At 35.8% G+C, this 72,089-nt stretch overlaps 4 protein-coding genes and 3 pseudogenes across 4 annotated transcripts; all 7 read left to right on the forward strand.

The window, feature by feature from the left end:
* The first annotated feature begins 6,768 nt into the window (after positions 1-6,768).
* On the forward strand, positions 6,769-7,702 carry LOC100625266 (olfactory receptor 4C3D-like; annotated as a pseudogene).
* A 6,336-nt stretch (positions 7,703-14,038) lies between these two features.
* On the forward strand, positions 14,039-14,362 carry LOC146406250 (olfactory receptor 4C13-like). The gene has a single exon (XM_085013628.1). It carries the CDS (start codon positions 14,039-14,041, stop codon positions 14,360-14,362), a length of 324 nt encoding a protein of 107 aa, XP_084869754.1.
* Positions 14,363-14,380: 18 nt separating this feature from the next.
* Positions 14,381-26,513, forward strand: LOC146406251 (olfactory receptor 4C3D-like). The gene is made up of 2 exons (XM_085013635.1): positions 14,381-14,839; positions 26,274-26,513. The coding sequence occupies exons 1-2, from the start codon at positions 14,381-14,383 to the stop codon at positions 26,511-26,513; spliced, it is 699 nt and encodes a 232-aa protein (XP_084869761.1).
* A 120-nt stretch (positions 26,514-26,633) lies between these two features.
* On the forward strand, positions 26,634-37,541 carry LOC110258739 (olfactory receptor 4C6-like). Its single transcript, XM_085013640.1, is given in 3 exon segments — positions 26,634-27,017; positions 36,757-37,024; positions 37,027-37,541. Coding segments are annotated over 3 exon segments (1,167 nt in total).
* A 9,166-nt stretch (positions 37,542-46,707) lies between these two features.
* Positions 46,708-47,642, forward strand: LOC110258738 (olfactory receptor 4C15-like; annotated as a pseudogene).
* A 9,054-nt stretch (positions 47,643-56,696) lies between these two features.
* On the forward strand, positions 56,697-57,611 carry LOC110258736 (olfactory receptor 4C11-like). Its single transcript, XM_021082005.2, has one exon. It carries the CDS (start codon positions 56,697-56,699, stop codon positions 57,609-57,611), a length of 915 nt encoding a protein of 304 aa, XP_020937664.2.
* A 9,743-nt stretch (positions 57,612-67,354) lies between these two features.
* LOC110258734 (olfactory receptor 4C11-like) lies at positions 67,355-68,267 on the forward strand (annotated as a pseudogene).
* The last annotated feature ends 3,822 nt before the right edge of the window (positions 68,268-72,089 follow it).

Genomic DNA, 72,089 nt, shown 5'->3' on the forward strand with positions numbered 1-72,089 from the left:
AAAGTTAAATAATCCACCCAATATCACAGGCAGAGCTAGCATTTGGATCTGCATTGTTCTAACACAAAATTTGATTCTCTTTATTTCATTGCTGTCAGATAAATGACAGCATTTCATCAGAACCTCTCCTGTTTGTAGTAATTGAAAATATTTCCTTTCTAATTATAGAGCTATATACTATACCTACATATAAAACCAGTGGGTTATCAGAAAGATATATGGCCCTCTGGTATCTAGGATGCAGTGGAATCTGAAATAGAATATACTTGTCAGTACTCTCTTGGCACATAACTGATACATCTATCCAAAGGTTATTGGATTAATTATTCTGTTGGCATAAATTGTCAGTGATTATAAAAATTATCTCTACTGTCTCTAACCTGATGTCAACATTTTGAAATGCTCTCAAATGGTCACAACAACATTATAAAATTAAAGTTTAGTGTCCTTATTTTATAGAAAACAATGGCAGATCACAAAGGCTAAATAATTAGACCATATCACCTGTAAGTCATCTTTGAGAACAAATATTATTCCTTTACATTCTGTGATCTTCACATAATGTAGAATGCTTTGGTACTGATATTTTATTATAGTTTAGTAAATAAAAAAATTTTGATTATATGCTAAGGAAAGTGATAATTTTAGATGAACAATTATTACTAGCAACTAAAGGCAAGTGCTTTTCAAAAACACACAGTAAATTTTATGCGTAAAATAATTACACTATTAGAAAGTTGGCTTTACACTTCATTCCTTGAATCTGAAATCCTCTTTAATTCATTGGATTATTATATATTAGATATATATATATATATATATATATATATATATATATATATATACCCAGTATTATTCTCCAGCTGATCAAAATTTCTTAACTTTGTTGTAAATTAGTTTTGGCTATTTTCACAAATGAAGTCTGCTACCAAAATACAAATTTGTGTGAATGCCATAGCGGTGACTGGAGTTTCCTGTTTGACAGAAAGATCCAGCTCCCTCTTCATGGCTACCATATGTTCCATTGAAGAAATCAATGGACTAAGTGAAAATAATTAGCAAGCATATTATGGTTATAGAAACGATGGAAAGTAAGAACACTAGCTTCAGGATCAGGAGACATGAGTTTTCTTTCACACTATGTCATCATCTCCTTTTTTAACTTTAACCAACCTGCTCTATTTCTACAAGAATTTTATTTAGGAACATTGGAAGCTGTTTTGACAATCTGTGATTCTACCCAAGCCAATGTGTTTACTCCCACCAATGTTGTTATATTAGCTTCTACTTCAATTTGAAGTAAAAGTGCAAGACTAATGAGACTACGTTCCACCTCTCATTCCTGATAAACAACTTAGGGCATGTCCTTATGGGAGAAAAAGCTTTGGGAGTGGACTAATACGATGTGAGCTCTGCTCTTGAGTGCTTTGTTATTTGGAAAACATGGTCCTCTACCTACTGAAATGCATGAAGCTTCCCATAAGGACAATTTGGCAGATACATGGTTTTTGTGAAATTAGTCCCTGAGAGTGTCCATGGTCAAGTGCTGGAAGCCGATTTTCAAGAAGAGAGTTTTTGAGAAGAGAATCTGCCTGATGACAATGTCCAGGAGATTCTGAAGAAAGGTGCAAGGCAGCACGTCTGCCAGTACACAAAAAACATAAGGCTGTAATGCCTGAAAAAACATGTTTCTAAATTCTTGCCCTTCTAGTTTTTAATGATCATCCTGTGTTCTATTTACTGTGCCTTAACTCTTGATTTGGGAGTTGTTCTTGCTTGTTAAATGTTTCGGAGAATCGCTCTTCATTATCTACACCTAAATTATGTGAGTTTTTAGAAAGATTCCTTTTCTTTATAAGAGAATCATAGATAGCAATGGTATTTACTACTTGTAGTTTTAGAAGAAATTGTTAAGTTTTATAGATGTAGTTTGAAACATTTAGAGTTGTTGATTAGTTTGACAAGTTGTTTTTCTTTGGCTGATTTATTAATCTATAAAAAGAAAATAGGCATAAAGCCCTATTGCTGATTGTTAAATATAAGTTAGGAAAACAGGTTGTGGTTGTTGTTACTAACCAAGCGCCTGCCCTAAAAACACAATGCATTTGTGGTAATCACAAAGGTCATGAGGAGTCTTACACCTCTGACATTTATGGCCTACGTGTGATCTTTAGTCATGCCTGGTTATCTTTTAATATGCTTAGAGCATATCCTACCTGGACTATGTGCTTCATAATCTTTAAACTTAATTGACCTCTTATTATTTCTACAAGTTATAGTCTTTTCTCCTATTTAAGTCACTGCTGTCCACCAATAAAGTTGAGGCTGTGTGACCACTACTTGAGAGTGTGCATCTCCATTATTCCTGTGCCTGCTGCCTCTCTTCTTAAGGAACATCCCTGGCTGCTGGGGCTGGACTCCGGCAGTCAAGCCACACCTCAACCAGCTTCTGATTGACTATGATATGATCCATACACAATTTCTCCTTCTTTCCTTCTGCTGAGGCTTCCTTTTGAGAATCTATGTTGCTGTCTCTCCAGGAACTCCTCTTTGAGAAATTATGTTCATGGAAAACTTTCACAGGTTTAGACATAACTCTACTCTCTTCCATTCCAGGCTCCTCTAGGGCTTAGGGAGCTAGATTCAACAAGTGTTGTAAGGGTTCTACCCTTGCTCTCTACTAGCACTGTAGCTTTTAAATAGAAGCTGGATGACCATTTAATGAACCATTGTGAATGGATTCAAATCCTTCCTAAGGTTGGAAATGATGACTTTGTTATCACATTCTAATTCTCTGATTTGACTCTGGCTTTCATTTCAGAGTATATACACAAGTCCAAGAGGTTTTCAATGTGACACTTCAGCTAAATTCAGATTTCTTATAATTCTTTATTTCAAATCCTCACTCAGACTTTATTTTCTATCTGCCCTTACAAATATTATTTCAGCACTATAATGTTGAGATGTCCATTCAAACTAAGTTTGGTCATGTGGTTTCACTTTTCTTCAACTCTTTTCCTTCATGACATGTGGTGTACAGTGACCACATTCTCTGGAGAATATCCAGAGTTGTGAACAATTTATTTTATCATCAATGCAAGCACATTTGAATATGATTAGGGTATCTCCATAGAGGAATATTTAAGAGTAGAATTAAATTTATTTACAAAAAATTTCAAATACTGATTAATTATAATTGGCTTTAGCAGTTGGTAGCAACATATATGTGTCATGTGATTTAGTTGTAAAACAATACTTTAAAGATGAAAATCTTGGTGCAGAATGGAGTTGTAAAACAATATTTTAAAGATGGAAATCCTGGCCTGGCTTCTTTTTTCCCTTTGGCAAATGATGTCTTATTCCCTATCTTATATTAATTTGTTCCAGATTGTGAGTATCATTGCCCATTTTTCTCTTCCATTGAGATATTTTACAACTACAATTAAATGACATAAATCTATGAATTTTATAATGTCTAAGAATAATTGAAGAATAGAATTATATTCATTGTTACCATGTTAATTTAAGGCTAGAATTGGCACAATAAACACTACTTTAAAGAAGCAGTACAAATTTACCTGATGTGAAGTGCCAATATTTTAATAGTCTTCATAATTATCACTTAATTTATATTTGAAAACAATATTTAAGTTTATGGTGCATGAGTGGTAGATCAATTAAAAAACAAATTATTATAACATTTAAAAATCCAATAGTTACACTCCTAAATGCTTAATTTGCATAATACTAAATATTCAGGCTCCAAAATAAATCCATATGTTAGCAAATACCTATATTAATAAGGGATCAACTTTTTTTGTTTGCTTCTTTTTGTCATATTGTTTTTGTGTTCATGTAAACACAAGGATGCATTCAAAATTAAAGATGAGTGCTATAAAAATTCTCTGCTGTTCACTTATCATATATGAAATAATTGGGTTGTTAGCAAGATCTGTGAAGGGTGGTAAAATACCCCTGAGGTCCAATTAGCTACAGTTTAGAAACTTTATAGAATTTGCCTGCAAACAGGGTATGTGGTAGCACTTTTAAGGCTTATCCAATGATATCATTTATAAATCAACAAAGAAACATGGAAGCAGAGTTGTAGTTGGCATTTTTAATCTTACAACCTCTCCCTTGGTGAATTAACAGCTGCCTGGGACCCTGGCCATGGAGTTATGTCAGACAAGTTTATAGGTAAGATTTCGTTTCAGGAAGTTGAGTAATTATAGACTCTCAGGTTTAAATGGATCTTATACATCATGAAATCACCCTGCATCCTTGCCCCTCTCATAGTTAAATCCATTTTCCAGCAAACTAAACATCAGGAAATATAGACTCAAGTACAATACTACAAATTTCAAGGCAAAAATATTTTGGGATATTTTTTCTTGTAGATATAAATCTAAAATAGAATAATAATAAAATTAGGTATAATTAAGTTAATAGGAATAATACAATTCACATCTGCATCCAAAATTTTTCTCATATAAGAATACAAACAAGAATTTTCCTATGATATTGGAGAATTTTTAAAAACTGTGCCTTAATCAAAGAGAAACACTCTTAATTATCCATTTCTCCAATGTTGAACAGTCAATGTTGTTTCTAAATTTTCACCAGCTCTTTCTGATTGTGTTGACATATATGTAAACAGCACTTTTTCTCCTTTAAAAATTGTTCCTTTAGGGTTTATTCCTAGATAGTATATTATAGAGCCAAAGAAAAATTAAAAAGTGTTTTATATTTCTTCATAGTTACTTCTGAAACACTTTTCTTAATTATGTCTAACACTTACTTTTTGTACAATATATTCTTTTTTGATCTGTTAGGCAAGCAAGCCCACCTCAGAATAAGGAATGCAATGGCGTTTCTTCGCTTTTTATCCACATATGCATAATTTTCAATTTGGATAATTAAAAAATAAAGCTTTTTACTCATACATCTTTCAAAGAAAAGATGTATTTTCATAGAATGCATTATATTACATTTATGTTTCCTCTTTCCCTTTTCTTAGGAAATTATCTTTCACAAATTTCTTATTCTCTTGATAGTGCATTAACCTGTAAGCAGAAATGATGGAGGATGGATGCTATGGGAAGATGGGAAAAGAAGTCATGAGAACGCATGTAGCTGAACTATAAAGGAGTGGGACTATCATTAATGTGATGGATGGAGGCCTTGCTGCTGTTTGGTAATGAAATTTCAAGCATCCACGGCATTTAATAGACATATTCTTCAGGGATTTTTATGAACACATTCATATACATATTAAGTGTCCAATAATTATTTATTGAATGACTGACCATTAGTAGGTATTTATAGTAGGTAATCAATTTTATATATGTTTTTGTTACTCTGTGTGTATATGTATAGCACATTATCTCTATCTGATCTAGAGGACAAAATCTCTGCTCTCCACATTTAATTATTATTTTTAAAACTTTGAAAATAAGTATTTACTTTGCTTGATAGATCCTTCAGTAATGAACACTTATGCACATTTCTTTCCTTTTCCTTTTTTTTTAAATTTGTATGGCTGCACTCATAGCATATGGAAGTTCCTGGGCCAGGGACTGAATCTGAGACACAGCTGTGACCTACACCACAATGGCAGTAAAGTTTGATCATTTAACTTACAGCCCTGAGCTGGGGTATGAACCCACACCTCCTGAGCGATCTGAGCTGCTGCAGTTAGATGTTAACCTAGGTTGACACAGCAGGAACTACAGGAAGTTTTTTTTTTTAACAAGTCTACAGAAGCTGTATATTTACTGAATATGACTATTTCAAATTGCATGTGGAAAATAATTGTGAAGAATAAAAAATATCAATTAAAAACACACTAATTATCCAGAGTAAAATGTACTTAGTTTTTCCAACTGGCAATTAAATATTTTCATAAAGTGTAACAGAAACTATTAAAGGTTGGGCTGCTTCCTTTCAGTGTCCATTTATGTTTCTCATAATGTAGAGAGTAATGATAAAAGATCAGGAGAATAAGAGCACTTGAATTCCCCCCAGGTTTAGTCTTGGAAAGCAGTCTTATTCTTACCCATGGAGAATGGCAATCCACTAAGCACTTACTCATCACCTAATAGGTTTTAGGCACTGCAAAATCATTCCCATCACTATTTTATGTGAGGAATCACACTGGAATAATTATGTGTTCTAGTGGGTACCAGGGAGAGTGTGTCACTGATGACATATATAATTCTAGTAATACACGGCTTATGATAGATATTTATTGATGGTGCATTTATTTGCACATTTAGAGCTGAGGGTTCAAATATTAATTTTCATGGCAGAGGGAATAATTCTTAAGTCTGTGGGGCAACTCTTAGTTTATAAGATACATTTGAAGATTACAATGTGTAAGCTCACAGACACAGGAAATTTTCAGAAGCATGAGACACGGAGACTACTTAGCAAAGTCACTTGGACTTGGAAGCAGGGGGAGAAACCTGATCTTATGTGGATAACATAGCATTTTACCAGTAAGTTACACATCAAAATTTACCCTGTAGGAATTTCTCTGGTGACAGGTACCATGTGTCTGAAGAGGTAGAATACATCCTAGAGGAATTAAGATAGAATTGGAACAATCATTGGAACAAGATTGCCAAGGACATGCTCCTAGGTTACAGCAACTACTTTAGTTCTAAGAAACTGAGGCTGAAATCCTTTCCTGATTAGAGGTGTTGTTCTTTTTTGCTTTATAGATAATTCAGAACCCAGGAAGGTGTTACTTCCTAAATAGATCTCCACATGCCTCCAAACAATGTGACTGAATTCATTCTCTTGGGACTCACACAGGATCCACACTTGAAGAAAATGCTATTCATTGTCTTTTTGCTTATTTTCCTGGTTACCTTGCTGGCAAATCTCTTCATTGTCATTACCGTCTTCCTCAGCCCCACACTTTCAGCTCCCATGTACTTCTTTCTCACTCATTTGTCCTTCATAGATGCCTCTTTCACCTCTGTCATTACCCCCAAAATTACCATTGACCTGCTGTACCAGAGGACAACCATCTCCTGGGGAGGCTGCCTGAGCCAGCTCTTTTTGGAACACTTCCTGGGAGGATCAGAGATCATTGTCCTCATTGCCATGGCTTATGACCGCTATGTGGCCATTTGCAAGCCTCTGCACTATACAACCATCATGCGACCTGGGCTCTGCCATTTCCTGGTGGTAGTGGCCTGGATTGGAGGGGTAATACACGCTACTGTGCAGATTCTCTTTGTGCTTGACCTGCCCTTCTGTGGTGCCAATGTCATTGACCACTTCATGTGTGATTTCTTCTCACTGTTGGAAATTGCCTGCACTGACACCTACTGGCACGGAATAGTGATATCAGCTAACACTGGGGGCATGTGCTTGCTCATCTTTTTCATGCTTCTAATCTCCTATGTAGTCATTCTGACCTCCCTGAAATCCCATGGTTCTGAAGGAAGACACAAAGCCTTCTCTACATGTGGCTCCCACTTTACAGTAGTGGTGCTCTTTTTTTTTCCCTTGTATATTTACACACGTACGTCCTGTGGCCACCTATCCGGTGGACAAGTTGGTGATTTTGTTCTGTGGAACTTTCACTCCCATGTTAAATCCTATCATTTATACAGTGAGAAACACAGAGGTGAAAAATGCCATGAAGACTTTGTTGAAGAGGAGAGTAAGTGAGACTGTTCTTGATTCTTAGAAACTGATAATTTATACATAGGGAGAATTATTCTTGGGTAATTGTAAAACAAAACTAAGAAATTTTGTAGATCATTGACAGAAAAAAAGAGGCAAAACTAGTGTTTGAGCTTTTGTAGAATATTTAATAGTGGCTAGGCATTTATTAGGCATTTTGATAACTTTTAATAAACTTTGTCATTTCATTGTTCATGTTCATAACTTCAGAATAGATGATGTAAAAGCAACTATAAAGTCCTGGTTTGATCATTGCAGAGCATGTTTTTCTTCTGAGTTTTACTGTCACGTTACTAAATACTTTATTTGGTTTACTTGCATGAAATTGTCTTCCTAAGGACTTTGGTCTCAGAAATTCTATTTTTGCTTAATATGTGGGAAAGCAGCAAATAGGGATAAAAATTCTTAAATAGATTCATAAGGAAAATGCACAACATGACAGAATCACAGCTGATTTTTTTTTTTTTTTGGTACTACAAATTTACCAGAAGAAGAAGCGAGATATCCACACAAGGAGAATACAATAATTCACAATTTAAGTCTTTACCTGGAACAAAATACATCCAAAATTTTGAAATTATTCTAAATGTACTCTCTTTTCTTAAATGTCCTTATGCTTCACAGTCTTGATATAAAACAAATGGCTTCATTTTCCAAACTACGACTTGAGGAGTCATTTGAAAAAGGATATGCACCTTTTATCAAATTTGAAAGAACAGGAATATGATTAGATTCCAAAGCTCTTGCTCTGTAAGTCTGATACATATATTTACATTAAGCTGACACCTTATTTACTATCAGGCATATTCACTTTGTTGATTTACCCAAGTTTGAATTTGTAGTTCCACTATTAACATGCCCGTTTTAGAGAAAAACAACTTAAAGCCTAGGATTTTACTAATTTAATTGTCTCACATCACACGGCGTTGCCGTGAGCTGTGGTGTAGGTTGCGGATGTGGCTCGGATCCCGCGATGCTGTGGCTCTGGCGTAGGCCAGTGGCTGCAGCTCCGATTCGACCCCTAGCCTGGGAACCTCCATATGCTGCGGGAGCAGCCCAAAGAAATAGCAAAAAGACAAAAAAAAAAAGATATTCTAATTTTAGGAATCCCTTATTCATTTTGGAATACCTATAATCAACACCTTTATACACTGTAAACTACAGTCCATCTTCAGTCACTTGACAATGTTTCTCAAATAATTTAACAAGCCTAACTAGCTTGATGTTCTTCTCTGAGAGGACTTGGGGCTCCTTTGAAATATCCCAGAAATAACTGGAGGCAAAAGAATTTTAGTTAAATTTTGGCATTTGATAAGTTTGTTAAAACATCAGAAAGATTTGAAACCACAAAAAGATCATATGTCACTATGAAAAAATATTCATTGAACCCAAAACACAAGATTAAAAAAAAAACAGATTATTTAAGGGCACAGAAACCCACACAATGTCTTATCAATGGCAGCACTTGAAGAAAACTTTCTTCTCCTAATAGGGGATAAAAATTAAGTCTAGTCTTATATCAGCTTTATTTTTCAATTTTTTAAAAAACTTTTATGGCTGCACCAATGGCATTTGGAAGTTCCCAGGCCAGGGACTGAATCTAAGCTGCAGATGCAACCTATGCTGCAGCTGTGGAAACTTAACCCACTGAATGGGGTGAGGGATTGAACCCACATCAGCACAGTGACAACATCAGGTCCTTAAACAGCTGAGCTATAATAGGAAGTCCAATGAGATGTATATTAATAGTGATTCAACATAAGGCCAGATACCATAAATCTTTGCAAAGGAAGTGGCTGACAAGGAATTAATCTCCAAAATATACAAATATCTCATACAGCTTTATACACAAATAATCAAACATCCCAATCAAAGAAATGGTCAGAAGATCTCAATAGACATTTCTCCAAAGACAGACAAATGGCCAAAATACACATAAAACATACTCAACATCACAAATTGTTAGAGAAAGGCATATCAAAACTGCAATGAGATAACACATCACATCAGTCATAATGACCATCATCAGAAAGTCTACAAATAATAAATAGGAAATGTTGTGGATTGGGAGAAAAGAGAAACCTCCTTCACTGATGGTGGGAATGTAAGTTGGTATAACCACTACAGAGAGAAGTGTGGAACCTTAAAAAACTAAATATAAAACTGTTATACAATCTAGCAATCCCAGGCCTACCCAGAGAAAACCATAATTGGAAATGATATATGCATCCCACTGTTCACTGTAGCACTGTAGCACTATTTACAGTAGCCCAAACACAGCAGCCACCAAAATGCCCATCAGCAGAAGACTGGATAGAGAAGGTGTGGTATATATATACAATGCAATGTTACTTGGCCAAAAAAAAAAATAATGCCATTTGCTACAACACGGATGGACCTAGACATTCTCATGCTAGTGAAGTAACTTAAAGAAAGGCAAATATCATATGAGATCAATTTTATGTGCTAATAATGATACAAAAGGATTTATTCAAAAAGCAGAAACAGACTTAAAGATTTCAAAAACCAAACTTACAGTTACTAAATGGAAAATGTGGGGAGGGATGGACTGGGTGTTTGGGATTGGCATGTACATGTTGCTGTACATTGGTTGCTTGTAACCAATCAATCCCCTATTGATTGGTTACAAGGACTACAATATAGCATGGGGAAATCTAGTCAATATTCTGTGATGGCCTATATGGAGAAAGAATCTGAAAAATAGTATATGTATATGTATGGTTGATTCACTTTGTTTTACACCTGAAACTAACGCAACATTGTAAATCACCTACCATCCAATAAAAATTTAAAAAAATTTAAGAGTGTTGGCCCAGGATTTAGTGCCCTAGCTTCTCATTTCCTCTTGGCATATGGCATTCTTACTGCTGGTCTTATATTTTTTCTGTGGTAAATTTGAGTACTATTGCCTATTTTTTGCTATTCCATTTGGATATTATACAATTACAATTAAATGACTGAAATAAATGCAACTCACCATCTCTAACTATAATTGAAGAATAGAATTTTGTTCATCATTATCATGGTAATCTAATTCCAGAATTGGCATGGGAAAGAACTCCTTCGAAGAGGTACTATAAATTTAATCTTGTGTTCAATGCCATATTATAATAGGATTCAAAACTATCATTTAATGTTCATCTGAAAATAACATTTAAAAATTATGATTTGCATAAATTCTAGATCACGTAAAATTAATATAATACAATTAAAATCATATTTTTACATTCCTAAATGTTTAATTTGCACAATACTAAACATTGAGAGTCCATAATAAGCTCATATGTTATCAAAACTTAAATTCACATGTATTTAAGTGAGAATCACCTTTTTTTTTTGTCTTGTCATAGTACTTTGTCTTCATGTAGACTCAGGGAGAGGTTCAAAATAAATGATGAATGCAATAAAACTTCAGCTCTGCTATTCAGTTAACTTACATGACATGATTAGGTTGTGGGCAAGGTCTGCTAACAGTAATGAAATACCCCTGAGGTCCAATTAGCCACAACTAAGAAATCTCATGGAATTCACTTGAAAACAGAATATGTTGCCGTACTTTTAAGGTCTACCATAGGTACTTTTATAAATCAACAAAACACTTATAGCTTAGCTAGTTGACACTTTTAAATCTTAAAACTCTACTTCTTACTTAGTAAACTAACAGCTGTTTGAGGGCCTGAGCCTGGTGGACAAGTTAAAAGGTAAGATTTTTTTTTCCAGGAAATCATTTGATCATAGACTTTCTGATCTTATAAATCATTTCTCTTCATCTATGCCAATCTGAATTTTTACTTCCTTCTTCAGCATACAAAACACCTTGAAAGATAATACTACCAATTTAGAAGTAAAAACAGTTTGGGCTCCTTTTTTTTCTTATTGATAAATATTTAAAATATGTAAAATGATAACAAATTTAGTTAGAATTAAATTAGAATATTTATACAATTCAAATTTTCATCAAATATTTTCTTCATTTTATAAGTTAAGTACACTCCTATGATACTGCCTAATTTTTAAAAGCATCTTGTGAAAGCTATATGTCAGAGACACACTCTTTTAATTATCCATTTTTCTGATGTTGAACATTCAATGGCATTTCTAAATATTTCACAGCTCAGTAATTGTGTTGAACATATAAGTAAATAATGGTTCTTCTCTAAAAATATAGCTATATCTAGTCAGTTATTATGGAACATAATGTAGGAAAATGTGAGAAAAACCATGTATAAAAGTACATATATGTGTGTGTGTGTGTGTGTGTGTGTATGTGTGTGTCTCTGTGTGTGTGTAATCAGGTCATTTACTGTACAGTAAAAAATTGACAGAATACTGTAAACCAACCTGTAATGTAAAAATAAATATCATTAAATTAAAAAAAATTACCTTAGGGTTTATTCCTAGAAAGAGTATTGTGGTGCCAAAGGGGAGGAAAAAGTAATTTCTATTTTTTCATAGTTATTTTTAAAACATTTTTGTTAATTGTGTCTAACACTTAATTTATGTACACACTATAATTCTATGATCTGTTAGGGGAGCCCAACTTAGAATAAGGGAATGCAATGGAGCTGCTGTACTTTGTTTCCACATATGTATAGCATTTTCATTATGGATAATTAAAAAATAAAGTTCCTTAGCCATTTATCTTTGAAAGAAAAGACATGTTTTTTTTGTAGAATCCATTTTATTATATTCATTTATTATTGTCTCTTTCCTTAGGAAATTTATGGTCCCAAATTTCTCATTCTATTAGTAATTCAGTACCCTGTAACCAGGAATGGTGGAAGATGGGCAGTATGGGAAGATGGGAGAAGGCATGAGAATGCATTTAACAGAACAATAAGGGAGTAAGAAGAAAAAATATATCATGAGTGGGTCCTCGCTGCTGTTTGCTAATGAATTTCTGGCATTAAGGGCATTAAACAGGCAGACTCTTCTGGACTTTGTGTGAACACATTCATATACATAGTACATGTCCAATAATTAATTTGCCAAATGTGTGAACTTTGATAAATATTTATAAAAAGCAATAAATTTTATGTTTGTTTGTGTTGGTCTGTGTATATATGTATAGTACATTATCTCTCTGTCTTACCTAGCAGACTATTTCTCTTCTTCTCCACATTTAATTTTGATTTTTAGAACCTATTTTTTAAAACTATAAAATGTTTTTAAAATAAAACTTATTTAAACTTTAAATAAGTTTAAACGTATTTTTAAACCCTTATTTTTTGAGTAAAAGACTTCCTTTTGCTTGATATACCTTGTAATAAATATTAATTCAGTGGTGTCTATTTTTATGCAATCGACAAAAACTGTGCTTGTACTAAATATGACTATTTTAACTTGATGTAGAACATAAATTTGAAGAATAAAAAATATGAATTAACAAGCCCACTAATTTTCTAAAGTAAAATGAACAATTAACATAGTTTTTCCCAGTGGTAATTTAAAATTTTACCACATAAAATGTGGCAGAAACTATCAAACTGGACGGCAGCTTCCTTTCAGTGTCCATTTATATTTCTCACATTGTAGAGAGAAATGATAAACAGAGCAGGAGAACTAGAACACTTGAATTCCCCCCAAGTTTATGATCTGGGGAAGCAGTATTATTCTTGCCCATGGAGAATGGCAACTCACTAAGCATATACTCATCACCTAATAGGTTTCAGACACTGAAGACACCATGCCTGGCACTACTGCATGGGAGGAAGCATGCTCGAATAACTTATGTGTTCTGATGTGTACCAGGGATAGTGTGTCACCAATATATATATATATATTTCTGGTAACACTCTTCTTGTGATAGATATTTACTGATGGTGTATTTCTTTGCACATTTAGAGCTGAGTGTTCAAATGTAAATTATCAGTGAAGGAATAATTCTTAAATCTGCGGGCCAACTCTCCATTTCTAAGATACAACTGAAAATTACAACGTGTAAGTTCTCGGACACAGAGGAGGGCTCAGAAGCATGAAACACTGAAATGACCTACAAAGTCACTCGGAGTTAGAAGCAGGAGGAGAAACCTGATCTTGTTTAGATATCATAGTGTTTATGTATCCAATGTTGCACCACAGATATTTAACGGGTGAAAGGTTCTAGGTGTCTGAAGAGATGTAAATTGTGGAGAAAGTAAGGAAGAATTGAAACAAAGACTGGGGCAGGTCTGCCAAGGACATGCTCCTCACTGAAAGTGATGACTCTAGTTTTAAGAAAGTGAGACCATAACACTTTCCTGATGAAGACATGTCATTTTTTTATTTTTTGTAGATATTCAGGACCCAGGAGTGTGTTCCTTCCTAAGTGGATTTCCACATGAGTCCCAACAATGTGACTGAATTTGTTCTCTTGGGACTCAGACAGGTTCCACACTTGCGGAATATACCCTTCATGGCCTTTTTGTCCATTTTCCTGGTTGCCTTGCTGGCCAATCTGTTCATTGTCATTACCATCTCCTTCAGTCCCACACTTTTGACTCCTATGTACTTTTTTCTCACTCACTTGTCCTTCATAGATGCCTCCTTCACCTCTGTCGCTACCCCCAAGATTACCATTGACCTGCTGTACCAGAGGACAACCATCTCCTGGGGTAGCTGCATGATTCAACTCTCTTTAGAACACTTCCTGGCAGCATCATAGATCATTGTCCTCATTGCCATGGCTTATGACCTCTATGTGGCCATTTGCAAGCCTCTGCACTACATGACTATCATGAGATATGGGCTCTGTCAGTTCCTAGTGGTGGTGGCCTGGATTGGAGGGGTAATACACGCAGCTGGGCAGATTCACTTGGTGCTTGAATTGCCCTTCTGTGGTCCCAATGTCATTGACCACTTCATGTGTGATTTCTTCTCACTGTTGGAAGTTGCCTGCACTGACACCTCCTGGCATGGAATAGTGATATCAGCTAACACTGGGGGCATGAGCTTGCTCATTTTCTTCATGCTACTCACTTCCTACATAGTCATTCTGATCTCCCCAAAATTCCTTGGCTCTGAAGGAAGATGCAAAGCCCTCTCTACATGTGGCTCCCACTTTACAGTAGTGGTACTCATTTATGTCCCTTGTATATTCATCTGCATATGTCCTGTGGCCACCTATCCGGTGGACAAGTTGGTGAGTTTGTTCTGTGGAACTTTCACTCCCATGTTAAATCCTATAATCTATACAGTGAGGAACACAGAGGTGAAAAATGCCATGAAGTGTTTGTTGAAGAGGAGAGTAACTTGGGTTGCGCATGATGCCTAGAAATTAATAATTCATGTACATAGGGAGGTTTGTATCTGTTGTAAATTGTGAAAGGAAACTAAGAAATCTTGAAGATCAGTGACAGAAATAAAGGCCAAAACTAATATTTGTTGATTATTTAACAGTGGCTAAGTATTTATTAGTTATCTTGATAACATTTAATATTCTTCGCAAGGCTTCAATATTCATGTTCATAACTTCAGAATTGACAATGGAAAAACAATTATGTAACCATCATTTTATGAATATAGAGTATGTTTTACTCCAGATTCTTATACTACTTTACTAAATTCTTCACTGGTGTTACTTGGATGAAATTGGCTTTTCCACCTTGGTCTCAGAGCTTCTTCAATTTTTCTTAAACCTGAATTAAAGCAAAGAAAGGATAGAAATTCTTAGTAGATGCATAGAAAAGGGGCAGTTGCAAGAAAGAATTACAGCAGGGTTTTTTTGTTTTTTGTTTTTGTTTTTGTTTTTTTATGTAATATGAATTTACCAAAAGCAAGGGGAGAGTCACTTATAAAAGGGGAAAAGATTAATTTGCAATCTATTTCTTTACTTGGCACAAAGATAATTAGAAATTACTCTGAATTTGCTCTATTTTCTTAAAATCCTATGGCCAATAGTTTTGAATATAAAAGAAATGTTTTTATTTTCCATACCATGAATTGAGTCCTTTGAAACAATTTTAAGCATCTTTTATCAAATTTGAATGAATATGATTAGTTTCCAAAGCTATGGTTCTGTAATTCTGATACATATATATATATACCATAAATTAATGCTTTATCAACTTCATTGATTTACCCATTTAAAAACTGGTGTTTCCATTATTAGCATCCCCACTTCACCTAAAAGCAAATTAAATCCAAATGAGTTTCACTACGTTACTTGCCTCATACATCATGCATGCTTCATCCATAAAGTGTGCTAGGAAATATTACACTGGAAGGTGGTTTCCTTTCAAAGTTTCAGCTACAACTTCCAACCCAAGTCTTTAAAACTTGAACCTACTTTCTTTCTAATGAAATATGATTATCTGTGGTATGTTTAAGTCTACAGACAAAATTATCTGCAATCTTAATAATTAATGCACTTTGAATTTCAAGGAGATATCATCCATATATTGCAGAATTGTCTCACATGTAGCAATATATTTCATCACTCTATTTTCCTCTCTTTGAAAGTTCAAGTTATGCCACTTCACTTTTAAAAAAGAGCAACACTAGTATGGTAACTTTTTTTTTTTTGGTAAAAGTAAAAATCCCCTTCAGATTTCATTATCATAAGTGAAAATATGCACTAACATAGAACTTCAAAAAATCAAAATGGCTAAGGTGAACCTTCTGCAAGTAAGAGATACTTGCAATGTGCCTCTACATATGTGGAGAATAACAGCTGATTCTACATTATTACATCTTGTTAATCCAAGCCTCTCTGACTACAGCATTCTAACTAATTTTACTTTTCAGAAAATCCAAGTCCGTGTTCAACCTGAACTATTTCTTCCACAAATTGACCATACATTATTGCCCCAGAACTGTACTGGGGAGAACATGTTTACTAAGATGTGCTTGGCTGTCTCCAAGGAGGCAAGAATATACAACAGAGAAAAGAGAGTCTCTTCAACAAGTGGTGCTAGTATTGACCAAAAAAAAAAAAAACTTAAAATTTAAGAATTATATTTTATTTGGTGGATGTTCTGATGACTTGGGCATGGGCTAGATCATCTCAGATAATGCAGAGAAACTGCTATGAAGATGCAAAGGGAGGAGCCAGGATATATGAGCATGTAGTCAGAACATCAAGGTTACTATTAATAAAAGAAATCCTCATACCTCAAGTGAAGGAACTTAGAGCTTTTCCATGCATGGGAAGATGCAGGGTCTGGGCTCACTGCAATCATTCCTTGGATAGGCACCTCAGCTCTCTGGGTCAGTGTCCTGTGCTTTCTCAGCCTGAATCTCCTCAGGGTACCCATCCTGGATCTTTGGAGCAGGTTACTGGTAAATGGCTGGTAGTTTTTTTCCCATCCTGTGTTCCCTTTAGGGCTTAATGTAATGAGTGTTGCGATAAGCCATAAAATTTGCAGTAGACCTAGCTGGAAAAGCCACATTATGGACAGAACAGATAGAAAGAATAAGATGGTCCATCTTTGTTCACATAGGTATATTTATCAACTTATTGTAGGTCATAGCACAAACAGAAACTTTTTTCTGGAAAACAAAGATCCAAGGCCAGTCTATTAACCCCAAAATTTCATAAAGTTATAAATGGTATCTATGAGTTCCTTCAGTACCACATGATGAATTAATGTTGAACTGGATGACGTCTTCAGGTTTTCCATTAGAGTTTTGCCATTTGTTACTCGGTTTGGTGACATTATCTAAATAAAGGCCACCAGAGCAATGTAATTGGCAGGAAAGTGGGATATTTATGTGGTAATTTATGATATTTTAAGAAAGTAACAAGGATTATGACTGAAAACATTATATTAGAGCATGTTAAATTTTATGAATTTCATATACAGTTTGGACAATATATAATAAACACATTTATCTAAATGTTATTACCAAAAGCTTATCTCCAATCACTTGAAAATATTTCTCAAGTAGTTTAACATACCAAGGAAGCTTAATTAGTTTAAAGTTCCTCTCTGAGATGTCTCAGTTATCCTTTGAAGGATCCCAGGTTTAGTTGGGGCTTTAAAGAACTTAAGTTAGCTTTTGATATTTGAGAAATCTTTTCAAAAACTGAAAGTTTTTTAAAAAAACAAGATCACATGTCACTGTGAAGCAATATTTATTGAACCAAAATCACAAGATTTAAATTAAAAAGCAAATACAGATCACTCAAGGGCCCTGAAACCCACATAATGTCTATCAATAGTAGTGCTTGAAGAAAACTTTGCTCTCTTAATAAAGGAAAAAAAAATAAATCTAGTATTGTACTAGCTTCCTTTTTATTTTTTTTAATTTATGGCCACACCCAGGGCATATGGAAGTTCCCAGATAAGGGATTGAATCCAAGGCACATCTGCAACCTACACTGCAGCTGTGGACATTTAATCCACTAAATGAGGTCAGGGATTGAAGACACATCCTCACAGAGACACTATCAGGTCCTTAACCAGCTGAGCCACAATGAGACATCCAATGAGGTATATATTAATAGTGATTCAAACCAAGAGAACACAAGAGGCTTCCCCATAAAGAGAATATTGAAGATACCACTAAATGAGACCCTGAAAGTTTTTCAAGTTTACTCCCCAAAATAGTGTGGCAGAGGTCAAGGTTTCAAAATAAATACACACACACACACACACACACACACACAGGCAATTATAAGAAGATCAGGTAGAATATTCAGATCTCAAAGACCAAGGAAGGGAAACATTAAGTTTCCCCACAAGGCATTTGTTTGAGGTAAGAAGCCTCTAAAAATATTTGTACAAAGTCAGTGTTTTTGCTTAACTGTATACTACCACCCAAACAAATAAAGTCAGCCCATTTTGGCTATTTAGGCCTGAGATGTCTTTTAGTATAATTTAGGAACTCTCAAGAGTGAGTTCTGTTAAGTATGGTACATTGATGGAGCTAGAGTGAAAATTGTAGGTTGACTTTAAAGAGTTCAGATCAGCCTCCTCCCCAAACTCTCAGCTCAGACTGTTTAGTTTCTTTAGCACATTTCAGGCTCAACTAATATCTTTCAATCAGGGGCATTTTTCCCCAGTTTTATTATTATTATTACTACACCAGGTGCCCATGATAAGTTTAATAAGGGGAATTACTCCTCAATATCTTTCAACCAGCGATCCAGGATCAAGGTGTCTGTTAGGTACTGCCATATAAAAATCAAGCTCATCAACAAATGCTGGGAAAGTCCAAAAACCAGGAAAAAATTGGCCGAAATATTTTGGACTCTCCAAGAATGTGGATGGGCAAAAGAGGTCTCTGCTTGTACAAAGGATCCAGACTCTCACATAATTCATGCATATTAGGGAAGTCTGCCCTGAGGCCCTTTGTTATTGGTCACCCAAACTGACAACTGAAAAAAAAAAAAAAACACCCGTAAAAGTTGAGAGTATATTTTATCTGGTGAACAAAACTCAGGACTTAAGCCTGGGACACAGTATTTCAATTTCAGATAATTCTGAGATGATACTCTGAGGAGGCAAGAGGGGTGTGCAGGCAGAATATACAGGAGTTTTTGCAAAAAAACACCAACTAGTTGGAACCAAAAGATTATTGTTAATTAAAGAAAACTCAGTATCTCAAGTTAAGGAATTAATCCCTTTTCCATAGATGGGAAGATACAACATCTCAGCTCATTTTCATCATTTATTATGGATTCACCTCAGCTCCCTAGGGACAGTATGCTATGTTCTCTCATCCTGTGTCTCCTCAGGGTGCACTGTTGGGGCTGGCTGTAGTGTTGGGCATTGTTTAATCTTGAGTTTTCCTCAAAGGTCACTGTCCAGGTATCTGTAATGCAATGCTTGATAGCTGTCACATCCTTTGTTTACTGATATGGCAGGTGATATTTCTTATTCACCAGTCTAAGGGAAAATGAAATGGACCACTCTTAAAGTTGTTCAATCAGGGATGCATAATAAATTTACAAATACCTAAAAAAACTGGTTTTGTCTGCAATGGTCAGGGAAATCAATTAAACTTTTAATAGATGGTTCCCCATGTGGTCATGGCCTCTGACTGCTATGTGGCCACCTGTTGACCTCTGCACTATGTGACCATGATGAACCAACACACAAGCTGGCTCCTGGTGTAAGTGGTTTTTTGTTGATTGATTGGACAGATTCTTGTCATTTTCTGGATCCCATTCTGTGGTTCAGACGTCATGGATCACTTCATGTGTGAGTTTTTCCCCTGAATCACCTGCATTGACTCTTTCCTTGACGGTCTTGGTTCCTGAAATGGTGCAGTAGTCCCTGTGATCACTGTTGTAATGTTGTTGGTATCCAGTATGTTCATCCAGAGGACTCAGTTCTTCAGGGAGGAAGAAATCCTGTCTGACAGTAGCTCCATCATCACAATTTTGCCGTGTTCTTTGTGCCTGTACTTTTATGATTCTGTGACTGGTAGCTACTTTTTCCCATGGAGAAATCCATAGCAGTATTCACTATTATTGTTACTCCCATCTCAAATGCTGTTCCTTACAGTAAAAATACAGCAATCACAAAGGCAACTAAAATGATCTTAAACAGGTATGCAAATTCAGATAATGCATGACCCAAAATGTACATTTTTTTCTATCATAATCTTTACATTTTCATATTTTATAACTCTAAATTTCTTTCCATACCTCTCATTTGACACTAAAAGCACCTACAAGATGTTATGATTACCCCATTCCACACCTAAAGAACAATGAAATTCAAAGAACTTAAATAATCCACCCATGATCAGAAACAGAGCTGGTATTCAGAGCTCCATTCTTCTAAAGCCAATTTTGATTTTCTTTCAATAGTTTTAGTGCTGTCAGAGAAAATGCCATTCCCTCAGAACATCTCTTATTTTGTAGTAGTGTAAAATTTTCCTTTCACGAAGTTCCTATTGTGGGTCAACACATTATGCATGGTTCTAGGATCCAGAGGTTGTGAGTTCCATGCATGGCTTTGCTCAGTGGGTTAGGGATCCAGTGTTGCCATGAATGGTATGTAGGTCCAGACCCAGCTCAGATCCTGCCTTGCTGTTGCTGTAGCATAGGCTGTTAGCTCTAGCTCCAACTCGACCTCTAGCCTGGGAACTTCCACATGCCACACATGGGGTCCTAAAAGGAAAAAAAAAAAAACCAAAAATGTTTTTTTCATTATGTAGTTATACACTATGCCTATAGAAAAAAATCAGTGTGTTCTCAGAAAGCTGTATGGCCTACTGGTACCTAGGATGCTATGAGATATGAAATAGAAAGAAGATAATTACCAGTACTCACTTGACACATAACTGACACAACTATCCAAGGTTTATTGGAGTTCTTATTCTCTTTGGAAGAGTTGTCAGTGATTAAAAAATTTATTGGCAAACTATTTAAAGTGATGTGAAAATTATGAAATGTTCTGAAATGGTTATAAAAATGCTATAAAATTAAAATTTTGTGGTATTAATTTACAGAAATTAATGGAGTATCAGAAAGTTTAATTAGATCATAGGGCCTGTAAGTCATCTTTGAGCCTAAACACTCTTCTTCCACATCCTCTTATCTTTTTTACATAGAATGTTTGGGTGCATGTGTTTGATTATATTTGGTATACAGAGGTATTTTTGATTATATGCCATAGGCAGTGATAATTTTTAGATTAACGGTTATTGCTTGCAATTAACTGCTTGTTCTTTTCAAAAGCACACAGTAAAATATATCTGTAAAATAATTTCACTATTAGATATTTGGCTTTCCACTTAGTTCCTTGAATCTGGAATCCTCTTTGAAAACTGACTAGATGAGTTATAAGGAATATGTATATTTAAAAAAAAAAACAAAACAGGAATCATTACTCCACAGTTGACCAAAGAAAGGATTTCTCAACTAAACAAATACCTAACTTATAAGACTTTGTTGTGAATTAATTGTGGCTCTTTTCATAAATGAAGTCTTCTAAAATAAAAATAAATACAAACGTGCATATATGTCCTAGATGTATTTACAGCTTCGTCTTTTGACAGAAAAATCCAACTCCCATTTAATGGTTATCATATGCTGTATTGAAGAAATCAGTGAACCATGGATATAGTGATATTTAGCAAGTATATTGTAGTTATGAAAACATGATGGAGAATAAGAACACTAGCTTCATAATAAGAAGACATGAATTTTCTTTTACACTATGCCATCATCTTCTATATTAACCTTAAACAACTTGCCCCATTTCTACAAGTAATTTATTTAGGTAAATTGGAAGGTTTTTCTAAGTTCTGCAGTTCTGCCCAAGCCAATGTGTTAATTGCCATAAATATCATCCTATATGCTTTTTCTTCAATTATAAGTAAAATTAGAAGAGTTCTGAGACCAATTCCACCTCTCATTTCTGGTAAGCAACTTAAAGAATGTCCTTATGGGATGAAAGACTTTTGCAATGGATTAATACCATGGGAGCTCTGCTCCTGAGTGCTTTGTTATTTTGAGACTGTTTCTCTACCCATTAAAATACATGAAATTGCCCATAAGAACAATGTAGCAGGTACCTGGTTTTTGTTAACTGGTCTCTGAATCTACCAAATATCATACCATACCTCAATTAGTTTCTGATCAATTGTGCTAAGATCCATATACAATTCCTCCTGCTTTCATTCTGGTTTACCCTTCAAGTTTGAGATCCTGTGTTGCTGTCCTTTTAAGGTTTTAAACCATGCCATTCTTGCATTTATACTCTGGAAACAGCTTTTTCAGGTATTACTCCAGGAACTTCTCTCGTGAAAATTGTCTTCATGGGCAAATGTCACTGATTTAGATCTAAACTTTACGCATTTTCCATTTCTTGCTACCATAGGTCTTAAGGCTAGACTAGATGGATGTAAGCTTTCTAAAACAACCTCTATATCCATCACTGTAGCTATTTAAGTAGATACTGGATCACCACTTAATGAATGGATATCAATCTCTCATGAGGTTGGGAATGATGACTTTTTCAATACATTCTAAGTCTCTGAACAGTGGCTTTCATTCCAGAGTTAGAGGCAAGTTCAAGATATTTCCAGGATGACACTAAATTAAATCTACATTCCTTATAATTTATTAGATAATCTCAAATGCTCATTCAAGCTGTCTTTGCTGTCTACCATCACAAATACTATTTTGGCACTAAAATATTGGAGTGTTTAATCACGGTAGGTTGAGTCCTGTGGCTTCAACTTTCTTAACCTATTTTCCTTCATGACACATGCTGCTCACAGTGACTACATTCTCTGGAGCCCATCCAGAGTTGTGTAAAATTTTTTTATTAGGGCAAGCATATTGGAATATGGTGAGTGAGTGAAATTCCTGAGTTTAACTGAATTATATTTATTTATAAAATAATTTCAAGTACTGATATATATTTCTTTAATATACAATTGCTTTAGGCCTTACAACTGGTGGACTATGAGAGTATCATGACACTTTAGTTGTAAACCAGCAATTTGAAGATAAGATACCTGGCCCACGATTCAGTGACCTAACTTTTTACTTCCCCTTTGAAAATGGTGCTCTTATCCCCTGTGTTGTATTTTCTACTTATAAATTGTGAATGTTATTGCCCAATTTTATCTCTTCTATAGCTATACTTTGAGATTAAATTTAAATGATGAATAAAGGCATTTTACCATTTTTGAAAATCATTTAAAAAAGGAATTATTTCCATCATTATCTTGTTCATCCAATTCCAGAATTGGCACAGGAAACAACTTCTTTGAAGATGTACTGTAATTTTACTTGGTGTGAAGTGCCAGTATTATAGTAGGGTTTAGAATGATCACCTACAGTACATCAGAAAATGATATTTAAATATTATGATGAGTGTGACTGATAGATCACCTATAAATAAAATATTTGAATTCCTTTTGTGGCTCAGAGGGTTAAGAACCCAAAATATTGTCTGTGAGGATGCAGTTTTGACTCTTGGTCTTGCTTAGTGGGTTAAGGATCTGGTGTTGCTACAAGCTGTGGCGTAGATAGCCACTATGTGGCTCAGATGTGCCATTGCTATGGCTGTGGCATAGACCAGCAGCTGCAGCTTGATTTGACCCTTGGCTCGGGAACTTCTATATGCCATGGTTGAGGCTGTAAAAAGCAAGTAAATTATAAAGAAAACAAATTTAAATCAGATAGCTACCTGTTTTTTTTATATACAGCAGTCAATATTCAGACTCCATATTATGCTCATTTGTTAACAAGATTTCAGATGTGATCCACTTGCTGTTTTTTTTTTTTTTTTTTCCTCATCATAGTATTTGGTCCTCATGAAGACCTAAGGGAAATTTCTAAATTAAAGTGAAAAAAATAAAATTCTCCTCTGCTTTTCAGTTATGTGAAATTATTGGTGTGTTGGCATGATCTGCTAATGGTGGTGAAATAGCCCTAATGTCTAATTAGCCACAGTTTAGAATCTTCACAGCATTTGCCTACAATTAGAATATGTGGTAGCACTTTTAAGGCTCAAACAAAAGGCCTTATGCAAAGGTACTATTTATAAATATAGCTGAGCTAGTTGGCATGTTTAATCTTACAACTTATTTCTTGGTGAACCAACAGCTGCTGGGGGTCCTTTCCATGAAGCTGTGTCAGACAAATTCATAGGTGAGTTTTTTTTTTTTTTTTTTTCCTGGAACTCATACAATCATAGACTCCCAGGTTTAAATTGATCATACACATTTATATAATCACTTCTCACCCTCAAACATACATTCATATACATCGAGTCCAATAAGTATTCATAGAATGAGTGAACTTGTAGTAGGTATTTATAGTCAGTAAAAAGTTTTATATGTGTTTGCGTATATGTGTCTATATGCATATTGCATTATCTATCTTACCTAGTAGACTATTTCTTTTTGCTTTTCATATTAAATTTCTATTTTTAGAGTTTTAAAAATAGAAGGATTCCTCTGCTTAATAAGTTCTTGCATGTTGAACATGTATGCAATGTTTTTTTTTTTATCCAAATCTGTGGAAGCAATAAGTTTATGGATTATGACTGTGTTAAGTTATGCACAGAATTTTAAAGAATAAATATATTGAATAATAAATATTCTAATATTTTAAAAGTAAAAATACCCAATATCACTCTCTTACCCAGAGGCAATTAGTATTTTCACACTTATCCTATAAATTAGTCAGAAAAACCTGGAATGCCACTTGGTTTTCAAATGTTTATTTCTGTTTTTCAAAGCGAGTAATGCTAAACAGCATAGGAGGATGAAAACACTTGAAAATCATGCATATGCTCGCCCATAAAGAATGGCAATTCATAAGCATTTACTTAACATGTAGCAGGTTTCAGACACTGTAGACATTATTCCAGGCACTATGGTGAGAAAACAGCTAAATAGCATATGTATGTTTTTTTTCTATTTTCTTTTTTTTTCTTTTTTTTTTTTGTTATTCCCCCAATGCAATTTTTTGTCTATTGTACATCATGGTGACCCAGTTACACATACATGTACACATTCTATTTTCTCACATTATCATGCTCCATCATAAGTGATTGGACATAGTTCCCAGTGCCACACAGCAGAAGCTCATTGCTAATCCATTCCAAAGGCAACAGTTTGCATCTATTGTTTTGGTAGTAACCAGGGAGGGTGTCACCAACAATACATGTATTTCCCCAAACCGGCTTGTTTATGGCAGATATTTACTGACAGGGTCTTTCTCTCCACATTTTATTTTTTATTTTATTTTGTTTATTTATTTATTTATTTATTTTAGGGCTGTACCTGTGGCATGTGGAGGTTCCCAGACTAGGGGTCAAATCAGAGCTGTAGCCACTGGCCAACACCACAGCCAAAGCCATGCCAAATCTGAGCTGCACCTGTGACCTATACCACAGCTCATGACAATGCAGGATCCTTAACACACTGAGAAAGGCCAGGGATCAAACCTGCATCCTCATGGATACTAGTCAGATTCATCTCCACCAAGCCACAATGGAAACTCCCTCTTTCCATATTTGAGAGCTGAGGGTTCAGTTGTGAATTCTCATGGAAGAGAGAGTAACTCTTACCTGTATAAGTGACCTCTCAGCTCACAAGATATATCTGAGAATTACAATGTGTAAGTTCACAAACCCAGAGGAGGGTTCAGACCCATGGGACACTGAGATGACTTATAAAGTCACTTGGAGTTGGAACCAAGAGGAAAATCCAGATCTCACACAGATGACACAGTGGTTTCTCAGTAAATTACACACCCAGTTTTGCCCTATAGATTTTTCACAAGTGACAGGTGCTAGGTGTCTGAAGAGATGTAAATCACCATGGAGAATGTAAGAGAGAATGGAAACAAGGACTTAGGCAAGACTGCCAAGAACATGCTCCTCAATAACAGTGACCATTTTATTTATAAAAATTGAGACTGTAATTCCTTTCTCATTAATAGTTATCATTCTTTATTCTATTGCACTCAGTTCAGGCCTCAAGTTGTTCCTTGGCTGAATGGATCTTCCCATGTCTCCCAACAATGTGACTGAATTTGTTCTCTTGGGATTCACACAGAATCCACACTTGTGGAAAGTGTTCTTCATGGTCTTTTTGTGCATTTTTCTATTTACACTGTTGGCCAATCTGTTCATTGCTATTACCATCTCCCTAAGCCCCCCACTTTTGACTCCTTTGTCACTTACTTGGCCTTCATAGATGCCATAGATGTCACCACCCCCAAAATGATTTTGACCTGCTGGTATCAGAGGACAACCATCTCCCGGGGTGGCTGCCTGACTCAGCTGTTTTTAGAACACTTCCTGGCAGGATCAGAGATCATCATCCTCATTGCCATGGCTTATGACCACTATGTGGCCATCTGCAAACCTCTTCACTACACAACCATCATGTGACATGGGCTGTGCCAGCTCCTGGTTGTGGTGGCATGGATTGGGGGGATCCTGCACTCCACTGTGCAGGTTCTTTTCACACATGAGTTGACCTTCTGTGGCCCCAGTGTCATTGACCACTTCATGTGTGATTTCTTCGCACTGTTGGAACTTGCCTGCAGTGAAACCTACACACTTGGAATTGTGGTGGCTACTAACAGTGGGGGCAGGTGCTTGCTCATTTTTTTCATGCTGCTCATTTCCTACATTGTCATTCTGAGCTCTCTGAAATCCCTTGGCTCTGAAGGAAGATACAAAGACATTTCTACATGTGGCTCCCACTTTACAGTAGTGGTACTCTTCTTTGTCCCATGTATCTTCACCTACATGCATCCTGTGGCTACTTACCCTGCGGACAAGTTGGTAACTATGTTCTTTGCAATCCTCACTCCCATGTTAAGCCCTCTCATTTATACAGTGAGGAACACAGAGGTGAAAACAGCCATGAGGATTTTGTTGGAGAGGAGAGTAACTCAGGCCACTCATGATGCCTAGAGGTGAGGATTTCTAGATTATACTTGTAAATTGTGAAAGTTTAGCAATTTTGCTGCTCATTGATTGGAAAAATGACTAGAACTTAACATTTGTTGAATCTCAAATAATAATGGCTAGTTATTTATTAGGTACTTTGACAGCTTTTAACCTACTTTACTAAGGCTTCAATATTCACATTCATAGCTTCAGAATAGACAATGGAAATAACTTCTTTAACCCCCTAGTTCAATGATTGTAGAATATGCTTTTCTCAACTGTCTTACTCCTTCCTTACCAAATTCTTTGTATATGTTACTTGAATGAAATTGGCTTTACTCTAGACCTTCATATGAGCATTCTTGAATTGCTTAACTTGTTGTAAACCAGATAATGGGTAAAAATTCTTTGATAGGTACCCAAGGAAGGGAAGGAACAGTTGGGGAGTGAAAGTATCACCGCTGATTTTTATTTTTTTTTATTTTTTGCTGCACTATGAATTTACCAAATGTGAAAAGGGAGACATTCACAAAATAAGGAAAAGAATAATTCATAATCTAGTTACTTTCATGGCTCAAAAATTAAGCCAGACGTTTTGATATTCTTTTTTCTTAAAGCTAGATTTAGTTGATTAAAAATGCTATTCTTTATTATAGTCTGTACTTATGATTTTAGAATGTTAAAAATATCCTTTCTTTTGTGAGAAAATAGTGAGAATACATGATGGTTGGTGTTTTATGAATTTTATTTCTTAATGAAAACTTATTGTCAAAGTTGTTCATATATGTGAAATTGCAGACTCTGGAAAGCACCTCCCTGCATTATCTGCCTCCTGTTAGGAATTCTAGGAGACCTGTGATGATTGCATGCTTCTTCCGCATGATATGGCTCCTGGAATGAGGGGAAGAAGAGATAGAGAATAACTAAAGTTTATTTTATTTGTTATTTTATTTTATTATTGAAGTATAGTTGATTTACAATGTCGTGCTGTAATTTGCTCTGGTTACTTCAATAGCCTTATGGCACACTTTTTTTTTTCTTGAATATAAAGAAAATGTTTTCTTTCTCCATACTAATACCGTTAGAAACAAGAAGGGTAACAATATCTCATCAAATTTCAACCGAAAGGTATATGGTCAGGTTCCAAATCTATTACTCAGTTGTTCTTGGTCTGATACATACATTTACATAAAACCAACCCCTTACCATCTATCAAGCATTGTTCCTTCAATTGATTTACTCAAATACTAAACTGGTATTTTCATTTTTGTTATCTATTTTTTTTCTTCAGAAAAACAAACTGAAACCAAGAGAGGTTTACTAATTAACTTGCCTTGCATCATATGTGCTTACTCCATGATATGTGTGAGAAAAACTAAAATGAAACTTCCTTTCAAAATTTCAGCTACAAACTTCAAACTCAGGTCAATAAAACACAGTCTTTTTTTCAAAGGAAACATAGTTTCCTGCTTTATGTTTAGGTCTAGAGATAAGAAAATTAACTGCTATCTTAAAGATTCACTTTACCCTACTAGAAGACGGTTTTAAATTTGTTGTATCTTTGTTTCACATGAAGCATTACATTTTTGCACTACAATTTTTTTCCTCTCTTTGAATGTCTGAATTATGCCACCTTTTACAAAAGACTAACATTAGTATGGATATATATATATATATATATATATATATATATATATATATGCAAAAATCCCCTTGAATTTCTTTCTATTAGAGAAAACAAGTACTGACATTGGTCTTAAAGGCAAAGTGGATGACGTGAACTTTTGGAAACTGGGGGATACTTGTGATGCTCCTGTATACATGTGGAAAATATCAAATCATTCTACATTATTTACATCTTATTTTTTATAAATCAAATCTTCTCTGACAGCAATACTCCAACTCATTACTTCTCACAAATATCCCATTCTCAAACTCACTGTACATCTGGGGCTATTTCTTCTATAAACAGTAGAGCATACAGTAATTTTCAAGCATGGTACTGGGGTGACTCTGTTTACTAAGTTATGCATGGCTGTCTTCACTTCATAAGAAACAGAACTTGTTCACACAAAGTCAAGTCATGGAAGATGACATAATCCATACTTCATCTATTAAAATGATTAAGTTTGCAACTGTTCACGAAAATGAAACATTTCAACAGAATCTAGACTGAATGATATATGGTTCATTTTTTTTATGACTGTTAGATAGGAGATTAGAGTAATTCAGGGATAACAATAAGAAAAATATTGAGCAAATGGCATTTCTACTTAAGACCAAATGAAGGATTTAGAGGGCACTTGTTACCAATAAGTAATTAGGGGCTACCAAGGGCTCAGTGGAGGGGTAAGAGAAGTAACAAGGCAGAAATCATATATTTTCAATAGCAAACTTAAAAAGCATATGGATTGAAGCATGTTTTTTTGGTTTGTGAGAAAAATTAAAGATTATTAAGATGTTCCTTTGCACTCATCATTAAGAATATCTCCTAAGGACAAATTGCCATCTGATTATTTCTGATTCTTATGAAATAAAAAAAACATATAGAGGAATAAGCATATTTCTCCTAAAATTAATGAGATAGATAATGTTTGAATGTTGTGTAAGGATGCATTAGTTTAATATGAAATTTTAGTGAAAATATTAGTCATTAGGTGAGAGGAATAAACTAACTATGGTTGAAGGTCAACTAAGAGGCATACATTTTGGTAGCTTCTTTACATACATTAACTCTTTTAATGTAGCAACATATATTACTAAAGAGATTTTTACTTCATTTCATAGAAGAAAATAAGACTCAATGAAGTTAAGCAATAATATCAAGTCTTTTTAACTCATATACTCTACTCAATCCACTTCAACATACTCCTTGATATCATGATGTGAAAATACCAAAAAGTAGATCTGGTCATTGGCCACATTGTGAAGATTGTTACTGAGGCAACCTCCCCCACCCCCTTTTTTGGGGGAGCGGGAGGGCTTTCTTCTCCTCAGCTATTCGTTGATATTCTTTACCCAGGCAACTTGCAGTCTCTTGATTCCTCTTGTGTCATGGAAAAACCATTAGTCATCTCATTCATGCAGATGGTGTACCCTTCATGGGCATCATCAAAAGTGAAACGTTATGGGCACAAGAAGTTAATTCAAATAATTGAGCAAGGCCAAGGATCAAGCCCACCTCCTCACGGATACTAGTCAGATTCATTTCTGCTGCACCACAGTGGGAACTCTAATAAGGAGGTGTTTATTTTTTTTATTACTCAAATGAATTTATCACATCTGTAGTTGTATAATGATCATAACAATCTAATTTCACAGGATTTCCATCCCACAGCCCAAGAACATCCCCCCACCCCCCAAACTGTCTCCTCCAGAGACCGTAAATTTTTTGATGTCTGTGAGTCAGCATCTGTTCTGCAAAGAAGTTCCGTCTGTCCTTTTTTCAGATTCCACATGTCAGTGAAAGCATTGGATGTTGGTGTCTCATTGTATGGCTGACTTCACTTAGCATGATAGTTTCTAGGTCCATCCATGTTGCAAAAAATGCTGGTATTTCGTTCTTTTTAATGGCTGAGTAATATTCCATTGTGTATGTACCACATCTTCTGGATCCACTCCTCTGTTGATGGACGTTTAGGTTGTTCCCATGTTTTGGCTATTGCAAATAGTGCTGCAATGAACATTGGAGTACATGTGTCTTTGCGATTCGTGGTTTTCTCTGGGTAGATGCCCAGGAGTGGGATTGCTGGGTCAAATGGTAGCTCTATGTTTAGTTTTCTAAGGAATCTCCATACTGCTTTCCACAGTGGCTGCACCAATTTACAATCCCACCAACAGTGCACTAGTGTTCCTTTTTCTCCACACCCTCTCCGGCACTTCTTGTTTGTAGACATTTGGATGATGGCCATTCTGGCTGGTGTCAGGTGGTACCTCATCGTGGTTTTGATTTGCATCTCTCTAATAATGAGTGATGTTGAACATCCTTTAATGTGTTTCTCAGCCCTCTGTATGTCTTCTTTGGAGAACTGTCTGTTTAGATCTTCTGCCCATTTTTTGATAGGCTTGTTTTTTTTTTTGGTATAGAGCTGCAGAAGTTGTTTCTAAATTTTGGAGGTTAATCCCTTGTCAGGCGATTGACTTGCAAAGGTTTCCTCCCATTCTGTGGGTTGTCTTTTTGTGTTGTCTAGGGTTTCCTTTGTTGTGCAGAATCTTTGACGTTTGATTAGGACTCATTTGTTCATTTTTGTTCTTGTTGTCAATACTCTGAGAGGTGGATCTGAGAAGATGTTGCTGTCGTTTATGTCAGAGAGTGTTTGGCCTAGGAGGTTTTTTAAATACATGCATTTGATGGTAACAATACATCTAAGAAGTAGGTAAACACGGTTTCTTGGGAGGGGTGAATGTTTATTATTGTTTATATATAAATGCATGGAGGTAGACATGTAGGTAGATAGATAATCACATAGATAGGCAATAAATTTATGGTATTACTATTTCACACATGGAAGTCGTTAAGGGAACAAAGTATCTAAGAAAGCACTTTTGAGGGTGTTCCTGTCATGGCTCAGCAATAACGAGCCCAGACTAGTATCCATGAGTATGTAGGATCAATCCCTGGCCTGGCTCAGTGGGTCAGGGCCTCACCCGGTTGGTTAGGGATCTGGTGGTGTTGGTGTAGGTCACAGACTCAGCTCAGATCCCATGTTGCTGTGGCTGTGGTAGCTGCAGGCTGGCAACTGTGGCTCCAATTTGACCCCTAGCCTGGGAACACCATATGCCATGGGTGCAGCACTAAAAAACAAAAACAAAACAAAACAAAACAAAAAGCACTTTTGAGTTGCAATAGTGAAAAAACAGTTGGGGAATACTGCCCTTACTCGTGTCTAAATGGAGTGATTAGAAGGTTAATAGAGGAGATCCAAGCCAAGAGGTTGGCCCATCACCTGTGAGGATCATATTCAGTAAAATTCAGACTCTTCCTTCTCAGGAGAGTTTCCAGAGCATATCATCAGATAGGCTTATGAACCAATTGTACTTTATGAAGTGTATTGTAAATGAATGACAGCGGTTTGTTTTTTTGTTTTGTTTTGTTTTGTTTTTTACTATTAAAATTAGAGAATGAAGGCTATAATCTCAAATATTTCAAAATTGAAAACATATCATTGGAGAATCCTAATTGTTATGCAGTGAGAAAGAATTTAGATCTTTTTTTTTTTTCTTGGCTAAGGAGAATTTTTAAATCTTTTATAATAGCAAATATCCCACTGTTAGATGTGACACAATTTTAGTACTAGTCAAATGATATAGAGAGCATCAGATTAAGTGATGGAAAAATCAGTCCTGGTACTAGGTGGGTGGCCAAGAACAAGTCCTATTGACTTTTCATCATCTGTATTATCAGGCAGATGAATCACTGTGGGGCCATCCTTCGACTGAGGAAGAGAAATTAGTTGTGGAGCAAATAATTGAGTGGTTAATACCATGATTGTGTTTTGTGTTTGTGGAATCAGCTTGGCCTGGCTCCAGTAAAGCTCTGCTGCTGGGAGGAGTAGATCATTGCAGGGTTAGATGGGAATTCACTGATGGTGATTCATGCTTCAGTCTGTAGAGACACAGCCTCAAAGGAATGCAGTTGAAATGATGCAAGTCTATACATTTTGAAATCCTGTGTCATTTGAAAATGGTATTCTTCCCTATATTACCTCAGGTCTGTTGTCCAAAGAAGAATTGATTAATGATATTTCCTCTAAGATGTGAATTTTAAACTGTTTACAAATTAAACTTGAATACAGCTAAAGGACATAGTTCCATGAATTATTTTTATAAACAGTTTATAAAAGCCGCTGAATAGCATTGAGAACTATGTCTAGATACTCATGTTGCAACAGAAGAAATGGTGGGGGAAAAACTGTAATTGTAATGTATACATGTAAGGATAACCTGACCCCCTTGCTGTACAGTGGGAAAATAAAATAAAAAAAAATAAATAAAAGCTGACTTTTTGGAAACCTTTCTTATTTAGATGAATTTGAATTCCTCTGCCATCCACCTGGGTTGTTTTGTATATAAATGTTTGGACACTTCAAACATTTGCTTAGAACACACATTTGCTAAGTTGAAAATCTGCTACTGTCAGTGTAGACAAAAAGTTTCTATTAAGTACATCCTGGATGGAGCCAGACCTCTGGTTACCCTGCGGTCTTTGCCTTCTGCTTACAGAGAATATCAAGTTTTTAGAGGTCACAGAGATAACATGAGATTGAGTTTTGGAGGTGATTTTAGCAACTTATTTGATTATTAAATATGGTCTTATTAATATAAACTACCATTTTGAAATCATTGAAATAATTGAATGATATATGCATGCATATTATATTTTAAAATTGTCAATAATTCACCTATTTTGTCTGTATAAACAAATTTTATCCTCAAGATGGAGAGCCTTAACCTTCCAAATTTTTTAGTTTAATTTACTTTTATCTCTTTTAGCATTATCAAAACTTAAGTGTCTACCTTTAACTCTATCGAGATCATGAGATGGCAAATAAAAGAGAGTGTTTCAAAGATGTGTTTTAGAAAAAGTGGTAATAGGAGTAGCTGGTATGTATAGACTATAGATTTTGTTTAAATGAATAGTTTAAAGATTTTGTTTCCTTTCCTTCAAACAATTTTCTCTGTGTGTATGTATTATATAAATAATATACATAACAGTTTTACTGTATAATATATATATATGCATATATATATTTCTGCATTACTCTTGTACCAACTATTGTGTTTTTCTACTAAACACCTGAAAGACTGTATGTGATATTTTTATTTTGATAAGTTAAAAATTCTAAATATTTAATGAAACTAAAAAGTTGGGTTAAATAGATATCATATATATGTAAAGATACAATTACATGTGAGCAGCTCTGCCTACAAGGGTAGTGTTGGTGTTTTTGCTGAGGGTGATATGAAAGTTTATTCAGGAATTAAGCCCCTCCCTCTGGAAGCATCCCAAGAAAGCATTATTTTTGTACCTACAATGGTATAGTAATTTCCATCCTAAAAATGTGGTACCTTAGATAATTCCATTTCCACTCATCTTTTAAAGAAGGTGCTGTGAGTTAGGAAGACTTATAGACAGCAATAACCCTTTTTCTTTTATCTTATGTATTTTTTATTTTTATTTTTTAATTTAATTTTTAATGTTATTTCCCCAACAAACTTTTTTTTCCCCACTTACAGCATGGGGAACCAGTTACACATACATGTATACATAATTTTTCTCCCACTATCGTGCTGGGTTGTAAGTATCTAGACATAGTTTTCAGTGCTACACAGCAGGATCTCACTGTAAATCCATTCCATGAGCAATAGTTTGCATCCATTGACCCCAAGCTCCCAATCCCTCCCACTCCCTCCCTCTCCCCCCAGGCAATCACCTTTAGAAGCCCTTCATTAGAGACATAGTCTGTTGATGATGCCTGTGCTCAAGTAATGGATCTTTTGAGGAACCAGGGCACTGATGCTCTTAAAAATGGCAATATAGAGACTCTCCCTAAATGCATTGCTCTCACCTTCAAGTTATCCAGGAATTTACTCAGTAAATCATTTAGCTCCATAAGAAATTCACATACAAGAAACACATATCAACCATAAAGCTGGCTCCTTGGATTCATATCCAGGCTTTATCACTTGCTAACTGTATTTTCTTGCAAATCAATTATTTTGCTTTACTTCAACCATAAAATGTGTTTTATCATAGTTAATCATGAGGAGTAAATGAGAAAATGTGTATAAAGTATTGCAAAATATCTGGTATGTAGCCTACACTAAATAATTTATTTATCATTGTTAGTTTGATTTGGATATGTATATAGATCACATATCTCTTTATAGCAATTCCATTGCTTTAATTTAACTTTGGAGGTTAACCTTCCTTGTTTATGTTATCAATGAAATTCTGTGAATGAATGATTGAGTGAATGCAAATTAAAATGAGATAATTTTTCAACTGATTTTTTTAAAAATATATTCAAAGTTGATAGTATTTAGTGTTGGCAAGTCTATGGAGAAAAGTATTCTTCAATATGCTATTTATGGCGATAAAATATGTTTCAGGATTTTGAGATCAATGCTAATTTAAACATATGTATATTTTTTGTCTTGGTGACGACATAGATTTCTCCCATAGAAATAAGTAAGTCTGTAAGTGATGTTCTTTGTGATCCTGTGTGTAAGGCATAATATCAGAAATGAAATAAATTTAAAGCAAAAACAGATTGGTTATATTAATTATGTTATAACCATAAAATGGAAAGATATGTAGCAATTAAAATAAAGGCAAGTTCATAAATATTGACAAATAGTTCTCATAAAAACTGTAATTAGAAGTTCAAGTGTATTATTATATTATACACTGTGTATTTTTATATAGGGTAAAATGGCTCTACATATCCATAAATGACTGTGCATGTACCTACATACAAATCCATACCTAAGGAGCATTTACTAAACTGTTAATAGAGGGGCAAATGAAAATGAGTGGTCATCGTTGGGAGAAGTTGTTTGACTTTATTATTATTATTTTTGGCATCAGATAGTTTTGTTGTGATAAAAAAGTACAACACAATATTTTAACTTTGACCTTTTCTAAATATAAAATTCAGTGACAATACATTCACAGTTTTGTATAGCTGTTACAACTGCCTATAGCTGAAACTTTGTCATCATCCTCAACCAAACTCCATGCAAATTACACAATACTTTCTTTGACTTTAAACTTTCTATCACTCTATCCAAAGAATCTTCCATGGGCCACTTTTTACTGTTATAATTTTAAAAAACAAAGTACATTTATTTTAACTCTTCTACTTTTGGTTAAAACTGTATATTAGAAAACAAGTTGGGAACATTTTTCTTTTAAAGTCAATTCAAAAACTTACATACTGCCAAGTGTTGGGGACCCATTCAGCTGGTATCCAGTTAGCCAATTAAGCATTTAATAGATGTGTATATAAACACATGATCCAAAGGCAGGGGATCTGTTTTAAAATAGTTTGTGGTCAGTAGCTTTCTCTTTATGCTGGGCGAAGACATAAGGATGCTAATACAAGCCCTTTACAATTATAAAATCATTCAATCTTTCCAACAACTCTTTCAGGTAGATAACATTACTTTCCCAATTTATGGAGAATGAAACTGAGGCACCGAGAACTTGTCTGATATACTATATGTACTCAGAAGCAATAATTAAGTATAATGTGAAAAATCAAGAATTTATGTAGGTTTCCTTAAGAGTATAGCTCATATTATTCTCAAGTGAATGGTAGTCTGGCGAGGTACCTGTACAAATGACCTCATATCTCGGATTAAAGGGGTGTATGTGACCAACTCTCATGAGACACACAAAATATGGCAGGATACTGTACTACTTAATAAGCATTTAAGCTAGAATTTAAGTTCACATTTTAATCACACTTTAATGTATATCAAGCTGAATATTAAAATTTAAACTTATGTTTAATACAAAAACTCTTAGAAAAGCAACTGTGATTTAGAAAGAATAAACATCTTCTAGTTAATTACATCCCTGGATGGTGTATAATGAAATCCAGGTTTTCTGAGGTCAAAGTCCATATACGTTGCCTATATCCACCATATTTCCCTCCCTTAACCAACTGGGAGAGGCCAGGGATTGAACCTGCATCCTTATAGATACTAGTTGGGTTCTTAATCCTCTGAGCCACAATGGGTACTCCCCTCCTTGTCCCTTTTGGATGTCACTTTCTCTTCTGTCATTGCCCCCAAGATGATTGTGGATTCCCTCTCGGAGAGCACTGTCATCTCCCTGGAAGGCTGCATGGCCCAGGTCTTCGTGGACCACTTCTTTGGTGGCCTGGAGATCATCTTTCTCACTGTGATGGCCTATGACTGCTATGTGGCCATCTGTAAGCCCCTGCACTACATGACCATCATGAAGCCTTGAGTGTGCTGCCTGGTGCTGGCAGGGGCCTGCAGGGTGTGTTTGGGGAGGTTGGCACCCATATAGTAATACAGCTTCTCTTCATGTATCAGATACCTTTCTGTGGTCACACTATCAGAGAGCACTTTACAGGTGATCTATTTCCACTGTTGAACCTGGCCTGCATGGACACCCACCTCCTGGGCCTCTTAGTCATCCTCAACAGTGGGGTGATGTGTGGGGCCATCTTCCTTATCCTCATCTCCTCCTATGTGGTCATCCTCTGCTCCCTGAAGTCTTGCAGCTCTGAAGGGTGGGGTAAAACCTTCTCCACCTGTGGCTCCCACCTCACAGTGGTTGTCATGTTCTTTGTTCCATGCATGTTCTTGTACGTGAGACCTGTGGCCATTAACCCCATAGACAAGGCAATGGCTGTGTCTGATTCCATCATCACACCCATGTTAAATCCTTTGATCTACACCCTGAGGAACACAGAGGTGAAAAAAGCCATGAGGAAATTGTGGATGATGGAAAAGAACTTCTGTTCTATTAACTTGCATGCTTAGAACAATTTTTTCTTACAAGGACAGTGAGTTCTTATCCTCCGCATTTACTCCAAACCTTTGAGGACACTGCAGCCAAGGGCATCTTTTAATCATGCAAATCAGGGTTAGAGATTACAAAGCCAACACTGTCTATGTCTCCAGCACATTTCATCCCCCTTCCTTCTTTTCACAGGACTATAGCTGATCTCTCTCTCTGTCTCTTTTTCTCACTGTCACTTTTTACCCTGCATTTTGAATAATTCAAGCCTTTCTCAGTTCAAGGTTTTTATTTATACTATTCTGCTCACTGCTGGAATTCCCTTTTCCAGAATTTCAGCTTGGCTGGATCCAGCCCATTTTATCGACTTTCAGATGAACTCCCACCTGCTTAGACAAGTTTTCTCTGTTGACTTTTTTTTACTTTTCTTGAGTTATTCTCTAATCCATCTAGTTATACCCTTAATGTCAATGATCACAAGCTAGACTTTAAAAATTATGTCTTGGAGTTCCCATCATGGCACAGTAGAAATGAATCTGACTAGGAACCATGAGATTGCAGGTTTGATCCCTAGCCTCACTAAGCGGGTGAAGGATCCAGCATTGCTGCGAGGTGTGGTGTAGGGTGCAGACGTGGCTCAGATCCCAGGTTACTGTGGCTGTAGTGTAGGCCCATGGCTACAGCTCTGATTTGATCCCTAGCCTGGGAACCTCCATATGCTGCTGGTGCAGCCCTAAAAATAAAATATAAAATAAAATATATAAAAATTATGTCTTGACTTTTATTTTCTCTGTGTTCACCACAGGTTTGTACTCCCTGTAAGGTCAGGTATTATGTTTATTTGTTCATGCTGAGGGTAGAACACTGCCAGTCACCTTGTATGTGCTTAATAAATATTACTGAATAACTCTGAGTCTAAAAGTAACTTAGCTGTTTTTGATATTTTCAAATTCATAGATCAGGTAAAAAGAAGGAGAGAGCAAATAAATATAAGTAATAGAGGAGTTAGAATTTTCCAGTTTTCATGCTTCCAAATGTCTTTTTTTGGAAGCAAGTACAATCTCACATTAGTAGTTGACTATTTTATGTGGAAGACAATACTGCAAAACTCTCTACTACCAGTTTTCCATGCTTGGAGAAACAGAATGAGAATCACTCATTCTGGAGTTAATGTACTTCAGAATCTAAGGTCTCCGTCTATATCGAGATATAGTGTCTATATCTACACCATTTATGAGAAAAGAGCAAGCCTATAGACCTATATTTTTTTTAACTAGAGATAAATATTCTCTTTTTTTTCTTTTTTTTTGTTTTGGCCTCATCCAGGGCATATTGAAGTTCCAGGGCGGGGGAAGGAACCCACTGGAACTCAGCAGAGACCCAAGCCACTGCAGAAACAAGCAGGATCCTTCACCTACTCTGCCACTGCCAGAACTCCAGGATAAAAATTCTTTCTGTTACAACCTAGAGTTGGGTTTCTAAATCCAAAGCATATTTATTTTCTCCAAAGTCTTGCTTTGTCTGTCACTAGAGAGACTCTGACAATGATTAGAGACTGACATCAATCTGCTTCTTTCCATAGGGTGTGAATACACATGAAAATAAGAGGGACAAACACCTTGGTATGGACTCTCTCTGAAGGGAACTCATGAGCTAAATCCAGATTTTCCCTAATCTTCAATCACAATGCTTCATTCCTTTAGAGTAAACAGACCTGTCATCCCTTCTTTTCCAAAAAATGAAAAAAATCCTTTAATCTCTAGAAATTGTGCTTTTAATTTTAAAGTTATGGCATATCAAGCTCAGGTTCCAAGAGAAAAAAAAACACCTTTGGTATGAATGCATACATGCTTGCATATTTATACATAAAATTTTTATTCTTTAAGAAACAAGGACTGCTCCTCTAGTCCCCAAACACTACACCTCTTTATAGATTGATGTTGTGCCCTATCCCAGAGCTATTTTTTTTCATTTAATAAATTCACAGATATTTCACCCCAGTTCTGCAAAAGGCACTGTGTTTCATCCCAGTATACACACTTTTCTATTTCTGAATATGAAAGGAAACAAAAGCATGTTCCAACAGAAGCCCAGAAGATGCTAAAAAAAAAAAAAAACTCTAATTTTTACAAATAGTTGAGGAAGTCAAACTGTGTTTTTGAAAACCGTATTGATGGGAAATTTCCAAACCCTGAGGAGAACTGAGAAGCAATTCTGCAGGTTCATGACCCCTCAGGGAAACCTCTTTAAATTCCAGTTTGAGGTCAAGCTGGAAACTTTTGCTCCTTTACTTTTTCCTTGAGATCATGTTGAAGATAGTGCTTGAGAAACAGTGGGGGAAATTCTCTTTCTCATCTGCCAGAGTGTTCTTTCTCTCTCTCTTAAATGCGGAAGTAAGCCTGGGAACTCTACTTCATATTTTGGCCAGCTTTTGAATGGACTTTTCTCTGTAGAGAATAGAAGATTGCCATTACCAGAATTTTCAAGGAACAGACATGTGGTGAGATTAATAATTCACATTTTTGCATTTTCAGAGGATTTTAAAATGGGATGTAGTCCTTAAAACATGGATATTGTGATGCAGGCTACCAAGTATAAGGCAAGCTATGCTCTATCACTTACCCTGTGTATACCTAGGACAGTTATATACAAATTTTCACCCTAAAAATGTTCATTTATGATGGGATCCTATGTTAGCAAGGTCAAAGGATTTGGAAAAAAAAAATGAAAGAATACACCTCGAGTTAACCAGACATAACTTGACAAAATTTAAGTGCTCAGCAGCTGTCTGAGTGCAAACATTTTTTTTTTTTATTTTGGTGAGATAGGAGGACCTATTCAATTCTAATGAAATTAGACCTAAGTTCAGTTTTTCATCTTTAAGTCCAAATAACTGAAATACACTAAGTGAAAATTCCTGTCATAGCTATTCAATAGCATTTTATGTGTTCGTTCTTAATATTTTTGCACTTACCATTCACCCTCTAAATCTGTCCTTCATCCTGGTGTTTTAGATAAAAAAAGTGGAATTTTTTTGAGGCGACACAAATAATACCAATATAGAAGCAATGTAATTCAGTTCTGTTTATCATTTAGGGAGTTATTGATATGTAAATGTAGCACTTAATATTTTTTTTCACAAGGAATTGCCTGGGGAAGGACATGAAAAGTAGGAAAGAGTCTTTTGCTCAAGTCACAGATTTTTTTATTTTAAATTGCTCATTTATTTTTTTTTTCTACGTGTACTTGTCATAAATAGCATTTGATTTCTGCTTCTAATTGTTCCAGAATATTTAAATGGCTGAAGTTCTGGACTGGCTTAGTGCTAGTGGTTGTGGTTCATCTCACTCTTAAAATGAGCTAAATTGCTGAGATAACAGATGGAAAGAAGTCTCAGGCATCCATCAGGAGGAACACAAGTAGAAACATACAAAGCTTATTTTTTCCAAATTCCAGAAATAGTGAGAGTAGAAAGATTGAGACATTTCACAGAGAATATTGAGAGGAAAGAAAAGGTCTGAAATCTGAAGAGAACACATCTTTCAACCTGTAAAGGAGAAGAATATGCTTAGCTAGATAGACAAAGAATAATTTTTTTTGGTTTTTTTTTTTTGTCTTTTTGCCTTTTCTAGGGCCGCTCCCTCGGCACATGGAGGTTCCCAGGCAGGGGTCTAATCGGAACTGTAGATACCGGCCTACACCAGCGCCACAGTACCGTCAGATCCTCATCTGTGACCTACAGCACAGCTCAAGGCAACACAATATCCTTAATCCACTGAGCAAAGCTGGGGACCTTACCCGCAATCTCTTTGTTCCAAGTCTGATTCATTAACCACTGTGCTACGATGGGAGCTCCTTTTTTTTTTTTTTTTTTTTGACAAAGAATAAATCTATTATTGCTGAAGTAAATAACAATCGTGGATCAAAAATTCAAGGAAATTAACAGTGAGGGTAATGAGAATGAGGTTTTAATTTACTTAATAGTAAAATATGATCAGGAGCTCCCATCATGGCTCAGGGGTAACCTGACTAGTATCCACGAGGATGTGGGTTCGATCTCTGGCGTTGCTCAGAGGCTTAAGGATCCACGTGTTGTTGTGAGTTGTGAACTGTGGTGTAGGTGTAGGTTGCAAACACAGCTTGGATCCCATGTTGCTATGGCATAGCCCAGCAGATGCAGCTGCAATTCAACCCCTAGCCTGGGAAATTCCATATGCCACAGGTGTGGCCCTAAAATGGAAAGAAAGAAAGAAAGAAAGAAAGAAAGAAAGAAAGAAACAAACAAAGAAACAAAGAAAGAAACAAAGAAAGAAACAAAGAAAGAAACAAAGAAAGAAAGACAGGAAAGACCATGGAAAACTTCTATGAGAAATATAAACAGAATAAAATATTTCCTCTAGGAGTATATGCAATGAAAAGTGATATTAGAGTGAATACATAGGAAAGGGAGGGCTGGGCCCCTGGTTTGGCTATTTGTGGATGGTTTACAGCCGATACTTTTAATTTAAGATTCTATGTCATGTTAGCATGCTGGTTCCATCTAGGCAAATTAGTTACACTGGCTAGATAATAAAATTTTCTTAAAACTTCATCTTTTTTTCAACAAATATGCAGGTGATGCATAATATGGTGTTCTGGGTAATAAAGTTGATTTGTAATGTTAGATTTTCTTGTATATATATATATATATATATCAAAATATATATTGAAAATAAAAAGTCTCTACCATTTTCACATATTCCTTTCTTGATTTTAAAATTATATTAAAATGTCTGTATAAATGAGTGAGGTTGTTACCATATTTTTTGTGTTTTTCTCATTTAACATGTTGTAAAAATTCTTCACTTCTATGTCCTTATATTTTAATTAGTGTTTATGCCTAACACACTTTGCTATTAATTAATGTATTAATTAATGTATTATTAATGATATTAATGTATTATTATTCAACAATTAATATTTCTGAATTTTTGCTAAAATATACGACACAGCATCATCTACTATAAAATTTATACCACCTCATTATACCTACAGAATAATTTTTAAGATTGGAATTACTAGTATAAAGAATACAACCATATTTAGGATTTTGGAAATATTTGATAAAACATTTCCCAATAAGATTACATGAATGAAGCCGTTTCATTGTAATTTAGAATTTAGAATGAAAAAAAACATGATTTAGCAACATTTTACTCTTTTGATAGATTCAATTCTCCAGTTCACCTTGTGTGTACAGACACTATTTAAAAATAATGCTTATATCAATATTTCACATCTTTCTCTTGAATTATACATTACAGAGTATGTTCATAAATACTGCCTTATTTGACTCTGAGGCCAGCAGTTTGAACAAGTGTTTCTCTATCTGCTTCATGGGAGAGAACTCCAAGGATTGAGTTTTATTCAATAACACAAGGTTATGAATCTGTAATAGCTAGATTTTTATATACAATTATTATATAATGTTAATTAACTTCTATTTTGGAATAATTTTATATTAATAAAAAAGTTCTCAGAGTTCCCATCATGGCGCAGTGGAAGCGAATCTGACAAGGAACCATAAGGTTGTGGGTTCAATCCCTGGCTTTGCTCAGTGGGTTAAGGATCTTGTGTTGCCATGATGTTGTGGTGTAGGTCACAGATGCGGATGGGATCTGGCGTTACTGTGGCTGTGGTGTAGGCCAGCAGCTGTAGCTCAGATTCAACCCCTAGCCTAGGAATATCCATATGCTGCAAATGGGGCCCTAAAAAAGACAAAAAAAAAACAAAAAAAAACAAAAACAAACAAACAAAATTCCCAAGATATTACAGAGTTCCTGTCTACTGCTCAGTTATTTTTCCCTAATAATTATTATATAACTTTTCCAGGAGTATATTTGTCAGTATTGTGAAGTGAACCTTGATATATAGCTCCTAAAAAAACACCAGATTTTTTTCACATTTCACGAATTTCCCCACTATTGTTTCTTTTCTTTTCTGGGATTAAAACCAGGACAAAAAAATGCATTAGGACCATTAGCTTCTAAGTGATTTCAAATCATAAACCTTGTGATCACAAGCTCCAAAGAACTATAGTCTCCATTGCTGAAGTTTTAATGATAATTTGGAAATTTCTTTTATCTTAAAAAAGAGAGGACCGATTTGTTTATATTTAATGAGTATTTTTACTTTAAAATGGTATTTCTATTAGAAACTCCCCAGATCAGGAAGTTAGAGAGCCTAAGAATTATTTAATTGTTAGATTAACATAGAACCTTATTCTTTCTCTCCACCCTTTGCCCTATTTTTTTTTTCTATTGTACAGAATGGGGACCAAGTTACACATACATGTATATATACTTTTTCCTCCCATTGTTGTGTTGTAAGTATCTAAACATAGTTCTCAATGCTACACAGCAGGATCTCATTGTAAATCCATTCCAAGATCAATAGTTTGCATCCATTTGCTCTATTTGATCTTACTTGTACAATGAGGGTAACTGAAGAAGAGATAGACACAAGAGGGTCTGAGGGCCACAGTAGTTTATCCAGGGTTTATTAAAGACATTTAAAAGTGTTCCACATTTAAACAATAGCTTATCGTCTCTGTGACCAATAAAATATTTTATATTTGTGAATATCTAAAAGGATGAGTGAAGATATTTATCAGATTTGATCATGGTAAAGCAGAAATTAGAAGTAAAACATCGCCATTTCTGCTGTGTGTCAGAGGCTCTGAAAGCGTACTTTTACTGTTTCTCATAATTTTTTCCAGTGCATCCAAGTGCATAAATGGTTTTATGAGTATTACCTCATCTGATTCTCACAAGAGTAAATAAAAAGTCAAATATTAGAACACATACTTGTATATTTAGGTTTACTAACATTTCAATTATTTTTTTGTTAGCTGTCAGTGTCATTCAACTTTTTTTTTTTTTTCCTGGCTGTGCTCACAATATGCGGAAGTTCCTGGGCCAGGGATTGAAACCACACTGCAGTTGCAGCTGAGCCATAGAAGCGACTTTCCTCAATCATTAACCTGCATTACCAGGGAAGTCCCAGAATACACTTTTGCTTACAGGAAGCCTAATTATTCCCAGAATACACTTTGCTTACAGGAAGCCTAATTATTCCCATCATGGCTCAGCGGTAACAAACTCAACTAGCATCCATGATTCCTGGCCTTGCTCAGTGGGTTAGGGATCTGGCATTGCCATGAGCTAAGGTGTAGGTCACAGAAATGGCTCCCACCTCACATAAGCCAGCAACTACAGCTCTGATTCAACCTCTAGCTTGGGAATTTTCATGTGCAGCACTAAAAAGACAAAAAAAAAACATAGATTCTACATATATGTACACACACAAACATACATGCCCTTTGGATGATAATTTTTTCTTATATATACAGATGTGGACACAATTATTCTTCAAAGTTTGCTATGCAAATGAAATCCAAAGTTGGAGTAATGATCTGGATGGCCCATGGAATAGCTTTCTGTGTGGGTAAGGTGTCTGGTTTTGTAAGTGAGAGAAGAGTGACTAAAATTGGTAAGGGCATTTTATCATAAGGCACATTTTGACGTTTTCCAATTTGATACTCATTATAATCCTTAAGAGTAGGGAGGCTGTATATGAACATCCCTGTATTACAATAAATCATAAATTTGACACAGATACACATTGGTGAGTAGTACTTGATCTGACTTGGTCATGTTGTGTAAATAATTTTCAAATAATTAATAAAGCATTAAGACTCTGGCTGTATTCAACGTATTATTTTTCTTCCTGACCTGTGAGATAGTTGCCCATTTTTATCTGCAAGTAGTCGGGCCATTACCTTTGATCCTATATCATCAGCTCTGTGTCCTTTATCAAAAGGAATCATTCAAATAGGAACAAAGGAATCAGAAGGTTTTAACCTCTACAGTGAATGGAGACTCTAGAAAGGTCATCCCTGCTCTCATGTTCTTGCTAGAAAAGAAAAATGTTAACTTCTTTCCCCATAGAATCAGTGGGAAGGACTTGGGATTTGGGCTCACGTGTTCTGGGTTAAAATTCCAGACTCAGCACCTGTTATTTGTTTGATTTTATCTCTTTAGGCATGAATTTCCTACCAATAAAATAGGGTAATATGATCTAATATGGATTGTTTCCAATTCAGGAGGCTCTGAGAAGTTGCTTCCTTGCATTATGTCTTAGTCATCATAATAATACTCATTAGAAGGTGATATTATTTAGTATAGACTTAGGTTCTTATTGTTTAATGAAGAGAATAGCCAACTCAACACATGTATACTAGTTATGCATTAGTCTAAAGCAGGGCATATTCTGACTGATCTCTTTCTTTTATAAAGAATGAATTAATCTAAAAGTCTCAGTTCATTTCAGTCTTTTAAAGAAATAACTGGGGGAATTGCCATGATATCCAAGCACCTCTTAAATTGGGTATCATGTCTTCTCCTTGTAGATAAGGAAGTTACCTGGTCAGGGGTGGCATGCAAGTCATCTTTGCTCCCTTTCCACGCACATGGAGAGTGTGATCAATAAACTACCACCCTTCTTGCTCAGAACTTGGATGTGGCTTCAGAATTCATCTCACAGTTCAACCCAGGAAACCATTACTAAGTGATTAGAGTTTGAAACTGAGATGAAAAATCTTTCTCATCCCTACCACACATCCCTATCCTTCCCCTTCACTGAAGTTTGGGCTTAGAGTATTTAAGAATCTATCTATAGCTCAATTCTTCCTAATATCCTACGACCACCCTAAAAAAACGTTTCTAATTTCGTTTTCTCCATGAGCAGAGAAGCTCAAGCATGCAAGATAAATTTTTTTTTTAATTTTCCTACTGTACAGCAAGGGATCTAGTTATCCTTACATGTATACATTACAATTACATTTTTTCCCCACCCTTTGTTCTGTTGCAACATGAGTATCTAGACAAAGTTCTCAATGCTACTCAGCAGGATCTCCTTGTAAATCTATTCTAAGTTGTGTCTGATAAGCCCAAGCTCCCAATTTCCCTAACACTCTCTCCCCCACCCATCAGGCAGCCACAAGTCTTTTCTCCAAGATAATTTTTTATGTGAATGCACCAACTTGATGACTATGATAATATTACAAACTTGGCTGAGACAGATTTTTTTTCACATAATTGTAAATTCTACCTGCTCATCCTGGCAGCTTTCCCCTTTTAATTGGAAAATATGCAGAAGCAAAGCTTCATAACTGAGTTTTTCCTCCTGGGGCTTTCACAGAATCCAAGTGTTCAGAAGACAGTATTTCTCGTATTTTTCTTTATTTACATTGCAACTGTCATGGGCAACTTTCTGATTGTGGTGACCATGAGTAGCAGCCCAGCTCTCCCGGGCTCCCCCATGTATTTCTTTTTGGCTTTTCTGTCCTTCTTGGATGCATGTTTCTCCTCCGGTATTGCCCCAAAGATGATCGTAGACTCTCTCTATGAGAGGAGAACCATCCCCTTTGAAGGCTGCCTGACCCAGGTCTTTGCCGAACATTTCTTTGCTGGATTGGAGGTGATTGTCCTCACTGCCATGGCCTATGACCGCTATGTGGCCATCTGCAAACCCTTGCACTACTCATCTGTCATGAATTGGAGGCTCTGTGGCATTCTAATCGGTGTGGCCTGGGCAGGGGGCTTCCTGCATTCCACGATACAAAGTCACTTCACTGTCCAGCTGCCCTTCTGTGGCCCCAATGTCATTCACCATTTCATGTGTGACTTGTACCCATTACTGGAGCTTGCCTGCACTGACAGCCATTTCTTTGGGCTTTTGGTGACCACCAACATTGGATTAATCTGCATCCTAATCTTCTCCTTGTTGCTTGCCTCCTATGGGGTCATCTTACTGTCTCTGAGAATCCATAGTACTGAGGGGCAGCAGAAAGCCTTCTCCACCTGTGGCACTCACATTGCTGCTGTGGTTTCATTCTTTGTCCCATGCATATTTTTGTATGCACGACCTCCCTCTGCTTTCCCCTTTAACAAGATGGTAGCCATACTTTACACCTTCCTGACTCCTTTGCTCAATCCTTTGATTTACACTTTCAGGAACAAGGAAGTGAAAAGGGTTATGAAGAAAGTGTGGCACGAATAATGGTGGTTTCTAATGAGACATAAAACAATAAAGTTTGAGAAAAAAGTTGAATTTTCATGTTAGACAAAAACTTTATGTAGATGGGCCTTGTTGGGCAGGTGGTAAAGTAAGGTAGTATAAAAAGCATTAAAAAAAGGGTCAGGAAATTATGTTTCACCTTTAGATTAGTTATGAACTCTGACTTGACAACTCAGTATCCTCATACGGAAACTAAAAGGATTGAATTTTATGCTCATTAGGAATCTAAAAGTCAAAAAACGAATGAACAGACATTAACTATCAGACCTCTTTCCACTCATTTGATGCTTTGGAAAACCTCTGTGGAGGGAAGATACAACTATCTTAGATATTATAAGTGGAAACAGTTTTAACGTTAAAAATTATATTTAGAATGTGATTTCAGCAACAGATGGAAAAAAATCATGATTCAGGAATGGAAGGGCTTAGAATATTCACAGAAGCTCCCCTGTACCTTGTATCACATGGCTACATATTTTAAATCAGCAATTCATACCTTAGATTTCATAAACCCTCTCCCTATCTACACTTTATTTTTAGAGAGACCTCCCCACTTGCTGATATACTGTATAATTTGTTTACTTATTATTATTGGTTTTGTCCGCCTTCTCTCAGAATGCAAGAGAGGATGTGGGATGCTATTTTTTCTTTTGTTTATTGATGTGGTGTTAATGTCCAGAACAGCCTGGTGTAGGAGCTCAGTAAAGATCTGCTGAATAAATGAATATCCAAAATTAAACACTATCTTTAACAATAACACAGCAATATTTCAATTTTGGCAAAGTAGTAAAATTATTGCTGATAGTAGTCCTTTGATTCTGATGACACCTCTAAGTCATGCATTGGTATAACACAGACCAGAATATTTAAAGTACTTTCTGTATTCTAGTTAACTTCCCTCCCAAAACTCTAAATATAATACACAAATTCAAATAGAAAATGAAACCATTTTTTCTCTATACACTTTTTTCTCATTTTTTTTTTTTTTGTCTTTTTAGGACCATACCCAAGGCATATGGAGGTTCCCAGGCTAGGGGTCTAATCGGAGCTACAGCTGCCACCCTATGCCACAGCCACAGCAGCACCATATCCGAGCTGCATCTGCAAACTACACCTCAGCTCACCAGCAATGCCAGATCCCTAACCCACTGAGCAAGGCTAGGGATCAAACCCACAACCTCATGGTTCCTAATTGGATTTGTATCTGATGTACCACAATGGGAACTCCTCTTTTTCTCATTCTTTATTTTTGAATTTTCCTCCACTCCCTATAAAATTAAATATCACTTTCAGTGATCTGACTTTTATTCTGAAAGTATTTCTGATTCCAATAAAATTTCTATGACCACAAACTTGAATTTTATAGTGTGTTTAATCTGGCTAGAGTATCTGTATCATTCACTGAGTGTCTTGCCTTAGTAAGATACAACTTTAATTGAACAGAGTTTAAACTAGAGTCCAAGTTCATCCTAAGACTGAATGTGAGACAGTGATAAACTCAGAAATGATAGAATCCTCAGTGGTCCTCTACCCCTACTTCCACAGTTTCCATGATGGAATGACCATTGTCAACTGCCTTCAGTAAGACCTTGACCTTGTTATAACAAAACTAGGATTCCAGTTAGGTAATCCAATATTTCATTTTAATATTAATTTTAATAAACTCAGAGTTAGGAGACCCAGACATGGAAGGAACTTCAAGAGATCATTGACTCACCTTTTGCCTTTGTCCAATTCAATGATCTCCTTTGAAATTGCTCTTTGCAATTTTCCTTCCCAAAAGAACTTAAAGAGCTTACATAATCCTTCAAAGGCAGGGTGTTAATTTAGGGCTCTGTGACTGGGAAGTTTGATGCAGTTTAACTCTTTCATTGCTATTCTTGTTTTCTAGGTTAGGAAGTCTTATGACGTTACTATGAATGTCATACTAAAGAGATTTAGATTCATAATAGTAGTTAAGAGGTTTGGGGTCTAGACTCAGTTCTGTTTTTTGTATTTTTGGTTTTTGTTTTGTCTTTTTTCTTTTTTTTAGGGCTGCACCCATGGCATATGGTGGTTCCTAGGCTAGGCTAGGCTAGGCTAGGCTAGGGGTTGAATTAGGCTACAGCTTCTGGCCCATGCCTAATCCACATCAATGCCAGATCTGTGCCGCATCTATGACTTACACCACAGCTCATAGCAATGCTGGATCCTTAACACACTGAGCGAGGCCAGGATCAAACCCACAACCTCATGGTTCCTGGATGGATTCATTTCTGCTGTGCCACAATGGGAACTCCATAGACTCATTTCTGTTTTTAACTAGCCAAGCAAACTTAGTGAGTTATTTCACTTTCTCTGTCTCTGTCAATGGAAGATTGAAAAAAAAAAAAGGCATAAATATGTCTTCTGTACTTTCTCTGAGACAGGGATGCTTTCTTTTCATATGTTATATAGCTTAATATTTTGGGGAAGGTTTAAAAGGTAAGTCTTTATATCCCCATTTAATTGATGGGGGAACTAAGGCTCAAAGATTTTAAATGACACACAAAAAAACCTTCCTCAGAGCCTTCCATTTCACATGTAATAAAAAAAAACAGGTGTTGGGGTATGATTTTTCTCTATAAATTTTCTCAGAGATGCTTGGGCTTGCTGGTGGCCACTAGACCCTCAGCAAAAGTGGTAAGTGTGGTGCAAACTTTTCATGGCATGCTCCCAATGCAATTTCTCTCTTGCCCTCTCTCCTTTCATCTCTGCCTTGGACCTATCACTTCACCCTCACTGAAGGTACTTAGCAAGAAATGTCATACCTTGCAAGAAACTCTTAGACCAGAGTGTGGTCGTAAGATGTACTCCCAGATAGAAAAGTACTTTTGTAATTCAATCTATCACTTCTTTAATAGCTTGTAACCATTCAAAACCTTTCCTTTAAGTGGAAGGACATATATATTTGAAAAGATAGAGTTCCCACTGTGGCATGGTGGGTTAAGAATCCAGTTGCAGTGGGTCTGGTGACTGAAGAGGCATAGTTTTTTAAAGGATCCAACTTTGCCATAGCTGTGGCATAGGTCACAGCTGCAGCTTAGATTCAACCCCTGGTCAACTTCCATATGACTCAGGTGTGGCCATGAAAGAAAGAAGGAAGGAAGGGAGAAAGGGAAAGAAAGAAAGGATGGAAGGAAGGAAGGATGGAAGGAAGGAAGGAAGAAGACAGGTATTAAATAATTCCTTTCATTTTCCTTCTTTCCTGTCTTCCTGTCTACATTTACTAAAAACTGAATATTAATAATACTAAACTAAATATATATTTAATTACTACTTGACATTTAACAAAGAGAAAATAGGAAAATCAAGATGTTGAGAAACTGTATAAATTCATATAGTAGAAAAGTGGTGAGGCCAGGACTTGTTTACTATTTATATTTCATTAACTGGCTTCAAAGACTCCCAGGCCTCCAGAAGAGATGGGCTTAAGGAAATCTTACAGAGAAGGGAACAGTTTTTTCACACCAAGTCACGTGAGTTGAAATTTAACTAAATGGCCCCAAGATTTGTTTTGCCCTTGGACTGTTTGAGCACGATAGCTCATGGCCTATCTTTTGGGATTGGTTTGGGAGAACTAGTTATCTGGAAACGCCTTAGGCTGAGGGCCAACCTTAGTCCTTTGCAACCTTTTGTGGAAATTACTATAAATATCCAATGCAGTAAAAAGAAAACACTTACCTCATGATTTCCCATAAGAGGTACTGTAGGAAGAGAGGTAGCTTCAGAGGCATTTCTGTCTTAGAATGCAGAAGTGATTTTCTTCATCATGTTTCCAAGCACTGAATTAAGAAATATGCTCCAGTTATGCTCCAAATACCCTCCTCTCTGCTCCTATACAGACCTCATTGTTCTGTCTAATTCAGTACTTCTGGGGAGGAACTGTGAGTAGTAGGGCCACATGCATAGTTCCTTTTCCCCATAAAACCTGACCTTCTATAACCACTTGTGGTAGAAATCACTGATCAATCTCAATGAAGTATATCTGGTGTGTTTTATTCAGGCTTCATTCATATAATTCACCTTCTAAGTAAAGGGAAGGTGAAGATAGGAAAAAATCTACTCTATTGGAAGTCATCTATTTGGTCATAAGAGGTAAGTGTTTCAGTTTGTCTGAAATGTGTTCTTCTAATTGCCTCTTCAAGATTGATCCTGCTTCTTCTAGCAATCTTAGAGCTCCGGGTGAGTATATCCACCAGTGAAGACTTAAGCCTTCCCTGAGCTATCTCTCAAATCCATCGCTGCACACAAAGGATGCAATACATGGCTCCGAGGCCAGCTTGCCAGAAGTTTTTATCTTGGGGATGCCCTCCTTTGAAGTTTTAGGTCAGTGGTAATGTTTCTGGGACAGAGTATAAAAAAGGCTGCACCTTCTACACACCTGGGTTTTCAAGACCCTTCACCACCCTTGACCTATGGCCCCCTCTCACAGTCCCTCCCACGTTTAGGGGGCAAGTGTTGGTGTGGTGGGTCAGGGAGAAAGAAGCTGAACTCTGTGAGAAAATCTTGGGTAAAACTACCCTCTAACATTTTTTGTTTACCTTCCTGGATCCTGTCCTGGACTCCTTCCCTGGTATCTATTCACTTTCACTCTCTCCTGCTCTGACTTCATTTCATCTCTGCTTCTTTCCTCCTCTTCACTATTATTCATTTAGGCATTTGTTTTTCTGCTTTGCCATTAATCTCAACATGCAGTTTAAGTAACTTGACTTTGGAGTCGGGATTGAAATTTAAGGTATCAATTGTCATCCTTCTAGGATTGTTCAGGTTTTCTCTTTTCTGAGATACAGTCTACCTGGTAATTTGGATGTGGTGTTTCATATGACAAGGAGAGTGAATGCTGGAGGGAGAAGCTATCTAGTCGAATCCTTCTCTAGTTCTAACCTGGCTGTCTTACGTAAAACTTTTCTGTATCACAGGTCAAACCTTGTACCTAGAAAAGAACAGAACTGTACCTAGAAAAGAACAAAGCAAATAGCCACATATACCTTGTCAAAAAAACAATGTGTGGGTCAAGTGAAGTAACATAAGTGAACACTTGTTTGAATAAGATTATCATACAAGAATAATATTTTTCCTATATATATAAACTCACATAGTAATAGGGGTAGATACAGATGTCTAGATGTATATCTGGGGAGAAAATTGGAAGACTTTTGTTACCCGTATATTTGAATTGGTTAAAATTTCATCAGGTGAAAGCAAAACTTTAGGGTCAAGGAAGGGAAAATATCTTCCTCAACTACCGTGATGTCCTCCTAAATCAAAGAGGTAAAGAAATAATCAGATAGAGTATGAATAATTAGAAATAATGGCTGAATTCCATGATAAAATTCTGAGGTGGTGTTGATCTGACCTCAGGCACACATCTTGTCAAGTGTTGCTTTTCTGTCTTTGTATCTCCAAATCTTCTCTTTGCTTGTTTAAAATAAAACAAAATAGAATTACGTGATTCTGGATTTCATGGTTGTCCATTACCTGTGCATAAATTTACCTCTTAAATTTGTTTTTTTTTTTGCTTTTTAGGGCCGTACCCTTGGCATATGGTGGTTCCCAGGCTAGGGGTCAAATCAGAGCTACAGCTGCTGCCCTGTGCCACAGCCACAGCAACACAGAATCCAAGCTGCATCTGTGACCTACAACACAGCTCACAGCAATGCTGGATCCTTGACCCATTGAGTGAGGCCAGAGATCGAGCCCACATCTTCAAGGATACTAGTTGGATTCGTTGTCCCTGTGCCACAATGGGAACTCCCTCTTACAGCTTTTTTATTTAACAAGAGTGTAGTTTAGATTTTTATGAAGAGGATATCTATTTTATCTGAAGAAATGCATGCTCTTTCCCTTCAAAAAGTATTTAATCACTTTTCTCACCAAATCGCTCCTCTTGTCCCCAAAATCTCCTTCCATTCTGCCTTTATTCATTATTGGAAACCTAATGTATTAAAGTTAAGTGATCATTAGTTTCTTTTTTATAGTCACTAGAAATAATTGGAACTGCCAAGCAGAACTTGTAGTGATTATAATATTTCTAATGTCTCACACTGAACTAATATGATTTTAGTTCAACTGCAAGGAAGTAACTTTATCAGAGGTAAATGGACAATTTGACTTACTCATACTGAAATATTTATTCTACTTAAGGAAACTCAGTATAAGCTTATTGAATACTTGAGTTTTAGGAAAACCTTGTTGGAAATTTCTGTTTAACACATTTAAATCCATAAGTCCACTTCTTTCTCATGTTTAACTTCACTGTCCAAACGATTTATTCTCTAGGGATTCTTCAACTATTGGAATCAAAATTAATTTGGTATTATCACATAGACTTGTGTGTAATTTTTATATAATTAATGATCTTACCTAGATATATGTTATCCCCCCAAATTGGTTTTAAAGAAGCTGAGGGCATCTTTCCATGCCCTATCAGTTGACTCCAGACATAACTAAGTTCTTAGTACACGTATGATGACAGAGTTGATGGTGTTATTGATTGATTACTAATTGATTGGTGACTAATCAGATTAGGAAATGTATCTCACAACTCGTTAAAATAAATTCTACGTCATTTGACATTAAATTTAAAAGGCATAGAAATACTATAAGATAATAAATATGATATCTCCCAGAGGTTCCTTCCTGGTCTAGTGGTTAAGGATTAGGATGTTGTCACAGCAGCGACTTGGATTTGATCCCTGTTTGGAAACTTCTTAATATCATGAGCATGGCAAAAAAAAAAAATATATATATATATACACATATGTATGTGTGTCTATATATGTATGTATATATGTATGTGTATATATATATGTGTGTATATATATACATATATATACACACACACACACACACACACACACACACATATATATATACCAAATTTAAATAGTAATCTACAATCTAAAATGAAAACTGGAGTGAAAATTCATAGTTTTATTTTTTTTTATCTTTTGTATTTTGTCCTTTTAGGGCCGCATCCATGGCTTATGATGGTGCCCAGGCCAGGAGTCGAATCGGAGCTATATCCGCTGGCCTACACCACAGCCACAGCAATGCAGGATCCCAGCCACATTTGCAAACTACATCACAGCTCACAGCAATGCCAGAGCCCTAACCCTGAGCAAGGCCAGAAATCAAACCTGCAACCTCATGGTTCCTAGTCGTATTCGTTTCCACTGAGCCATGGCAGGAACTCTCCAAAAGTGATAGGTTTTATTGTATAAAATTGAAAAGAACAAAAAACGTGCTCAGAACTTAAAGATGTCAAACTTTTTACTGACAAGAGATATACATAATTCAAAATAGATGAAATATAAGAAATCAAAATAACAAAAATGTTCTATTACCAATCAAAAAGCATATAACCTAAGTTTAATTCTGTTAATTAAGTAAATAAAATTCTCCGTTAGATTTTTATTTGTAATTTGTGCCATATTGCTATAGTTTTAGAAACAATGGAAAATTATTCAATTTGCACATAAAATAAATATTTAGATATTTTATAAATAGTTTTCATACAGAATGTGTAAGGAAATGATATTTACCTCTAGGCTATGGGATCAGTTAATTATGAATTTTTGAAGGGTACTTTTCTCATCTATAGTCTACTTCAAACTGCAGACATTTTAGTATGTGAATATACTCATTCTATAATTATTTTTCCCAATAAATATTGAAACAAACAATCTGGAGGGTTATTTGAGAATAGTTGTCAATAATTATGAAAAGGTCAATATTTATGTTAGTAATTCCCTGGACATACATTTTAATGAAATTACTAAAATAAGCAAATGGCTGTTATTGAAAGTATGTTTATTAAGACAAATATCTGAAAAAAACTTAAATGAAAATGAATGGTAGAATTTCTGTTATGATATTTTTCTATGTTAATTTATAATTGTTAAATAGATACATTATGCAGTCAAATGCTCTACCACTGAGCTATACCCACTAAATAGATACATTATGTATATAATTAACTACATGGAAAAGGCTTTTAAAAATTAAAAAGGAAAATAAGAAACTGTAATTATAGAGGATGACTGAAATTATATGAATTATAATTCAATGTATTATATATGCAAAGAATGAAGTAGAACAGTGAGAAGTATTTGTATGTTGAAAATCTGAAATACCTTTTTAAAATTATGTTTTAGAAAGATGAAATTTGGAAGAAGGTAAACCTCTGAATGATGGTGGTAGGAGAATCAGATATAAGAGAGAACATTACACAGGTTATCCAAATATAAGAAGTGTCACAACAGGTCAGATCCAAAGGATGTGAAACTTAATACCATGCTTCCAACATAAGCTATGGATTATTTCAAATATATAGCAAATTTCCTCAATTTTTCTAACTTCAATGATTTACTAAAATATATCATACGCTTTAACTGGCAATGAAGGTAAAATTACAGCTGTAATGAGCCTAAATATGGAAAATAAATTTTTCAAAGCATAATCTAATCAAGATACTGAAGAGGTAAGGAATATTGGGTGCAAACTGAAGTCCAAATTAAGAAATGTGCCTGCAAAGTATTATTTCTAAATATATATGGGGATATCATTTGTCAATAACTGAGATGCATAAATATTACATATGCATTTATATCATATATATATACACTTAATAAAGTATCTATTAGAATCTCTAATCATCATATGAAGAAAAATCTTCAAGGCATTAAAGTTACTTGCTCAAGATCATAAAGCACAGTCACTAGTTCTCGGACCTTGGTCCGGAGCACAATCACTTGAGGGCTTCCCATCTCCCCCCAAAATTTTTGTCCCCGTAGGAATACCTTGAAAGGATGCCTATGGTTAAAGATAAATGTCACTGTTTTTTAAAAAAGTCTTCCAAATGAATGTAATACATGAAAAAAAAAATGAGTAACACTGAGTTATACTTGTTCATGGAGTTAGAAATTTAAAAGTTGTAATTCCAAGCCCAAATACACTGCCACTGCCAAGTCACAATTGCCCCATTTTTCTTTACAGATGAACCACTTAGCTGTATCTGTTCTACATTCACCATAACCATGCAGATGAACAGCAGTGTGAATGAGTTCATTCTGTCTGGATTGACACAGGATGTACTAATGGGGAAAGTAATATTTGTGATCTTCTTGTTTCTATACCTCATGACTCTCTTGGCAAACTTCCTTATTGTGATGACCATAAAATATAGCCAGACACTTGGGAGCCCCATGTACTTCTTCCTTTTTTATTTATCCTTTGCTGATGCCTGTTTTTCAACAACCACTGCTCCTAGGTTGATAGCAGATTCCATATCTGAAAAGAAAGTCATCTCCTACAATGAATGCATGACCCAGATCTTTGCAGTTCACTTCTTTGGGTGCATGGAGCCCTTGGTGCTGATCCTTATGTCCTTTGATCGCTATGTGGCCATTTGTAAGCCCCTGAGGTACACGACCATCATGAGCCAACGTGTCTGTGATATGTTGGTGAATCTGGCCTGGGTGGCGTCTTACATCCATTCTTCAGCACAGATTGTCTTGGCTTTGAGATTACCCTTCTGTGGCCCCAATGATATCGATCACTATTTCTGTGATATGCAACCTTTGTTGAAACTTTCCTGCATAGATACTTCTGTCATCAACCTACTCAGTGTGTTTAACAGTGGGGCCATATGCATGGTGAGTTTCATAATGCTGCTTATCTCCTATGCTTTGGTTTTACATTCTCTGAGGAATCAGAGTGCAGAAGGAAGAACGAAAGCCCTTTCCACCTGCACCTCCCACATTATTGTTATCATTTTATTCTTTGTACCATGTATGTTCACATATACTCGCCCTTTAACTGTATTTCCAGTGGATAAGTTAGTGGCTGTGTTTTACACTATTGCGACACCTTTGCTCAACCCTCTGATTTACACTCTGAGGAATGCAGAAGTCAAAAATGCCATGAGAAAGTTATGGTGCAACAAACTCTGACTCAACGTGGCAAAGAGCAGAAGATGCTAATTGTTAATTCTGTCGTGCATGAAATAAAATTGAATAGATGGCAAAGAGAAAATGTCCTACTTCTGGTATAGACAATATAATCCTCTTCCAGGAGATGTTTGAGGGAATAGGTAGACTATATTGATGATAGATCTGAATTATTTTAAGCCAGTGCCACACAGAGTGAGAGAATATGAAGTACCACCGTCTTTGTGGCAGCACAAGCCCATTCCTCACTCTCATTCTGCATTGAGACCTCTGTTCTTTTGAGGCTTGTGAGCCAGAGCATGTTGTTTCTGTAGGTTTCTGGTTTTGTACATTATTATTTTTTCATGCTTCTAATCCATGTTTTATAATTTGTTTCTGATTTCCATTAACCGTGTTGTTAGCAAATCAGCCCTGGTGCTACTGAGTCTGTATCATGTCTTTTCTGGCTCAAGAGTCAATAACATCAAGTCACTCCCAGAAACATACGCTCAACAAGGAGTATAAATATCACCTAGTTAAGCCCCTATTTGATGCTTATCTACCCTTTGTAACACTCTTAAAAATTGGCCTTTCATTTGCCTGCCTATGTACAGGGAAATAACATCAATTTCTATTCCAACAGGATAATTCTAGTTATAAAAAAATTCATTTGTATTGATCCATAATTGATCTTTATGTACATTAATTTATTTTTCATGTCCATCATTACTTTTGTATTACTTAGTTTTACATATATACCTACTTTTGTAATTCAAGTTCATGGGTACTTCCCTAATCTTTGGTGGCTGGATTAGTGGAAATTTTATAAAATTGTAAGAGTTACAAAAAATAGCACCTCATGGATGAGATCATAATATAAAGGCAACAAGCAACATATAAAACAGAGCTAATGTCATAACAGCCCATCCAAAGAGACAATGTCCACAGAAGTGAGATTCCCAGCTTGGGAACACAGAAGAAAATATATCAAAGAAGCTAAATGTCTCATTAGATATAATCCATAGGCCTATTGCAGAGAAGTGTTTTCACTGACTAGTGGATAGTGCCTAACATGTACACTTCTGAATGAGGAGAGACTCTTCAGGCTACAGATATTGCAACTGTACATTTATCAAGCAAATTTTATCTGGTACTTGGGCTTCCTATAGAAGCCCGCCCTGGATAGGAAGATATTGATCAGTGACTGGGATAAGTATTTTGGTGTTTTAATTTATATTTTTTTCATAAGTCATTAAATTTATATTCTGGTTCAGGTACTGTTAACTAATAAGTATCGACAATAGGAGCCATTTATGAAGAGTGGGCATTGATTATCTCTCTGAGAATAAATATATAGACCATTTTCCTTCAGATCTGAAGAGTAGACCATAATGTGTGGCAGATGATGCCATGCAATGCCATTTTGAGATGTTTTTCATGACCTTGCCTTCTTGGGAATATGTCACTGATGGACTGTAAAACTCTGATAATAAAGCTTGGAAGATCTGATTATATTCCCATTTGTAACAACTTCAGATGTTAACTGGTCTTATTGGGTTGATCTTTGATTATGTAAAAAAGTATTGAATTATAATTTTGTATACCTGAAACTAATGTGATATTGTATGATAGTTATAATCCAATTTTAAAAAGTTTGGAAGATTTGTTTATTTATTTATTTATTGTTTTTTAGGGCTGCACCAATGGCGTATGAAAGTTCCCAGGCTAGGGGTCAAATTGTAGCTATAGCCACCAGCCTACACCACAGCCCCAGCAATGTCAGATCGGAGCTGTGTCTGCGAGATACCCCATAGCTCACTGCAATGCCAGATCCTTAACCCACCGAGTGAGGCCAGGGTTGAACCTGCAAACTCATTGTTCCTAGTCAGATCCGTTTCCACTGAGCCATGACAGGAACTTCTCACAGATTTATTTAAAACTCGAATTCTTTTCTAGAAAACTTTTCAAGGACATATTTTACAGATGATGAGGCAGGGACTTCTTAATTTGTAACATAAGCACTGATAGGAATCAACTAGAAGAAAAAAATTGCAAAGACAAAATCATATGGAGGTTAAACAATATGGTACTAAACAGCAAATGGATCAATGAAAGAAAATCAAAGAAGAAATTGAAAAGTACCTAAAGACAAATGAAAACAAAAACAAAAAGATCCAAATTCCATGGGATGTAGCAAAAGCAGTTCTAACAGTTAGGTTTTTTTTTTTTTCAGAGCTGCATCTCTGACATACAGAAGTTCCCAGACTAGGGATCAAATTGGAGCTGCAGCTGCTGGCCACAACCATAGCCACAGCAATGGCAGATCAAAGCTTCATCTGTGACCTGTACCACAGCTCATGGCAACAGTAGACCCTTAACCCACTGGGCAAGGCCAGGGATTGAACCCACATCCTCATAGATACTACTTGGGTTCATAGCCTCCTGAGCCACAATGGGAACTCCTGAGAATGACATTTTTAGCAATACTAGCATACATCAAGGAACAAACAGAAGCTAAAACAAACAACCTAACCTTAACCGAAAGAATCTTCAAAAAGAACAAAACCCAAATTTAGTAGAAGGAAAGAAATAGTACAGATCAGAGAAGAAACACAATGAAATAAGGAATGAAACAAACAATAGAAAAATTCATGGAAACTAAAGTCTGGAATTTTAGAGAAGATAAAAAAAATGTATATACATGACAGGCCTTTAGACAAACTCATCAAGGAAAAAAAGAAATGGTCCAATAAAATCAGAAATAAAAAAGAAGTTACAACCAACAAAATAGAAACACAAAGGTGCATAAGAGATTACTATGAAGCATTATATGCCAAAAAAAGGACAAATTCCTAGAAATGTGTAATTTCCCCAAACTGAAACTGGAATAAATAAAAAAAATATGAACAGACTAATTACCAGTAATGAAACTGAATTAGTAATTAAAAGAATCCCCCAACAAAAAAAAGTCCAGGACCAGATGATTTCACAGGTGATTATATGAAACATTTAGTCAATAATTGACACCTGTCCTTCTCAAACTATTCCACCATAATTGCAGAGAAAGGAACACTTCCAAACACATGGTATAAGGCCATCATCATTGTGATACCCACAACAAACAAAGATATCACAGAAAAGGAAAATTACATGCTATTATCTCTGGTGGACATAGATGCAGAAATACTCAACAAAATAACTGCAGACCAAATTCAACAATACATTAAAAGGATCATAAACCACAATCAAGTGAGATTTATCCCAGGGATGCAAGTATGGTTCAATGTCTGTATATCAATCAATGAGAAATACCACATGAACAAATTGAACAAGAAAAATCATATGATCATCTCAATAGATAGAGAAAAAAGATTTTTACAAAATTCAACATCCATTTATGATAAATTATTCTCAAAAGAGGTATAGAGGGAATATACCTCAATATAATAAAAGCCATATGTAATAATCCCACAGCCAACGCCATACAGTGAAAAGCTGAAACCATTTTCTCTAAGAAAAAATAAGACAGGGGTGCCCACTATTGCCACTCTTGCTCAACAAAGTATTGGAGGTCATGGCACAGCAATAAGATAAGAAAAAGAAGTAAAAGGAATCTAAATTGGAAAGGAAGAAATAAAACTGCCATTGCAGTTGACATGATAATGTAAACAAAAAATCCTAAAAATACCGACAAGAAACCTCTAAAGCTTGTCAATGAATTTGGTAGTTTCAGGACACAAAATTAATATACAGAAATCTGTTGCATTTTTAAATGTTAACAATGGCGTATTAGAAAGAGTAATTAAGAAAACAATTCCATTTAGAATTTCATCAAAAATAATAGCATATCTATGAATAACTATGGTGGGTTCCAAAAAATAAAATGAATGAAAGAATATAACAAAACATAATAAAAATGAAGCAGACTCAGAGTTATAGTGGTTACCAAAGGGGAGTGGAGAAGGGAAAAAAATCTGGATAGGGAATTAAAAGGTGCAAACTAATGTGTATAAATAAATGCATACATAAATACATAAACTACTTGTTTTGGCAGCTTTTCCACAAGTTTAGCATTGCTATCTAATACAGTTTAGCACTGACACGTAAACGGAGGGAAAAAGAGATAAGGAGAAGCAGTATCATATAGAGATGAGCTCATGGAGGAGAGAATGCATTTAGCTTTGAGTTTTAGGAATATTTTCTGGGGAAAGTGTTTATTAAAGGTCAGTTATGATCAGGAAGATTTATTTTTTTTGAATTATGATTAGCTGAAATTTCTCTGAAAATGCATGTGTTTAGGGTACCAAAGTTAAGGGAGAAGTTTTATTTCATATGTTTTATTAAAACACTAAAATAATATTAAGTTCTGGTGACTTTGAATTCCATCTCTATGCTCATGGACCTCATTTATATCTATACATTTATATCTCTACTGCAGACCTCTCTCTTGAATATGGGAGTTGTATACTCAACAGCTTGCTTGATATATTCCTTTATAAATCTGATAGGAATGTTCATATTTAATGACTGATTATTCTTACCCAAAACATAAGCTAGCTGTAACTTTCCCTAGGAATTTCTATCCTTCTAGATTCCAGGCAGAAATTATGGAGTCAAAAACATTGATTATATCACAACTCTACACCTAATTTGTTAAACAAATAAAATTATGTGCCTAAAATATATGCAGAATATAATAATGTTTTCACTAATTCTACGACCTTCTTGGTTGGAGCTGTCATTATCACTTAGCTCCAGCCACACTGGCTTCATTATAATTCCTTGACCGCAGGATTTCATATTGTGATCTTTGCTTCAGCTAAGAAATTCTCTTCCAGGAGAAACATTCTTCCAGGAGATCCCTGGCTAATATCCTCCTCTCCTTAAGGTATTATTCTAATCTCTCTTCCATAAAGCCTGCCTTAGGCCATATTTAATACAGCATTCCCACTCGCATTCCTGATCCCCTTATCTTACTCCATTTTTCCCTCTTTTTTACACAGCAATTTTCATCTTCCAACATTTTATAATATTTATTGTTTCTTGTCTATTCTTACTAGAATGTAAGCTCCAAAAATGTGGGGGTTTTTGTTTACTTGTTCAGGAACATATACCAACTCATGTGGAGAGTGTTTTATAAAAACTGTTTAATAAAACACTGTGTTCCTAATTAATCATAAGTTGAATTTAACCCTCGGAGTTTTATATGCACATTAAAGTTTGAGAAACATTGCCACAGAGCACTGCCATCTAAGGTTGAAACACTATCAACTTGGTTTCAGATTTTAAGAAGGGAAAATCAACTTAGGAGATACACATTCACTGTTTTAGATCCCAGCCTGGAGGTAAATGTGTACCCTTCTCCTCAAATCCAACTGTGGGGAAATTAGTCACAGAATTACACTTAGATGCAAAGGTACCCTGGAGTGTAGGCTGTGCTTATGTGGTTATGAATGCAGATAGCCCCCCCTGTTACTGCAGAGCAAGGGGAAAATAGATTCTAGTAGATAAATAGCATTCTCTGTCCCTAATGCCAAGCCCCTGGAACATCCACAGAAACATTTTTCATTCAAATTAAATTTAATTTATGTCTTTAAAAAATTATTGTTAAATCTCCAGTGCCTAGAATAACTCTGGTCAATAAATACTTATTGCATTAATAAATAAAAATTACAGAAATATAAAAACCATCAGAAGTTGGGAAATGGCATGGAAAAGATTGTCCTTCATACCCTCAGATAAAACCGTATAGCAGTACCACATAATAAAGAGCAGAAGGGAAAAAAATATAATGTAAATATGGAGAAAACACATAAAAAGCCAAAATCCGATTCTTTGACTAGAATAAAATTAATAATCTCCTACCATGTGTTGGTATTTACGGGAGTGTATACACTTGTCAAAAGTCATCTACTGTATGCTTAAAAATGGTGCATTCTATTACATGTAAATTATATTTTAAGAAGCTGATATAAAAATAAAAATAAGTAAAAATATTTTATTTACATTTTTTTCTTCCTCTAAGTGACCAACTGACTTCAAAATATTATAAAAATTGTAGAAATTTTAATGAGTAAAGTTTCATTGTCCCTATTTATATTTTACAAGTGTAATTAGGATTTATAAGAATTATTAAGACTAACAGTAATGTCTTCTAGAATAAGCAGTAGGATAAGTTAAGAAACTTGCTTAAAGTCACAGAGACATAAATCATGAGGCTAGAATTCAATTAGATCCCATTTATTTGAATCTTTACCTGAGTTCAGAGCTTTGTCTGCCTTAGAAAAAAATCTGACTTAAAAGACAGAAACTTCGGTAGCATTTAGTGTTCCACACCTCAATAGACTGAAAGTGTGTTTTTTCTTGGAGTAGGGTGACTGAGTGGAGGCTTTGGTAATTGAAAGGGGAGGCATCTGTCCCCCTTAGGAATGAAGAGGACGGGAGGAGGGCTCTGTGGACAGAATCTGCCTGTTGGCAGCCTTGTCTGGGACTAATTATCCCTATGTTTGCTGTGATTCTGGATTAACTGAACTAAGTGGCTCATTTAGCAAATCCTTCAGGATTGGGTGGGAAGGGTGGAATCCTTGTTCCTCCAAAACCTGGACATTTGTGAACTTTTTGTGAAATTCCTATAAATATCCGATGGAGGAAATAGGAATGTTTAATTCACATGCTCTGCCAGGGAATGATTTGGGACAATGTAAGTGGCTATTTAGAGATGCTCCTAACACAGTATAGTGGGGGTATTTCCTATTCATTCTAGAAATTTCTAAAAACAGAAGTGAGAAACTTTCTGCCAGTGTTACGGACCCTTTTAAAGAGTCTAACAATGCCTTCTAGGAAGGGCTGACTCTCTATGGAGAATCCTCTCTACCCATAGATCCTGCAACAGAAAACAGAGTGGATCCATTTGAAGTACAATTTACATGTTGCAAACACTGCACAGGATTCATCTTCAGAGTAAATCTGAATTGAAAGAATAAAAGCTATGAGCTCCCACTTGGATGTCATTTCTTTTATCAAGAGAAAAGGTAAGTTCTCTAGCCCAACTGAACAATTTCCATTTTCTTGCTTTTCATCCAAGACTGGGTTTTTAGGACAGTGGCTTTTATGCAGTTCTGTCTCCTGAGAAAGATGTAGTTCAAGAAAATTGTTTCCCTCCATGATAAAATTATGAAGTTTCAAGGTTCCCCAGCTTCTAATGGTCTCTTCTTGATGCAGCACTGGCTCCAGCCTATTCTTATTGGAAAAAAAGAGGGTATATTGAGTAAAGCAGAGGTATGTTATTCTATACCTGCCGATGTCTTATTTGCAAAGCACAATGACAGGAAAAGGATGGGGTGTATGCTGATGATATGCAATGAATATGCATTGATACTACTGATACAGTGAGTCTATGATACGCTGATACTGATTTTCCTGATCTTACCTTACTTACATTCATTGTCCAGGACCCACCATTATCCCTCCTCACAGCCTCGGATTACAATCTCTTTCTGAGACTGGGGTAAGGGATAAAAAGGAGAGTGAGAGAGAAGGAAACAAACTCTCTAATGAAATCCTAGGACGAACTCCTCTGTATCCCTAACATGGGTCTTTGCTCACTTTTGCATTGGGTGTTTTTCACTGTTTCATCCCCTGATTCTTCTTCCTTCTCAGGCTTTTTTCCACAATCATATTTTTCTCTGATCCCTGCCATATTTCACATATCTCTATATTGCCTCTTTTTTCCCCTATTATTTTTCAAATATGCATATAAAATGATGATCTCTCTGTTTGACCCAACCTGACATTTGCATACACCTGAGAGTCAGGACATGCATGGAATGTGTCAGGGGTTTTCTTCTTTACCTGCTTATGATTTCCAGGCTGTATGCTGACTCTCTCCTGATGGTTGGAGACTAGTGTTTTGCAAGGGAGCGTAGGTTGGCATGTTAGAGAGAGATTGCCGTGGAGCACAAAGGTTTGAGTTCTGGTCCTGGTTCCTCTGTAATTACTCTCAATTAAATCCTGCCTCCAAGCTTAGCCTAAACTGCATGAAGAAGAATGAAATGAACTTGCTTTATGAAGTAGCAAAATCAAATAAACAAGAGATATTAAAGAAAAATGAGATAAGGCTATAGTTAGGGATTGCATAATTCAGTAAACATGTACACCTATGCAACACATATGCAACACCTACACACACACACACACACACTTTAAATTGGTTGGCCATAAGCAAGTTATTTGACAGTGTTAACTTGATCAGGACAAGCATCAGCAGACACTGTGGGAAGAAACATGGAAAACAAGGTGATGGCATGGAGTTAGAGGACTTTGAGGGCCACAGCGAGTATTCTGGCCATTACCTTTGAAAACCATATTAGCCCTTGCATTTCAGTGAAATGCACCCAATACATATTAGCCCTTGCATTTCATTTATGATTCATTTATGATTATGCAAGAGATAGCAAGGAGGTAAAACAAGAAGGGTGGAAAGAATGAGGAGAAGAGGAAATATCTGAAACTGGGTCTTTTTTTCTCTTTAGAAACATAGACTAGGCCTGTGTGGACCCATTTAAACAACTCTAGTATTGGCCAATGTTTATGGAAGGTCAGCCTGACATGGTGGTAGGTATGAGCTAATAATTCTCATGATGTGAACCCAAAGAAATATCTCTCTCAAAGTGTTCTTTTTCTTCTGATAAGTGTGTGAGACCTTTTATTTAGAATCTAATGAGTACTAATTAATGTTTGAAAGGAAATTTTCTGTTCTATGTTTTGGGGCTATAAATGCAATCCCTGTTTAGGGCACTGGAATTACTCCCTATGATATTATAATAATAGCTTCAAGCCATTTTACCTTTATCCAAACCCATGGAATACACTTCAGGAAGTGTGAGATTTAAGGTAAACTGTGGACTTTGGGTGATTGTGATCTGAGTGTAGGATCATCAGTTAGAAGAAACACACACTCTGCTGGGAGATATTGATAATGGGTCATAGGTTATACACGTGTGAGGGAGGGACTATGTGGGAAATCTCTGTGCCTTTCTCTTACTTTTCCCATAAACCTAAACTGCCATAAAAAGTCTTAAAAACAATAACAATGGCAACAGATGATCCTGTTAAATCTAAGGGGAGATATTTAAAACATATTTCATGCAAGATCCTGATGGGATCAGAGATAAAAGACAGAAAACTGAATAAACTGAACTGATAATATTGTCTTCAAGAGGGTTTCTCCAACAATATCCATGATTAATCATATTGGAATAGTGCTATTATTATTTCTACAAACACAGAAATGTTGCAAAATACTTGAAATATATGTGGATAGATAGATACAAAATATTTTTATATTTTAATTTTTTTCCTAAAAATTTTTTAGGAAAACTCAGACTAAGATAAGGCAGGTATTAGCAGTCCATTTATTCTAGGAAGGCTAAATTTTAAAGTGTTTAATTCATTTGATCAAGGGACATATTCTTTATGCAGTTCTCAATCTCCATTGTAATAAACATTTTTAAAGGAATTTACTTTTTGTTCTCAAAATACCAAGACCTGGATCCAAGGCAACCAGTTTCTGAACCAACAGATGGATCTGGGAGAAGCTTGGACATCTGCAAATTTCCAAAGATTCATAGCAGATTAAAGGCGACTGGAGGAAACAGTGCATGAAACAAAAGGAATACAGAGTTCAATCCACTGATTTTCCCAAGATGTCACTTTTTCTCTCTGCAGATTAAGCCTTTGTCAACGGCATCTTTCCTACAACCATTGGCATGTCAATGAATAACAGTGTGACCGAATTCATTCTTTTTGGATTGACACAGGATGCAGGAAAGCAGAAAGCAATATTTGGAGTATTTTTGATTCTGTACCTTGCAACACTGTTGGGGAACTTTCTCATTGTAGTGACTATTAAGACCAGCCGGACACTTGAGAGTCCCATGTACTTCTTCCTATTTTATCTGGCCTTTGCTGATGCCTGCTTCTCTACAACCATAACCCCAGGTTAATTGTAGATGCCCTTTCTCAGAAGAAGACCATTTCCTATAACGAGTGCATGACCCAGGTCTTTGCAAGCCATTTCTTTGGCTGCATGGAAATCTTTGTTCTCATCCTCATGGCCTTTGACCGCTATGTAGCCATTTGTGAGCCCCTGCGATACACAAACATCATGAGCTGGCAAGTCTGCGGTGCACTGGTGAAACTGGCCTGGGTGGGATCTTTATCCACTCTTCAGCACAGATTTTCCTGGCTTTGAGATTGACCTTCTGTGGCCCCAATGTGATCGACCACTATTCCTGTGATTTGCAGCCCTTGTTGAAACTTGCCTGCATGGACACATATGTGATAAATTTGTTAGTTGTTTCTAATAGTGGAGCCATATGCATGGTGAGTTTCATAATCTTGCTTATCTCCTACGTTGTCATCTTGTACTCACTCAGAAACCACACTGCAGAAGGAAGGCGGAAAGCCCTTTCCACATGCACCTCCCACTTTATTGTGGTTGTCATATTTTTTGGCCCATGTATATTCATATACACACGCCCGCCAATCACATTTCCAATAGACAAAATGGTGTCTGTGTTTTATAGTATTGGGACACCCTTGCTCAACCCCCTGATCTACACATTAAGGAATGCAGAAGTAAAAAGTGCCATGAAAAAGGTATGGTGTAGCAACGTGTGACTTCAGTTAACAAATGATATACAGAAATTCTAATGTATATTTCCTTAACAGATTAGTTTTGTTTAATAAGCAGGAAAGATAACATATTTTTGTTGGGAAACAAAGAATTAAGAAATATGTAGGTATAGATAAAAAGATAGCTATAGATACATCATACCTTTATTCTAGAGGATTGCATTAAATATGATTAACGATTTTGAACACTCTCTGATGACTCTTACTTGAATTCTGTCAACATCTGACCACACTGACATGGTAATCTATAGAGATATTTCTTAAAAAAGAAATGTACTACTGACATAATGAGTGTTTGTGCTTGTGTTCACATTGATTTTTTTCTAGATTTTATTCTAGATCTTATGAATGTGTTCATAGGAGTTAATCCATAAGAGGCAGGAACCTTACAAAATCAAAACTACTGTCCTGACCATCTGAGGGTTAGAGAAGATGTACTGAGAAAATGCTGCTCTGGAAGTTCATGCCTGAACCTGCCTCTGCGGTGTATCTGCATTGATGGACCCTCAAACTCCAATAAAAGCTGGAAATATCAATGAAAACTGAGACTATCCTTGGAAAACCTCTCAAAGTTCTAGGCAGAGTGAGGATGGGGGGAGTCTTATATTTGACTTTGTAGGAAATATTAGCCAGTCAATTGCCCTTCAGAGTCTTTCACATCACTCTTCCTAAAGAAGAGGGAAGGGGAAGTAAGAGAGTTTGGCAACAGGAATCGCAGAAGAGGAAGTAAAAGGAAGTAAGACAGAAATAACGCATGTTGAAGGGAGAAAATGTGAAATGTAGTGGTCATTTTATCCAGGTGGGAGAGAAGGAGCTTTATCTTCCATATATTTTGAGAATCACTTTTGGGTATATGAACATTTGCAGGAAAAAAATGAAGTTTCAATATATTCCTGTATTTTTAAGCTTCCTTGGCTGTTATGTTTATTTGAGTATTGGGATAGAAGCTTTATTTTTTTTCTGCTTCCCAATAACATCTGAAAACTCAAAAATCGAGATTTCTTGGGGAGCTTGAAATTGAAAAGTCAGTTCTAGTGCTTCTCAAATTTTGCCCTTCAGCTTTATGAGATTTTTAAAAACTGTGTATTCTCACTTTTGAAAATAGCCTAATCTGTATGTATAATACCCACTCGACACCACTACCACCAATTTATAATCTCATAATTAAATAGCATCTTTTTCTCAGTACTCAAATTTATACTTCCTATCAAATTGGCAACAAAAGTATTCCTTTGATAATGCAGGCAATTGAGAAAAAAACACAATGAACTTAATAAGTATGTGAAGCATTGCTATCAAGTGAAGTCAAATATTATCATGTTGCACCAAAGATCCCTAATTGTTCTGATATAGAAAGTGGTGGCAGAGAAAAAAAAAAAAACTGTTTAAGACCATAAGGGACATTTATCAGAGCTCTCAATATCGTATCCACAAGTGGCAGTTTTGTTTCACACTCCCTCCAAATAAACACTCCTGATTTTTCTAACTTTATATCTAATAGTTCTATTTTTAAAGTATTTGAATCTGGTCCTATACAGATTACATTTAAGTGTAATTAGTTCTTAAGTAACAAAGATATAATCCAAATACAACTTTAACTCTTATCTCTGACTGGCTTTTCTTGAGTTTAATAGATTGGGGAAATTTTATTTTTTGTCTGTGCCTAGATGAAAACCCAAGGATTTTATTTTCCTTAATAGGTAATACAGAACCCAGTTTCACTTAGATTTTAGACAAGGGCTAATTATAAAAATAGCCAAAAGACACAAAAGTTTTATTGACCTGGTGTCTTAACAACCTGGCTTACTGTCTCTGGGCTTGAAGGATGTTGAAAACTTTTTATTTTCTTTCCTTTTGGTGACTTTTTCTAGGTCCTCTCTTCCTGGTATTCTTGACATAGGAGGAAAATGTCTATTACTTATAATCATTAGTGACTCCATGCTTAGCCCTTAGAAAGCCAGGGATTACTTTAAAAATTCTGCACTCTTTTATGTGACTCTATTGGTTTGGTCCTTCAAAAAATCATCTATGCCCTAAAAAAAAAAAGAAAGAAAAAGAAAGAAAAAGAAAGGAGTTCCTGTCATGGGGCAGTGGAAACGAATCCGACTAGGAACCATGAGGTTGCAGGTTTGATCCCTGGCCTTGCTCAGTGGGTTAGGACTCTGGAATTGCCGTGAGCTGTGGTGTAGATTGTAGACATGGCTTGGATCCTGTGTTGCAGTGGCTGTAGTGTAGGCCGGCAGCTGTACCTCTGATTGGACCCCTAGCCTGGGAACCTCCATATGCAGCGAATATGGCCCTAAAAAAAAAAAATGCCTTGTGAGTCTCCACGAAGGCAGTCTGTGGGGAAACATCCATGCATCTCTGCCCTAAGGAACACTATTAATGCAGAAAGACTGTTAACCTATCCTGACATCGTTGACCCACACTAGCCTGATTCCACGAGTCTCCTTCCTGTCTAGACTTTTTTGATCTCAGTCCCTTGTGCCAACCAATATTGAGGACCTCATGCTAGGCTCTCAGAGTTACACTCAACTGCATGCACATGCACAAACACACACATAAATTCACACACACACAAAGTATGGGATAAAGACAGGGCATATCTCTACAGCGACTTTCTCCAAGGTTGTTCTCACAAACCAGTCTCCCACTTTATAATCTGATTAGATTTATATCCTTTGTGTAGTTGTAGGATGCTTATTTTTATTAATTCCTTTGGTTTGAAGACAGGCATAGAGTCATTTGAGTGAGGTTTCTAATTGCATATCTATTGTGTCTAGTCAATTTCAGTTTTAACTTTTTTTTTACTTGAGAAATGTTAATTCATAAATATTTTGTATTAACACTGGAATTCAAGAGGATTTGTCTTCTTTTAGAAAGTGATTGTACATTATTCCAAGTAGAGAACTATTTTTTTGGACTCACATAAAACATACATTATATGGACAAAAAATTGTACAATTATTTATAAACAGGGAAAATGACCAAGTGAATTGGGTGGAGAATGACTTTAGAAGGAATAATGAAGAAAGAGGAAAGTACAATGTCAACTGAAGAAAAAAAAAAAAAGAGCACAATCTCAGAGTTGAGAATTACGTTTTATTTGGTGAACAGAACTGAGGACTTAAGTCTAGAAGATAGCGAGACTGCTCTGAAGAAGGAAGTAAAGAGCCAGAGTATTCAGGAGTTTTTCAAAACAAACAAATAAACAACAACAAAAACCCAGGTAGTATGAACAGCAAACTGTCACTCTTAACAAAGTATAGCACTGGAACTATGTCTGGTCACTTGTGATGGAGCATGATAATGTGAGAAAAAAGAAAGTATACATGTATGTATAACTGGGTCACCTTGCTGTGCAGTAGAAAATTGACAGAACACTGTAAATCAGCTATATGTAAAAAAGGAAAAAGAAAAAAAATTAAAGAAATCCAGGCATCTCAACAACTTTAGCACTCCTCTTTCTATGGAGAGATGTAAGAGTCTGGGCTCTTTGAAATCATTCCTTTGATGTATGCCTTAAGTATCTAGGGCCAGTATGCTGCTCTGCTTTTCTAAGTGTATATCACATTTACCTTTGGAGCCTGGGTGGAGATACCAATTAAACTTCATGGTCTGAGAGTGGGAGTGAGCATGTGGGGTCTAGTATTGCAAAGAAAAAAGAAAGGAAATATATTTACTGCACAACATACAAAACCAAAAGCATCCATACCAGAGATTGATCACTCTGCTTTACCCATTTTCACAACTGCTTTATGAGGTACCCAAGGCAGCAGACACTCCCATGCCTGCCTCCTGTTCATA

The sequence above is a fragment of the Sus scrofa genome, chromosome 1, assembly GCF_054392235.1.
Source record: "Sus scrofa isolate SSC_HxYL_T2T_F1_AM1 chromosome 1, Sscrofa_HxYL_maternal_Yorkshire_Landrace_v2.0, whole genome shotgun sequence".
Classification (NCBI taxonomy): Eukaryota; Metazoa; Chordata; class Mammalia; order Artiodactyla; family Suidae; genus Sus; species Sus scrofa.

Bases quoted from the DNA above. Each gene is read 5' to 3' on its own strand.
- LOC146406250 (XM_085013628.1), top strand. From the start codon at position 14,039: ATGAGTCCCAACAATGTGACTGAATTTGTTCTCTTGGGACTCAGACAG.
- LOC146406251 (XM_085013635.1), top strand. From the start codon at position 14,381: ATGGCTTATGACCTCTATGTGGCCATTTGCAAGCCTCTGCACTACATG. The intron at 14,840-26,273 runs GTGAGTTTGTTC...CATCTCCCTAAG, and splicing joins CCTATCCGGTGGACAAGTTG to CCCCCCACTTTTGACTCCTT.
- LOC110258736 (XM_021082005.2), top strand. From the start codon at position 56,697: ATGCAGATGAACAGCAGTGTGAATGAGTTCATTCTGTCTGGATTGACA.